General features: G+C 57.7%; 1 protein-coding gene across 6 annotated transcripts; it reads right to left on the reverse strand.

Moving 5' to 3' along the window:
* Positions 1 to 18,965: 18,965 nt before the first annotated feature.
* Positions 18,966 to 59,007, reverse strand: KCNJ12 (potassium inwardly rectifying channel subfamily J member 12). 6 transcript variants are annotated; one of them, XM_070482189.1, is made up of 4 exons: positions 58,414 to 59,006; positions 57,188 to 57,324; positions 29,491 to 29,608; positions 18,966 to 23,975 (listed from the first exon to the last, which is right to left on the reverse strand). In XM_070482189.1, exon 4 carries the CDS (start codon positions 23,918 to 23,920, stop codon positions 22,631 to 22,633), a length of 1,290 nt encoding a protein of 429 aa, XP_070338290.1. In that variant the 5' UTR covers positions 23,921 to 23,975; positions 29,491 to 29,608; positions 57,188 to 57,324; positions 58,414 to 59,006; the 3' UTR covers positions 18,966 to 22,630. The 6 variants fall into 6 exon arrangements, with proteins under 6 accessions (XP_070338290.1, XP_070338291.1, XP_014687808.1 ...); XM_070482190.1 differs by having other exon boundaries at positions 57,056 to 57,324; XM_014832322.3 differs by lacking the exon at positions 57,188 to 57,324.
* Between the last annotated feature and the right edge of the window lie 11,196 nt (positions 59,008 to 70,203).

The following is a 70,203-nucleotide window of genomic DNA, read 5'->3' on the forward strand; positions in this document are numbered from 1 at the left end:
GAATAATGCTGTAAAAGAGTCAATCTGCCAGGAATATGTAACAATTATAACACGCAAACACAAAACAACAGAGTCTTAACATAACTGAAGCAAAGACTGACAGAAATAAAAGGAGAAACAGACAGTTCAATAATACTAATGAGAGATTTCAATGCTCTGCTTCCAATGGTGCCACTCAGGCAGAAAATCAACATGGATACAGAAGACTTGAACAACAACATAAACCAACTAGACCTAACAGGCACCTGTGGGGGGCTCCACCCAAAAACAGCAGAATAGACATTCTTCTCAAGCCACATGGACCACTCTCCAGGAGCCACCATATGCTGGGCCATGAGACAAGCCTCAGGAGCTTCAAAAGGATGGAAATCAGGCAAAGAATGTTCTCTGATTACAATGTAACTAAATCAGATCAACAACAGAAAGGAACTGGGAAATTCGCAAATATGTGGAAAATAAACAAATACATTCCAAAATAACCAGTGGGTCAGAGAAGAAATCATGAGACAAACCAGAAATACGTTAAATGAAAATCAAAAATAAAAATGAAAACAAAAGCACGACATACCAAAACTTATGGGAGGCAACTAAAGGCAGTGCTGAGCTTTATAGCTCTGACGCCTGTGTTTAAAAAAATGTCAAGGGGCTGGCCCTGTGGCCGAGTGGTTAAGTTTGCGCCCTCCGCTGCAGGCGGCCCAGTGTTTCGTTGGTTGGAATCCTGGGCGCGGACATGGCACTGCTCATCAAACCATGCTGAGGCAGCGTCCCACATGCCACAACTAGAAGGACCCACAACGAAGAATATACAACTATGTACCGGGGGGCTTTGGGGAGAAAAAGCAAAAAAATAAAATCTTTAAAAAAAAAAAAGTCAAATCAATAATCTAAACTTGCATGTTAGAAAATAGATAAACAATGGCAAACTAAACCCAAAGACAGAAAAGGAAGGAAATAATAGAGATGAAAGATTAGTAAACAGAAAGATAAAGATACAAATGGAATAGAAAATAGAAATAACAATGGAGAAAATTAATGAAACCAAAATTAGGCTCTTTGAAAAGATCAATGAAATAGACAAACCTTTACCCAAACCAACCAAGAAAAACAAGAGAAAACTCAAATTCCTAAAATCTGGAATGAAAGAGAGGAAATCACTATCATCCTTACAGAAAAAATGATAATCAGGAAATGCTATGCATAACAAGAGTAACAAACTAGATAAATTAAACGAAAAAATTCCAAGAAAAATGTAAATTATGGAAGAAATATGATACCTGATAGACCAACAACAAGTAAAGAAATTAGATTAGTAGTCAAAACACTTCCCACGAGGAAAATCCAAGCCCTCCTGGCATCACTGTTGGAGGCACAGGCACCTAAAGGAGGACGAACACCCGGCCGCCCCGCCACGCAGCCCCCCCACAGCGTGGCACGGCGTGGCACCTGCTCCCTCGAGGCGATCAGGAGAAGGTCTCTGCTGCCTCAGATCTGCGACTTCCCTGCCTTTGACATCCACACCCACGTTTGGGACTCACACGGCTACTTCAGGCCACTCAGCTAACAGCCTTTCTGATTAACCTGAAGTCAACTGATGAGTAACATTAATTGCATCTGCAAAAATCACCGTTGCCATGTGTGAGTGACAGGTCATCAGATTCCCAGGTCCCACCCACACTCGAGGGAAGGAGATTCAAGAGGACAGAAGCCCCAACCTTCATCTTGGAGTTCTGCCTGCCGGAAGTGGCTGCTGTGTCCTCCTCTAAATCTATCTTAACTTACTCCTTTTTGTGCCTGTGTTTTAACAGTAAAAGAAGAATTAAAAATACATGTTTTTAATTCTTATTACATCCATACACAAAAAAAAAATGTGCCACAGAAAGGAAACATATTAGAACACCAGTTTCCCATTTGGGCCTGTCATGTTCCCAAGGTGAAAACGCCGAGGTGTCAGGGAGTCCAAAGCAGGACATGACAGAAATTAATGGTAGTGGCCTTTAAATTGTATTTTATTTTATAAGCTGGTAAATTTCCCTCCTTGCGTCTGGTTACTTGTGTACAATTTAGTGTCAGAATCACAAATTTATGATCCTTTCTAACATTTATGTGAACTGAACGCACAAAGAGAAGATTATAGAGGAAATGTGGAAGCACTGTTAGTTTTATTTTTGTGTTGGAGAAGACGACAACATGGACCCATGTATTAATTTTTCTACGTGTGTATTAGTTTCCTGTGATTGCTGTAACAAATTACCACAAACTGGGTGTCTTAAAACAACACATTTACTCTGCCCCAGCTCTGGAGGCCGCGAGTCCAAAGTCAGTGGGCTGACGGCCAGGTGTCAGCAGGCCCGCGCTCCCTCCAGGGGCTCCAGGCAGCAGCCATTCCGTGTCTCTTACAGAGCTTCTGGAGGTTTCCACACTCCTGGCTCTCGGCTGCAGCGCTCTGCTCTCTGCCTCTGTGTCACACGGCTTCCTCCTCTTGTCTGGGGTCAAATCTCCCTCTTCCACACGCCAGCGCGGCCGCATTTAGGCACCAGGATAACCCACCAAATCTCCACATTTCAAGACCCTTCAGGTAATCAACCTGCCAAGCCCCTTTTTTCACATAAGTCAACACTCACAGGGTCCAGGGCTTAAGGCCCGGATATTTTGGGAGCCATTATTCAGCCCGCCACAATGTTGCTGTCTCTGACCTTCCTCCACGAGGCTGGCAAGGGCTGTTTACTCATCACACATCTGTATTAGTGTCTGCAATGTTTGTCAACAGTGTTTCTATTGAGAAAAAGTCACACTTAAAGTTAAAATGTTTTTTCTTTCTTTGCCTTGGAGGTGAAAATCTCCCCTCCGGCGTTCTCTCAGATCAGCTGCTTTCGGGAGACAGGAAAGGTGGTGCTATCAGTGAATTCCATGAGCATTCACCCAATGCCACCCTTTCTTTGATACAAAGCGACTTCCTTGAGGCGAAGCGATTCTGAGTGGGACACTATGATGGGGAAACCGCATCCTGTAGTTCACAGATGGTACTTCCACGGGGGCACGATGGGCAGGGCAAGTGTCTCATCCAGTGAGAACACACAGCTGCCTCTCCATCCTGGAAGTGACCTAATGCAGTCAACCTGCCGCCAGGGACACCTGGCTGGGGCCCTGGGAAATGATGCCGTATCAGCCATCTCCTTGGCTTGCAGATGCCATCTTCTCTCTGTGTCTTCACAGGATCTTCCCTTGGTGCATGTCTGAGTGCTAATCACCTCTTCCTATAATGACACTAGTCATATTGGGTTAGGGCCTCATTTTACCTTAATTGCCTCTTTAAAGATGCTATCTCCAAATATAGTCAGTTCTGCAGTATTGGGGGTTAAGACTTCAACATACGAGTTTTGGAGGAGACACAGTTCAGCCCATGACATGAGGCAAACAGCTCTTAGGTGTTTGCTGGGCTAACACAGGAGGGGCCAGAGATGGAAAAACCCTTTGCTGTGTGGGGGATGATTTGGACGGAAGTGACAGAAAATGCAACTTACAAGTTTCAGGTCAGGTACAGCCCTCCCACCGGGAGCTGCTGTGCCTTCTGGGTAATGCAGTCTGGCCTCCAATGCTGTGACCTCAACCTCCCATCCTTCTAGCTTGGGCCCTCCACATGCTGATCTGTCACAGCCTCGGTCTTGCTCCTCGCACGTTCTCCTTGTCCGTCAGCACGCATCACAGTCTATCACCTAACTTCCATCATCAACACCCTCACCCATTCCCCTTCCATCAGTTCTTCCTAGGGAGATCCCCCCTCACTGTCTCGTCTAAGCCTGCTGCATAGCAAGTGGCTGAGAGCTATTGTAGCAAATCCCACAAGACTGTATATTGTGCTACCATAAACTTACGGTCTACAGCTACTGGGCAACTCCGCCAATGCATGGAAATCACCCATCCGTCCATCCATTACATACAAATTTGGTAAGTACCTTCCTTGTAAGTTAGAATGCACATGTGTACAAAAGAGGCAAAGTTCTCTACTTCTTGGAGCTGACAGAGGCTGCCAAACTTTTTCTATAAATGATACAATATTAAATATCTAAGGCTTTGCAGGCCATATGGTCTCTGTCACTACTGCTCGATTCTATTGTTGTTATTCAAAAGCAGCCATAGACAATACACAAAAAATGAGTGTGGTTCTGCCCAAAAGACATTGACATTGAATTTTCACACTTCATGAATACTATGCTTCTTTTGATTTTTCCAACTACTGAAAACTGTAATAAGCTTCCACTTACGTTGTGCGCTGAACGAAAACAGGCAATAGTTAAGATGTGGCACTTGGCCCGGGGTTTGATGACCCCCGGCTGACATCATTGTTTCCATGGTCAACTTTCTCATTCTTAATACGTTTATTTAAAGTGTTTTCCACTTCGCCAGTCTTCTGATCCCCACCACCAACCCTCTCAGCAGATGGGCTGGACCCCACTTTGCAAAGCAGCCACAAACCATCTCTTCAGAACTTTTCTTCATCAAACCTTAAAAAGCCTTTCCATCTCAACCTATCTTTCCTCCTTCTGTCCTGTTATAGAGAAACATGTAACCCTGCAGGGGTTCTTCCCTGACTTTCCCAACCTGGAAAGTGCCTTTACCCCCGACACACTTTCCCTCTGGTTTAGTACTCCATCTGAGGACATGGTTGATTAGCTATTTAAGCCACTCGCTGCTCTGTCACCAGCACCTGGAGCTGAAAAACCATTTGTGGGACATGGGTGAACCTTGAGGATGCTATGCCAAGTGAAATGGGCCAGTAACGAAAGGACAAATGCTGTGGGTTCATTGATATGAGCTACATAGAGTTATGAAAGCCATAGAGACAGCAGGTAGAAGGATGGTTGCCAGAGGCTGTGGGGAGGGGCGAAAGGGAAGTCAGTATTTAATAGTGACGGAGTTTCAGTTTGGGAAGATGGAAAGAACTCTGGAGACAGATGGTGGTGACAGTTGCACAACATTATGAAGGTACTAAATATCAATGAACTGTAAAAAAAAACAGTTAAGACGGTAAATTTTATGTTATGTGTGTTTTACCGCAATTTTAAAAATTGGAAATGAAACCCTTTGGTGGAATAAATGAGCAATGAGAGGCATATCTAGGAAGATGGGCTGCCCAGCACATGCTGGGACTGACCCACCACGATGGGCGGGGCTCTCTCGGGGAGGCCACCGCAGGCTCCACCCCAGGACCCCGAGTGTCGTTTCCGTGACTTCTGGAAGACTTGCCCTTGCAGATGAGGCCTTGGCGGAGTGGTCTTCGGAGCTTCTTGTAGATGGCTTGTTTGCTGGCTCCCCTTTCGCTGCCTCACCAGGATGTGTCTGGCTGTGGGAGACTTTGGGGGCCACTGCCCAGGACAGGCCCTGGACCCTCAGGGTCCCACCCATGGCCATGGCTTTAGTATGGACTCAGAAATCTGTTGACAGAGGCGGGCCTTGGAGCTGCCACTTGCATCCTCTGCTGGATCACTAGAGAAGCTGATAAGGGTACCACCACAGTCGCACGGGTGACCCCATATTTGTTTTCCATTGGTACTGTCCTCTCATCACAGACTGTCTCCTCAGTGAGCGCCCGCTCCCTGCCTTCCTGGTCTGCAGGCCTAAAGTCCTGGAAGGCTCACGGGCTTCTCTGCTCAGGGGTGAACAGGGCCAAAATCAAGGTTTCAGCCACCTGGGCTCTTGTCTGAAGGTTCAGAGACTAATTCACTTCCTAGCTGATTCAGGAAGTTGGTGGGATCTAGTTCCTTGCACCCGCAGGTCTGAGGTCCATCCCACGGGACTCCCTGCTCTCCAAAGCAGCAAAGATGCAGCCTTGTCACACTCGTCACACTCATGGCCCCTCTTGAGGAGTCGGGCTCCTGGTTAAATGTCTTTGTGCGACTTTTCGGCGACCACAGGCCATTACAAAGGCTTTCCCCAGTGGCCTCGAGGGGAGGGGCGGGGAGGCTCCCTCCCCCCCAGCAGGCCCAGCCGGCAGGCACTGCAGGCAAGGACTCTGCCCCTGGCCGGCCTTCTCCTCGCCCATTTACATTCCTAGCCGGGTGCCTCCATTCCTAGGTCACTTGATCTGCGACCTCAGGCAGGGCTCTTCTCCAGGCGCCTCTGTGAAACCTCTTTAGGTGGGGATGAGGGGGGACCACCAAGATACTGCCCCCCTGACTCAGGGCCCAGTGCTCCTCCACTCCCAGCTGTCCTCCTCCACACCCACCCCTCCTCCTCCCTGCGGGGGGCCCCTCAACATGTGCCCTGCTCCACCTGACCCTCCACAGGTGCGCCACTCACGGCGGAAGATGGAACCGGGGCGTAGGTGCCTGCTCTGGTCTTACCTTCTTACTTCTTTCATCACGAGACTTAATTCTTTCATTTTTGACTTGCTGCTCTAATCTGTTGCTCTGACGTCTAACAGCTCAGCTCTCTCTTCTAGCTCAGCGGAGCTCCTGACATCTCTGACGTGCCCTTGTGCTTCCAGCCAGAGAAAGCTGTCCGTTTTTAAGGCTCACGTGGTTAGTAGGCCAAGCTGGACCATCTTCCTCCAAAGACCAACTCGTTAGTAACCTTAATTACATTTGCAAAGTCCTTTTGCCATTAAGATGACATAATTGCAGGAGTAGCACCAGGGGGCAGATGTTATGGGAGGCAAACTTCTGCCTGTCGCCAACTGTCCCCTGAGGCTACTCCGTGTACAAGCAGGCAAAGCCAAGACAGCGAGACAAAGACCAATCTCAGGTCAATAACAGAACAGGCGTATATATTCTGATACATGCAAACAAGAGCAGGACATAGCAATGACAAAATGAACTACTGCTACATGAAATAATGTGGATCATTTCACAGACATAACCTTGAGTGAAAAAGCTAGACATAAAAAAGTTCCTAATGTGTGCTTGTATTGATTGCAGGTTCAGAAACTGGCAAAAACCAACTGCGGCGATAGAGAGTACAAGCGTGGCCAGCTCTGGGACATGGTGTTGATCGAGAGAGAACCAACAGGGCCTTCCTTTTGCCTTAGCGACCATATTGTCTGCACATTGTGCCCACTTTGATCCCTCCTGTTTGCCTCTTAACTCTTTCATTCATTAATACTCCAGCACAAGAGCAAATAACATTGGTGGGAACAGACATTATTGCCTCTTAGCTAATTTTAGATTCTGGGTGAAATGTGACAAAGTTGTGATGATGTTCAAATTGATGTGGATTAAGGCTGCCCCAGCCAGAGAAGCCCAAGGTGACCTGGCCTACATGCCAAACTATATGACCCAGTGGACTTTTTTTATGGTATGAATTAGGACTGCCCCAGGGAGAGAAGCCCGGGGCATCCTCACCTGCATGCCGATCTATATGGCCAGATTCGTATCTAAAGTTATATGACCGCACAATAACCAGACCCCATCTGCACTGAAATCATTTAATGACTTTTTACATCATCTTTTCTTTTTTTTCCAGTAAAAATAAGTCACGTACCCGTGCTTTATAAAATTAGCCCTAACCCTCAACTCAGGGCAGCAGCAGGAGCTCTGACCGCCCGTGGGTCCTGTCCCCACGCACCAGCTCTGCCTGCCCATGGGTCCTGTCCCCATGCTATTCCACACTATTCTCTAAATAAAAGAGCACTACTGCCAGATCTTGAGAGTCTAAGAAATCTTTCTCTTGACACCTTGGCTCACCGACCCCGCATCAAAATGACATAAAGGGCAAAACAATGTAGATCTGAAATCTCACATGGGGTCAGAACAGTTTCCGTTCTTTGAATGTGACTGTGTATATACATCAAACATTTCATATTTTTATTTGTTTTCTGTTGAAGGGGAAACTCCCATAAAAATTCTCCCTAGAATAGAATTTAAAGGGAATACTTCTGTTTTATAATTTCTCTGTTTACAGAGAAATATGTTTGATCTTATTTATATGGATCAGTCTATTCCTCCTTAATATAGAGTCTTAAAAATTTAAGCTGCATTTATAAAGATCTCAAATTACATTTGAGATGACAGCTTTATTTTTGTTTGTTAAATACTGCTGACTAGATGTCTGTCGCCCACAGTTGGATGAAGAAGCTACATTCCTGGCAGCATTATCAGTCGTAACTAGTTTAGACACACTTTGATAGCTTATCTTCCAAACGACATTCTCTTTCGACAATAAACTCTGTGAATGCAGAATTTAGTAAATAATGCAATCTAAAGGGAAAGAATAAGCTTAAAATTGGTAATCTCAATAAGATACTCATTGTGTATTGCTGTGTATATTATCCAATCTGACTCCATTGTACCTTCCATAAAATCAATTTTAGGCAGATTTTTGCTATTTTTCCACCCTCGTTTGAATAACTTAGCCATGCCCTCTGACATCTCCTTGCTGAGAAAGACCAGGAAGCCTGAGTCCTGGTGAGAACAACAGACCCGTTTGCTCATGAAGGCTGAGTGGACCTGCTCCAGGCCCGGGAGCTGGGTTAATTAGCCAGATGCTCAAAAACCAACAAGGCAGGAAAGCCTTGAGTTCATTTCCGTGCTGTCCACAGACCAAGCAACACAGTCTGGGGACTAATGTTGTCCTGCCCTCTGCTGGCTCCAGCTGGAATCCCTTGTTTAGTTCTATTCTAGGGAGAATTTTTATGGGAGTTTCCCCTTCAACAGAAAACAAATAAAAATATGAAATGTTTGATGTATATACACAGTCACATTCAAAGAACGGAAACTGTTCTGACCCCATGTGAGATTTCAGATCTACATTGTTTTGCCCTTTATGTCATTTGAACATCATCACAACTTTGTCACATTTCACCCAGAATCTAAGATTCACAATTAATAGTGCCTCGGGCATGACTCCTTCTGTGGGAGTGGCTTCCCCACGCCCTTGCTGTACAGGGAGCCTTAGGGGCAAGCTAATAGGGTGACTCTTTCCAAAGGCAGAAACTATGCCACAGGTGACACAGCCACACGGAAGTCCAGCTGACAGTCGTGGCAGCCCAAACGTTCTCCGTGATTCTGTCCGTGCAGGAGCCACAGAGCTTTGACCTGCTTCACTGGGGGCACCCCAAGAACACGCACATGGGAGCACACGCACACGCACTCAGGGGCGACACAGAGCGCTTCCCCACCAGGAAGCTCAGCCTCTCCCAGGACTCACTCGTGGCCCAGACAGAGCTGTTTGTTACCCCCGAACAGTTAAAGTGCCATCGACTCTGAGTCCCCTTTCTCTGCAGGACGTTCTCCCCCACTGAGATTCTCCCTCTTAGGAGAGTGGCTGTCGGCTGATGTACTGGCAGGCTGCCTCCCAGCCACAGCCCCACCGGACACGTGTGGTCCTCACTTTCCAGGTGCAACCAAAGCAGGTGCCTCAGGGAAGGCGGGCGTAAAGCTGGTGAGGGCTGCCAGGCCCAGCTTGGCTCCGCCTGTTGACAGGCACAGTCTCGTCTGTAAGAGGCGGGCTCCTCGCTGGGCATCTCTCCAAAGCCCGGAGCAGAGGAGTGGGGGCACTCCTTTGAAGTCAGTTTGGTCAAGGGCCAGTCAACCGCTTCCAGGAGGGGGGGGCGAGGGGGCTTCGAGGGGAGGATTACTACTGACGAGTCCACTTTCTCTAACTTGGGGTAAAGTGTAACAGTCAGAAATCAAAATTGTTCCTTAAGTCAGAAGTTATTGTCAGTTAAATGTTTTTTCAAGAATTCATTGTGCACTTTAATGAAACTATGATCAATATGAGCCCGTAATTCATAATCCGTGCACATTTATTCCTCTTACCAGGCTTAAAGTTTACTTTTCCTGTCATCCCCCAACCCGCTCCCCGTCTCTGCAGCCCCTCAGCATGAGGTTGACACATCTGGTCCCTGAAGCGTGGCCTCAGGGCTGGGGGAAGAAGCCCTGTGGCACCACCTCTCCTGACTGTGGGGTATCACAAAGGTGGTGTCACCCCAGTGCCCTGTCTGCCCTGCAGAAGCCCGCCACTCTCCACGCCTGCCTCTCTCCTACGGCATCCTCCAGGGATGTCTATGAGGCTAACATCTCATGATCATTTGGTTCTGTCCACACCCTGCCGACTCCCCCGTCTGGATCTTCAGACCTGATCTCTCCTCCGAAATCCAGACACGTTGACCTCTTTATGTATGAGTTTAGTTGCTTTTCTTTCCTTTTACATTTCTTAAATAAGATATAATTGCCCTAGATTCATCCTTTGTCATGTAGCATCCTGCGAGCCTTGACAGAATGCACGCATCTTTGTGACCGTCATTACGATCAAGGTATAGAATGTTCCATCCTCTCCGGTCCCTCCTCCTCCACCCTGCCCCTGGCAACCACTGATGTGCCCCCGCTGTGGTTTCGGCTTTTCTAGAATGCCATGCAATGGGGTCCTTTGGGGTTTGGCTCCTTCACTAAGCAGTGTGTCTTCGGGCTGGGTTGTGTCACATCACGTGTCGACATTTGTTTCTTCTCACAGCTCAGGAGGGTTCCGTCGCGTCTCCAACTTACAGGTGAGGGGCATTTGGGTAGCTTTCTGGTTTGGGCGATTACCAACAAAGCTACTATAAACAACCACTTACAGGCTTTTGTGTGAAAATGAGTTTTCATTTCTCTGGAGCAGCACCCAGGAGTGCAATGGCGGATCTTATAGTAAGTGTATGTTTAACTTCGTAAGAAACTGCCAGACTGACTTCCGCAGTGGCTGGGCCATTTATCGGCATCTTAAAATGTCCAGAGATGCCCTCCCTCTGGCTCCTCCCGTGGTCCTCCGCATCCACCTGGCGGCTCACACAGAATCAACAGGATCAGCCAGATACCTCCGTGCCCTCGTGGGCCCCCTCAGCCAGGCTGCACATGGAGCCACCTAAGCCAGCCCCCCTCCCCCCTGTTAGCCTGCCTAGCCCAAGTTCCCTCCGCTTTCCCGCCACCACCTGGCCTGGCTGTGCCACTACCTGCACAGAGTGCCCTTCTTAAGAAGTCCACCATTTCACAGGTCTTCCCTGCTCCCACCACACCTGGAGTCAGCGGGGCCCATCCTGAGCTCTGGCCGTCCCTCCTCCCATCTGGACTCTGTCCTGTCTCTGACCGGTCCAGCCACCCTGAGCTCCCTTCTGCTCCTCCAGCCCAGACTGCCACTCCTGGGGTGCCTGTCCCAGAACAGTGACGAGAGAGGAGGGCTGGTGCTCACGCAGCCCCTCTGCGCGTTGCCCCATCTCTTCCTCAGTTCGCCCTCACACTGCTTTGTGATCAGCAGCCTGTTTACAGAGGAGAGAGCTGAGGCTTCCTGGGCCAGGGGCACAGAATGAGTGACAAGGGAAGCCAGGTTCACACCCAGTAGTCAGTCTTCAGAGCCCATTTGCGCTCTCTGGGTGGTTTCAGGGCCGGCCTGAGGGCCCCTCTGACTGCTCTTACTCTCTGTCACCCACCGGGTTTGTAGCATCCATAGCATTCATCACTGCTGGGCCAGGCACGGAGGGAGCGTGGGCCCACTGAATGAATGAAAGCCACGCCCACCATCCCTGCCTCTGAGCGGGGGCCACCTGGCTGGCAGACAGCAGGACACTGCCTCTGAGGCTCAGCAGAAGGTTCAAGAAATGAGCCCAGCCTGGTCCCCTGTGGTTGGAACTCCACGGGTGGGGACCTCCTAGCCGGTTGGGCCACAGGGGCCTGTCCCTGGGAGGGCTGGGCTCACTCATACCCTGAGCAGGGCTGCTCAGCAGAGCTCACAGACACGCCTTGGCCCGTCTGGCCCCAGGGCTTCTCCCAAGGGGACCCAGCAATTTGGGGCTGGTTCTGAGTAGATGGGGTGGGGGCACCTGTCTGTGCTGAGGGATTCCTGGGAGGGCCAGAGCCCACGGCCGGCAGCCTCATCAGTGTCTCAACACAGCAAGGGTCTTAAATGCCATGTGCCCCTCGCCTGCACCAAACCCCAGCCCCTCCTGCCTCAGTGAGGGCCCACCCAACTCCAGGTGCCCCTCTTCACCCCTCTGGTCATCAGCTCACCTTCCGCCTCCCGCTCCAGCCCAGCCTACCTGGTCCGCCAGCCTCCTCGCCCTGTTCTGTCTGCCCCACAAAAGCTCTGTGCCCAGGGTGACAGCTCCTGACCATGGCCAGCTGGAAGGGCAGGACATTGTGGCCTCAGACAAGTCCCTCACCTCCGAACTTTAGCTGTGAAGCCCGCTCTCCGCTGGGCAGGACACATGGACACAGGCCCGCCCCTTGTCAGACCCTCCCTCCTGCTCCAGGCGCTGCCTGTTCTCTGAGCCCAAATCCAGCCACCTGCTCTAACAGTGTAAGTTCTGCCCCCGACACTCAGTCCCCCACCTGCTCCCCACAGACAACCACTGTCCTGACTTCTGTCAGCGTAGATTGTTCTAGAGCATCACATGGATGGACCGAAGCAACAGGCACCCTCTGTGTCTGCACTCTTTCATTCAGCGCGTGTCTGTGAGAGTCATCCGCACTGTCGCATGCATCAGGGGCTATTCTTTCTCACTGCTGTGTAATACTCCATATACTGTTATACGCGTGTGTGTTTAGTGCATGCATGGGTTTGTGTGTATGAGCTTGCCTGTGTAGTTGTGTGTATGCATGTGTGGATTTGTGTGTGTGTGTTTGTTGGTATGAGGCTGTACCACCTTTTCAAACATTTTCTACCCAGTCAATGGGTTCACAAAAAAAGTGGTTGGTGTCTACAGAAGCAGTCCTCTCTGTGCCCCTGCCATCCCACACTCATGTTCCACTCGTGCTGTAGACACCTCCTCATTGAGCCCATGGATACCTTTTCTCTGGAGCCCTGAGGCAGCGAGAAGAAGCAAGAGGCCTCAGAGGTTGCCACTATTGTGCATGGCTATGTGGGTTGTGAATGGCACCTCTGGGGTTGTGCAGTATTCGACCTGTGCAACTGTGCTGCTCCAGGGCCTGACCTGGGGGCCCTGCTCTGGCCCAAAGCTGTCTCAGAGCTGCAGCTCAGCTCAGCCTCTGTGCTGAACCTCAGCAGGGAGTAAGAACGGTCCTGGCCTCAGTGCTGACCTCAGCATTCATTGATCCAGGAAGGGGAAGGAAGAGACCGGAACACTGGACCCACACAGCCTGGCCCAGAGCTCAGGCCATCAGAGAGCACCACTCCTCGTGTGTGAGGTTGCATATGGGGAAACTGAGGCTCGGGGAAGGGTTGCAGCTGGAAGAGTAACTCAGGGAGGAGTGGTTTACTCCTTTTGTCTAGCCGAATTCTCAGCCTGCGGGAGCAGCCTCCATGCAGACCCTAACAGACCCATCGGGGTCAGGGGGCCCACGCCTCCCAGCCCCAAAGTCCGGGGGACTCTAAAGGTTTGCCCAGGCAGAGAAGGGCAAGAGGTGAGCAACCTGCAGTCATCCAGGTCAGGGATGACAGTGGCAGTGGGCTGGAGAAACACAGCCAGGCTCCAAAGCGATTTTGGAGGCTGAAGCAGCCAGGGAGCTGCCCTCGAGCAGGCGTGAAGGACGGAAAGGGGCGTCACAACTGCGGGCAGAGATCTGGCTTGAGCAGCCCGCTGGAGCGCTGGCCCATTCCTTCTGCTCCTTGAAGCTCAGTTTCCTTCTCTGAAATGCTGTTGAGATGCTTTCTAAGTTCTCACCATCCTTTGAGTTATTTATCACTGAGCTCGCCCATGTGCATGCGCCATGCACATGTTAATACACTTCTCTTGGTTTTTCTCTTGTTAATCTGTGCTTTGTCGGTCTGATTTTCAGGGCCCCAGACTGAGAACCTAAGAGGGTAGAGGGAAAAAGACTTTTTTTCCTCTTCTACATCAGAAAGGGGCTACCACAGCTTGGCACCTATTTAGGGAACGCCAGCCACCTACTCTCCCACCCGGAACAGAGATGAAAGCCAGGGCTGGGGCCTTAACTCACAAACCTCTGGGCTCCGTCCCCTGGCATTACAGGCCCTCTCCCCAGACCTAGAACAGTGGTTCTCAAAGTGGGAACCCCACAGCGCACAGCATCACTTGGGGCCTTGTTAGAGCAGCACACTTCAGGGGCTGGCCGGCTGACGCAGCAGTTAAGTGCTCACCTTCCACTTCGGTGGCCCGGGGTTGGCTGGTTCGGATCCCAGATGTGGACATGGCGCCGCTTGTCAAGCCATGCTGTGGTAGGCGTCCCACATATAAAGTAGAGGAAGACGGGCACGGATGTTAGCTCAGAGCCAGTCTTCCTCAGCAAAAAGAGGAGGATTGGCAGCAGATGCCAGCCCCGGGCCAATCTTCCTCAAAATTAAAAAAAAAAGAACAGCACACTTCAGGCCCACCCCAGGCTAGCTGAGCCAGGAAGGGAGGCCCAGCGAGGCAAGGTCAAAGAAGCCGCTGGGTGATCCTGACACAGCAGCCACAGCCCACAGCCTGTTTTTGTATGGCCCTCTAGCTAAGAATGGGTTTGAAGTTTTGTTGTTGTCTTTTGGGGGGTTTTTGCTGAAGATTTGCCCTGAGCTGTCATCTGTTGCAGATCTTTCACTTTTCACGTGTGAGCCACAGGGACAGCACGGCCACTGACTGACGAGCGGTGTGGGTCCTTGAACCCAGGCTGCTGAAGTGAAGCATAAAGGAATTAGCCACCAGGCCACCAGGGTTGGCCCAGGGTTGTGGTTTTTAATGACTGGGGGGGAAACATCAAAAAAAAGGTAATATTTCACATCAAGTGAAAATGATATGAAATTCAAATTTCAGGCTCCGTAAGTGAGGTTTCCTGGCACACACTAGCCCTGAACAGCTAGTAGGTTCCTGGCGCCCGTCCGCGCGGTGGCGCCTCCCGCTGCTTTCTCGTCTCAGCAGGAGCAGAGCCGCGGCTTCAGCAGAGACCTCACAGCCCACCAGGTCGGAGCTGGTGACTACCTGGCCTTTGCAGACAGCGCTCACCGGCCGCCCAGCAGCGCGAGCCGACTCCGAGCGCTGGCCATGCGCAGCCTGCACCGCCCCTGGGCCGGCGCACCGGACGGAAACCCTCACGACCGCACACTGCGCAGCCTCGAGGCTGTGCAAGTCCCCCAGTTGATGGCCGGAGGCCGCGCGGGCAGCACGGCCACCCCGGCTTCGCGGGGCCCTGGCAGCCAGGCCAAGCTCCTCCCCGGGGGCGGCCGGCAGCAGCGCGGCGCGCAGGACTCCCGTCGGCGGCGGGTGTGCCACAAAGTATTCGTCGGTGGTTTGACGACGGCGATTCAGGAAAACGGATTTCCTTTGCAACCTGTGTTTTGTTTCATGTGTTTCAAAATGTCCTTCTGAGAAGCAGATCGCAGCACAGGAACTGTAGGAGCCTCTGGGCAGCGGCTTGGCCGAAGCCAGGGTTTCCCTGTGCAGAGCCCCGACTCCCACCCCCCGACCCCTGCGGCAAGGCCCCAGGCCCCTCCCAGGACAGGCCAACGTCCATTCTACTGACCTCTTACTTCCCTGTTCTCTTACGTCTTGCGGCAGCAGCCAAAGATTGACTGAGCCCCTACTGGGCACCGGGCAGTGGTTGTTCTGGGTGCCCAGGCCCACCGGGAACAAGGCGGACAAAAGTCCCCACTCACGGGAGCCCGCCGTCCCAGGAGGTGATGCCTGCCGCGTGGCTGGCGCCAGGCCTGGGAGAGGCCACATACCAAGAACCGGGCGGGCCCTGCATGGGGTACTCCTGTGCTCTCTCCCACCCCAGGGCCTTTACTTGTGCTGGCCCCTCTCTCTGGGAAGCTGCTCCCCTCATCCCTGACAAACACCTACTCATCCCTCAGCTCTCAGAGGAAATGTCACTTCCTTGGAGGACTCGCCTCGGTCCCTCCAACCAGGCCTCCCCTGGCTTTGCCCCCATGGCACCCCATCTGTCCCACTATCACTCAGGGATCGCACTGTATTGTCATTGTTGGTGCACAGGCACGGGCTTGTGCCCCACCCGACCCTTTTACCAGGAGGAGCCCCAGGTCCCCAGCTGCTGTGTCCGCTGCTAATGGCTCTCAGGTGCCCCTTCTCTGGAGAACAGTCCTGGGTTGATAGGAGCCACCTTGCCCTAAAGTGGCCAAGAGGCTGCACCTCCCCACTCCCTGGGGTGGCAGCAGCCAAGGACTGACACTGAAGGTACAAAAGCACAGCCGCTAATGTGGGGCGGTCCTCGGTGCTCTTCCTGCTCCTGAGCTCCCCCAGGATCAGGCCAGGCCAGACGTCACTGGACCCACGGCTGCCCTTCTGCTTCTCTCCCGCTTCTGCACCTCCCCCTCGACTCCCCGCAGAGCCTCCCCCAGTGAACTGTGTGCACACCATCCCCTGTGCAGCCTCTGCTTCTGGGGGACTCACCCTGAGACGTGTGTGCAACATCTGTCCCCCCGGGCCCCGCGAACGAAAGCCCCATGGCAGGAGCTGGGCCTGTCCTGCTTCCACCAGGGCCCCAGTGCCCGAAACAATGCCCAGCACAGCGGTAGGTCACAGATACATGTTGCAGGAAGGACTGGAGCTCCCACTTCTCATACAGGGAAACTGAGGCCCAGAGATGGCCAGTCACGAACATTTAAGGGGCAGAGGCCAGAATCCAGGCCTTCCAGGTCCCAGTCTAGCCTTGGGTGGGGAGGGCCCCCTTCTGTGTTTCCTTAGCAGCACCGAGGAGGAAAGAGGGCAGGGGACCCAGAGCCTTCAGTGGGCTCAAATCCCCTGCAGCACGAAGGACACCCCCCACCGCCATTCCCAGTTCTACTTCAGCTGCCCCTGCCCCCAGGCTGGGAGGCTCTCTCCTCGGTGTGGCTGGGTCAGTGGGAAGGGGCTGAAGGGGCTGGAGGTTAGGGAGGCTGGCAGACCCCTCTCCGGGTGGCAGCCCACAGGACCAGCACACCACCCACTAGACAAGTGGGCAGGGAGCACACACTGTCCCCTGCTCTTGGCCCTGGACCAGCAGCGAATGAAGGAGATGACAACCCCTGCTGTCCTGGTGCTCTCGACACTGGGCCAGGGAGGGTGACGAGGCAGATCCGAGGGGTGGGGGTTCCAGGCAGAGGGAACAGCATGTGCAAAGGTCCTGGCATGGGGAGAAAAGTGTGGTGTACTCAAGGCACCAAAGGGAGACAGGGTACCTGAAGCAAAAGGGCCGGAGGAGCGGGAGGGAAAGGAGGAGCCGGCACGGCAGGGCTGGAGGGAGCAGGACCTCGGAGGCCGGGGAGGCCGCTGGCATCTTATTCTCAGTGTAGCAGGGAGCCAGGGCAGTCTCAGGGAGAGGGTCACAAGGCCTGACTCCACTCTGGTGCTTGGCAGACGGTGGGCTGCAGTAGGATGGGGTGTGCCCTTTGAGGCCCCCACTTCCCCCGGGGAACAAACGGGCAGCTCTGCTCTGCCCCTCCACACAGAAGAGAAGCCCATTTGTGACTCCCTCTCCAGTCATGGGGGCCCCCCCACAGGAGTCGGATTTTGGGAAGAATAAACTGGGGGTGAGTCCAGGGCAGGCCCCTGGCTGGGCTGTCCCTCCTGCTTGGGAGGGCGTCGGCATCTGGGTCAAATGATATGACATGAAGGCCACAGGAGGGCTTGGGGGCCTGAGGCCTGACTCAGATGCCAGCTCAGATAACTACCCTCCCAGTGACTTTGCAAGTCCCTTAATGTCCTTGAAACTATTTCCTCTGAAACAGGTAAACCCACATCTTAGACACCTCAAACCTCAATCTAGCAGGCGCTCAAACCAACCCTCCCCCGGAAGCCCCCACACCGGCTCTGCCGTCTAAAGCAGACTGAACTGGACACATCGCAGTCCTGGGGAGGCAGGCAAGTGCAGGGGAAGCGGACCACTAGGACACGCACGGACCTGGAGTCAGGCCTGGGCTGTCTCCCAGCGGTGACCTTGAGCGGCCGCGTGGTGCCCCCTCCACCTCCGCTGGCTCCACCCCCAAACCCCCCCCCCCACCCCAGGGCAGGACAGGGGACCAAGAGAGTCCTGAGCTCCCCGATGGGAAGTTTGAGCAACAAAGACTGACCCACGCTACCCGGGCCCGGCCTGCCAGCGCGGTGGGAGCCACTCTGGGGCATGGGGGAGGCCACGACCCTCTAGCCCCACTTGGCTTAGAGGCTGGTATTGGGGTCCCAGGGAGGGCTCCAGGGCCAGGGGAAGGGAGCTGCCCCAGATCAAGCCAACCACCTCCAGGGTCCTCCCTCCCTCCAGGTCCAACCCAAGGGGACATTCGCCAAGAAGCTTTCATGACCACCCAGCGCCCCCGCCCGCTGCTCCGCCGTCACCACCCAGGCCTCTGGTCCTGGGTCTGGAATCCTCGCCTGAACCCCACAGAGTGCAGGTACCCCGGGTCCTTCACTGATGCAGAGGAGCTCTCCACATAGGGACATAGTTTGGGCAAAGGAAAGAATTCACTCCCTGTGGACCTCTGCCAGGAGCCCTGAGACCCTGGAGCCCAAGCCCCGGAAACAGATGAAATTCTCCGTTCCCCAGAACGGGCTGTGCGTGGCCTCCTGCACGTGCTACACCCCTGCCAGCAGCACTGTCTGCCCTCTGCCCCCCAGCCTCAGCCGGGAGAACAGCCCTCCAGTTCCTAGTCGCCCCGCCAGGCTGGAGCAGGGGTCTTCACACCCCACCCAGGCCTGGCACAGCGGTGGGAACCAGGGCTGCATCTGGTTGGAGGCCTCCCCCGTCTGCCAGTGCCGGGAGGGGCTGCAGCCTCCCGCACTCAGCACGAGCCTGCACGGGGAGGCACAGGCCCAGGGAGGACAAGGCAGTGGCCCCGAGGTCACAGGCCTGGGGAGGTGTGACATCCAGGACTGGAGGGTGGTCCGGCACACTCGGGCACCTGTGGGAGAGGATGTGCGGTCACAGGGGACTGCGGCTACGTGTGCCAGGGTCTGTGAGGAGGCTGCATCCTGTCCTCTCACCCCAAGCTGCTGCCACGTCCCCTTCCCCTGAAGAGCCGCATCGCTGGAGGACGTGGTGGCTGAGGGAACATGAGCTCCCCGGCATGCACTGGAGCCAGGCAGGGACTTTCAAACACACACCTGCACACGGTGGCACGCAAAGAGATCAAACGCATTTAATGTCGTCTAGTCTCATGGCCTATGTCTTTAGATAACGCTCTGTATTGGACATAACATGAAAATTCTCCAGTTTTCTCATTTAAAATAGATTTGACATTCTGTGGCCTCAGGGAGGGCAGACACCCCTGTGCAGGGGCCTCCTGCCCACCAGGGCCCCCCTCGCCCCGCGGGGACGCACAGCGGGCAGGGACTGCAGCACAGCACCAGTGGGCACGGGGGCGGCCGGAAGGCACACATGGGGTGCACATGGACACCACCCCCACTGACATTTCATGCACACACCTCTGGGACCACACATGCTCACACAAGCGCACACGCACTGCCCCCAGGAGGCAGACCCCAGTCCCACTCACGGAGCCTGGCGCAGCTGCCGCCCAAATGACCACATGGACATCCTTGTTCACAGGGCGCGCTCACACGGCCTCCTACACGCAATCTGTGTGCAAGCGATCACCTTGGATGCTGTGTCCTCACATACACGTGTGGATGTCACCTCATGCCCAGGTGTGTGGGAGCCTCACGCTGGCCCACGGGCTCTGTGCACGCCCACATGGACATGGTCAGAGCAGAGGGCCAGTGGGGCTACTGCCAGGGTCCACAGCCAGAGTCCATCATTGTGTGTGTGCCCAGCCTCACGGCCCGGTAAACATTTAAACCAACGCCCGCATATATGACACACACACACCCCTCTGGATTTCGTGCCAATATACACAGAACTGGGCATGTGTGTATGTACATATCACATATACGTACTGTCGGCCCAGACTCACACATCTAGAGATCATCGTATGCACACATCTGTACAACACCCCCATGTACAATGAAGGCACACGTGCGTTCACTTACAGGCAGAGCCGTAATTGCACACATTTCACTCACACGCAAATGGCGGCTCCACACACTGGTGCGTGCACACTCACACTCACACTTCTCCCATACAAGCAGCTCAGCGTCCCGGGGGTCAGGTGCCGTCGCCACGTCCTTGGCCACTTCGACCTCCGCACCTCCTGCTTTGGGCTGTCGAGAAACTGCCAGGTGGGCGAGGGCGGGAGCAGGTTAGTACACTCACCCTGCACGGCACACAGACCACACACCACATACACACACATACACACTCACCAGCCACACAAATGCACGCACATGTGCACAAGTGCTCCACACTCACCTGTGCTCAGCACACACGCCACACACAGCATACCACACACACAGTGGGTTAACATGCTCTCCACACACGGGCACACGTGGCACACACGCACACACTCCCCAGGGACCACAGGATCCTCCTCTGCAAACGCTCGGCTCCTCCCAACCGCCCTCCCGTTTTCAAGTGCACTAAAGTGGAAGACGATTTTGGTCTTTAGCACAAGCAATAAATAAATAAATAAATAAACAAACAAACAAATCCAGGGAGGAAAGCAGAGGGCAGGAGGGTCTGAGATGGCAGCACCTGCCTTTGGCGAGAGAGGAAGGGCAGCTCGCACCGCTCCCCGACAGGGCCTGGTGCAGGCCTGGGAAGGGGACAGACCCGAGCAGATGTGCACCAGGGCCTTGGGGATCCTGGGCCCAGGGCTCTGCTCTGGATGGGGTGAGCGGAAGTCTGGCCCACCAGGCCCTGGAGGATCTCTGGCTGCTGGGCAGAGTGCAGCGCAGGTCTGCATGCCAGCCCTGAGTGACCAAGGCCCCCTCGTCCCTCCCTGGGTCAGCCTGACGCTCTAGGAGGGGATGGTGGGTGAGCGCCCACACGGACTCCACCCCAGCCCCAGCAGCCAGTCCCCAGCACATTCTGAGGAAGGGCTGCCTCGGCCTGCCTCGCGCTGAGTCTTCTTGGCCAGAAATCAGGGTGAGGGCTGCGGCTAGGGCCTGCGCCTGGAGTCAGGCCTACCTCCAGGCTCAGGCAGAGGTGTCTCTCAGAGGGGACTGAGAGCCTTGCCAGACCCTCCAGGGCCAGGTCTCCAGTTGCCATGAGGGCTGGAGGAGGAGGGGAGGGGCAGGAGGCCCCAGCCCAGGCCCCGGGCCTCCCTCGGCCTCCTGAACCCCACCTACTTGCTGCATGACCTTGCACACTGCCTCAGTTTCCCCACTTGAGGCAGAGTCCCTAGCACCCTCTGATTGTGAGCTGTCTCAGGGGTACCGGTTGGAGCAGCCTGGGAGGCAGGCCGGGGAGACACGGGTACTCTACTGACTTCCTGACGGGCCTGGTCACTTGGAGGGACAACATTCTTGGCTGTCCAGGGAAGGACCCCAGCTCCCTCCAGGGTCCAGCCCTGCCCGCTGTCTCCTCTGCCAAGAACAAGCCCATGCTGGGCAGCCTCGACCTCCTGACCAGGGTGCCTGTATGCGCGTGCCCCTCCCGGCACCTCACTGACTGCTCGGGGCCTTTCCCAAGGCTGTTCTCTGCAGCTCAGCCGCAGGGCAGTCCTTGCCGCCACCCCCGCCCCTGCTCACCTGTGCTGCCCCGGGTGCAGGGGGAGAGCCAAGTCGGCCTGGCCTCTGCAGACCGAGGGGTGGCAAGGACTCCGCGGCGGAGCTGGGCGCAGCGGGAAGGATGGGTGAGTCCAGTAAAAACCAAAACAACTGGAGCCTGGTGGCTCGGGGGCTCTAAGGCACATCTCCCACTGAGGCCCCGGGTGGATGGCGCTGATCCTTCCCCTTCGAGTCTGGGAACAGGCTTCCCTTCCCATGGAGCCACCCACCCCTGCATTTCCCAACTGCCCCTCACTGTGGAAAGGGGAGAGAACACTGGGCAGCAAAGGAGAGAGAAGAAAAACAGGAGAATGGGGGTGGGGGGGGAGGGCGGACCCTCCACGGCAGGCCGGTCCCATATCCGGCCCCATATCCGGCCCTGAGATGCACCTCTTAGATACAGTCAAACTTAGAAAGCTCAAACTGGTTTTTTCCCAACCCCACCCCACATCTATGACACTGGAAAGCTTTTATTACCATCACTAACGTGGTCTCAGTTTTGCGATCACAGACGGAATCTACACCGCCCGTGAGCATGAAGAAGCACGGTGAGCACTGTGCTTGCCCCGCAGGCCGCACCACCCAGCACCCCCAAACACACCCCGCCCGGCCGCCTTCGGGGAGGAGAGGCCCATCCAGCTTCTGGGAACCTTCTGGAGCTTCCATCCAGCTGCTTGCATCCCGGCAGACCAATGGAATTCTAATTGTCCTCTTTTTACCTCCAAAAAATTTTTTTCAATCACGTTAATTTTTTTCTTTTGTAAACAGCCTCACTCAAGCTAAAGTTGAGAAAGTCAAAACCCGGTGTTTCTCCCCAAGTTAAACCCAGAAGGCGCCCTGCAGCCTGCAGCCTCGGCCCACAGAGGCTGGATGGCTGTTGAGCTGTTTCCGGGCAGGCTGCAGCTCTATCCCCAGGCAGAAGCCCCTGGCTCCTGTGGCCTGGCCCCCAGGAGGCCACCTCCCTGCCCTGCCCCCGCTCAGGCCTCTGAGGCTGGGTGCTGCCCGCCCCAGCCACCCACTCCTGCCAACCTTCCAAGGCCATTGTGAAGAAACGTAAAACATCTAGAACACTACTGAGTCTGCAACCGGGGCACCTGGCCCATTCTGCTCCAGCCCGGAGCCCTCCGGGGACGCCAAGCCTCCCCCTGGTAGGGCGGATGCTGCACCTTGGCCAAAGGCGGCTCAGATCTCTGACTCCCGTCTGTAGGGCCGCTGCTCAAGGGTGCCACTGATGCCGGCCTGGGCTCTGTCAAAGTCGTGCCTAGCCTGAGGGCTGGGGCCATCCTGGTCTGCGTCCGCCTCATCCTCCTCGTCACGGCTCAGGAAGGCCAGCTCATTCTCATAGCAGAAGGAGTTGGCGCTGGGCAGCAAGAACTTGTTCTCCACCAGGTCCTTGGCGCTGCAGCGGGGTGTGGAGGGCACCTCATAGGTCTTATGAAAGTGTGAGTAGTCAATCTTATACTGGTTCTTCTCCTCGAAGAGGACAGGCTCGAAGCGGTGGCCCCACAGAATCTCGTTGGCCAGGTAGGAGCTTCGGGCCTGTGTGGTCATGGCCGTGGCCTCCACCATGCCCTCCAGGATGACCACAATCTCAAAGTCATCCGTTTCCAGGTCCTGCCGGCTGATGCCAAACAGTGGGCTGGCCTCATCAATCTCATGCAGGATGGTGATGGGTGACACCAGGAAGATGCGGTCAAGGCCCTTGTCAAAGCCGACATCGATGTCGATCTGGTCCAGCGGGATGTACTCACCCTCCTCTGTGACCCTCGGCTTGATGAGCTGGGCCCGCACATGGGCCTCCACGATGTGGCTCTTACGCAGGTTGCCCACACGCCACATGAGGCACAGCTTGCCGTCGCGCAGTGCCACCACGGCGTTGTGGCTGAACAGCAAAGTCTGCGCCCGCTTCTTGGGCCGGGCCATCTTGGCCATGATAGCGCCGATCATGAAGGAGTCAATGATGCAGCCCACGATGGACTGCGCCACCACCATAAAGACGGCCACCGGGCACTCCTCTGTCACGCAGCGCAGCCCATAGCCAATGGTGGTCTGCGTCTCGATGGAGAAGAGGAAGGCTGCCATGAAGCCATGGACCTGCATCACGCAGGGCGTGCGGCCGTGGCCCTCAGGAGGCTCCAGGTCACCATGGGCCACAGCAATGACCCAGAAGATGATGCCGAACAGCAGCCAGGAGGCAAGGAAGGCCAGCGAAAAGATGAGCAGCATATAGCGCCAGCGGACGTCCACGCAGGTGGTGAACATGTCAGCCAGGTAGCGCTGTGACTTCTCGTCCATGTTGGCGAACTCGATGTTGCACTGGCCGTTCTTCTTGACAAAGCGGTTTCGGCACCTGCGCCGCGTGTGCACCTTGCCATTGCCAAAGCCGTTGGCACCTGACATGGTGACCAGGTGCAACCCGTCCTCTTCTGATGACACGATGCTGTAGGGGTTGGCCCGGCCAGCTGCAGTCATCCCGGGGGCGGGGGGACCCCAGCTCACCCCCAGGCCCTCTCGGGGGGTTCAGCTCCTGCAATAGAGGGGACAGCAGAGCTGGGGGAGGGGCCACACAAGCCCATGCCTTGAACCCCACCCAGGGCCCTCGGGCATGGCTGGCAGAACTATCAATCCCAACTTACCCACAAAGGAGGTCCTGATCCTCCCTCCCACCCTAAGCCAGCCCCTCACCCTCCTTCTCAGCTTGGATAACTGCCACTCCAGCCTCCCAGGAGCTCTCCGTCCTCCCAGAGCTCCGGCCAACATCCTGGACTCATCACCTCCTCTTACTCCCACACCACGGGCTCTGCTTTCAAAATATATTTAGGACCCAACTCCTTCTCCCATCCTCACTGCCTGAGTCCTCGTCATCACCCACCTGGACCAGCATGGCAGCTGCCTCACCAACACCCCTGCCCCTGCCCCAACCCAGGCCCACAGCAGCCAGGGGAGCCGGTCTTGTCCTCTGCTCAAAGCCAGAGTTCCTGCTGGCACCCACAGGGCCTGTAAGAGCAAAGCCCGAGACCCCGTGGATCTCATCTCCCAGCCGCCCCGGGCTCACCCACTGCTCCTCAAACCTGCGCCCCCGCCCCGGACCTCTTCTCCCAGGCATCCTCCCGCCACCTCACCTCCTTCAGGCCTTGGCTGCAATGCCACACAAGCATCTCCAGAGGTCTCCTGGTGCCCTCGGAAGATGGGACACCCAGCCCAAGTCCCCACTGTCCCCCCACAGCACCGACCTCTGACCTATAACTGTAGTAATAATAACAGCAATAATGCTGCACTCCCCCCTCCACCCCCCCACGAGACCACTGGCTCCCTGGGCCAGGGAGTGTGCTGCTTTGTTCACTGCTGTTTCACTCGCCCGCAGGGCCTAGGACAGGGCCTGCCCTCACGGACACCCCGAGTGGGGCCCCACAGCCCCCCGGCAGGCAGGCCCTCCACCCCAGTGCGCCCTCTGTCAGCACCCGCACGCCAAGACCTCTGCCTGCCCATGTCCAGCAGCAGCTGGGAGGGGGCCCATGAGTCGGCGCCCTGGGGAGTCACTGACCGGTTGACCTCAGCCCAGGGGCTCCCCCAGCCCCGCCTTCCTCAGCCCTAACGAGAGCAACGGGCAGTGCTAGCCACGTCACGGTCGTCGGCCCACCACGCACACTCTCACACACACGGAACAGTCCTTGGGCACACCCACAGCAGCACACCCGCCGCCAGAAAAGCCCTGCTCCCACAGGCGGCCATGGGCACGCACAGACTGCCGGCCGCCCCACCCCTGGTGCCCTGCTGGCTCCGAGCCCACCTGCCAGTGCCAGGCTGAGGCATCTGAAGGCAGGGAACATGGCCCCGCCTGGCCCTGTGGGCACTGAGGCCATCTGGCCCTTAGCATCGGGGCTGCGGGTGCTCAGGACTTCAGCCAGTCTCACCGGGGCTGGGCTGGAAGGAGGGGGAGGCCCCAGCCAGCCAGCAAGCCTGGCCAGGGCACTGAGGCGACAGGCATGCTCCTCCCCACCAACGGGGACCCCACACACCCCCAATCCCCATCAGGTGCCACTACAAAGTCAGAGTTGGACAAGGCTGGGAGCCCTCGAGGCCCGGAGGGGAAAGTCCCGGGAGGCCGGCAGGAGCAAGGAAGCAGGCAGCCGCCTACGGAGGCTTGAAACACGGTGGCCCAGCCGGAGGCGGCAGCGCTGCACTTCAGCCTGGCCTCTGGGATCAGGTGCAGCCGGAGCCTCAGAGGGGCACGACCTCTGACACCTGCTCCAAACCTGGGAGACGGGCGAGGGGGAAGCCTACGTGACCAGCCAGGCTGTGGCGCCCCCCAGGTCCTTCTCAGTCGCTGGGTGCTGCTGCACTGCCAGAGCTGGCACAGACACGCTGCTTCGGCTCTCACCGCCTGAGTGAACCAGCTCACCGCCCACGAGGCAAGCGGGCCAGACACATCAGCAGATGCTCTGAGGTCACACTCCCAGCAGCCCGAGGAGGGGGCTGCTATTGTCACTTCTGCTCTCTGAATGGAAGTTCACAGAGGTTAAGTGACTTCCCCAAAGCCACACAGCCAATAAGCAAGAGACCTGAGATTCGAACCACTTTTGTCCAACGGGAGGTCTCCCACCATGGGACCCCAGGCTCTGCGGGGACCTCTCCTCATGCTGTCATCCTCCCCCCACCACTGCTCCAGCTGACCACCTCACCATGGACCTGAGGAGCTGAAGCCCAAGGCCGTAATGGTGGATGCTGCTTCTGCCTGGCCGGGAGGCAGGGAGCCGGCAGTGGTGGGGACCCCGGGCACTGTGCTGGGAAGATGGTTCAGCCCAAGATTCCTGGACCCTACAGGGGGAGGTGGCCAGGGCTGGGGTACTCAGATGCCGGCGGGAGGCCGCCAGATGGCAAGGGGCGGGTTTGTGTGGCCTGGAGGCCTTGAGGGACATCCAGAGGGTCCTGGCTGCTCCAGCTGGGGCTCCGAGCAGGTCGAGGCCTGCAGGGAACAGAATTGCAACAATCAAAAGCCAGAGAGCCCTTGGGGCCAGCCCAGTGGCATAGTGGCTAAGTTCATACGCTCCACTTTGGCGGCCCAGAGTTCACAGGTTGGGATCCCCGGCACAGACACGGCACCACTCATCAGGCCAGGCTGAGACCGCATCCCACATAAAATAGAGAAGGATTGGCACGTGTATCAGCTCAGGGTCAATCTTCCTCACAAAAAAACAACAAAAAGCTAGAGAGCCCAGCCTGGTGCGAGGCTGCCGGGCAGGTGGGGTAATGCAGCGACTCCGGGCGCCTCTGCCTGAGCTGGGCACCCAAGACCCACCCAGACCACATCACAGGAGCCTGGGAACACCCTCTTCTGTTAACATTCCTCTTAAAACCACACAGAGAAAATCAACAATGTTACACTCACACCCCAATCCCTGTTTCTCAGAGCTGAAAACTGGAACTCGGAGCCAAGTCACTCGTCCAAAGTCACCGAGAAAGTAGGCAACAGACATAGAGCTGGACCCCGGGTGTCGGTCCACCCTCAGCCTCTCGTGCCCCATTCTGCTGTGTGTGTGCATGCATGTGTGTGTGACACTAGGGGTGTGGGGAACCCCTCACGGGCTCTTGGTGAATACAGTATCACAAAGAAAGACCCAGAAGAGGACCCACGAGTAGAAACCCCAGCACCACAAACTTGCCAAACGTCCCAGGGACACTCGTGCACAGAAACACCAGAGTGGTGAGAGGGCCCCACAGCTGTGCAGTCTTTAAGGGCTTGATTTAAGAAATGTGAGACAGCCTCCTCAGCAGCGGTGTGCAGGCCTGTGTGGCCCGTGCTCAGTGGGTGCACATGGGGGGATCAGATGAGAAATGGGATCCGAGAATTCGTTTTGCTAGAAGAGGCTTTAGCAAGCAAGGAGGCCGGCTCCCATTCTACAGGTCGGAGGGCTGAGGCTGAGACTCGTGCCGGCTCACAAAGCAAGTTATGGGCTGGGACGAGAGGGTGAGGACCACAGTTAAGACCATCGTCAGCCAACCCGAGCCTGGCCAATTGGGGTCCCAGGCATTGCTGGGGGGAGGCGTTAGAGCACACTACCTGGGCTGGACAGGGCAACACCAACACCGGAGACGGGAGCGAAGCACGCCAGCGGGCAGAGCACAGGCAGTGGAGAGCACAGACCCAGGGTCCCTGAGAGGCGGCGGAGCTGTCACAGCCCTGCTGGCCACGGCCTGCAGACACAGCCACGGCAGCCAGGCCTGGGCTGGGGGCTTTTAGAGAGGAGCGACCATGCGATCCGAGGGTGCGGCCCCACAGTCCCTGGGAGGGGCCTCCGGATGGAGCAGGACACCCCGTGCCCAGTCCCTGAAGCTCCGGGCACCTCAGGTTTCAGTGACATCCGGGAGGAGACCAGGGCGATGCCTGGCCCACATTCTCAGATGCCAAAAAAGCACTGACTAGAAGGGCCAGTGGAGGGCCAAAGACAGGCCCGAGGGGGTTCTGGGGCCCCTTCAGCGGACGAGCATAGGAATCAGTACTACCGCGCAGTTGCTGCCAGCCGGCCTGTGCGAAGAGCGCTAATGAACTCACTTAATCCCCACAACAACATTATGACTATTATCCCCATTTTCCACATGACAGTCGGGCAGCCTGCTCCACCCTGCAGGCTTCTGCTCCAGGCTGCCGCCCAGCCCGCTTCCTCAGACCCCGGAGCTCCAGCCACTCCCAACAGGAGCCCTGTGGACAGCATGGCCACACCCCCTCCTTCCTCACTCCCCTCAGTTACTTCCTGGATCCCCTCCCACTAAGCAGCCTGCAGGGGACCTTGTCTTGGCAGCTCACAGGCCTCGGCCCCACCCCCACGCAGAGCCTCCCTCCAGATGTCCGTAGCACCGCGGGGCCTCCCCTCCCACCCCTCCCCTCCTCCTCCTCTCCCCCTCTCCCTGACTATGCTCTTCCCCGCCCCCCTTCCTTCTCCCTCCGTACCTCCTCCCTGTCTTCATGGGGGTCCCTTGAAAGCCTGGCCACTTTCCCAGTCGCCCCAGCCAGAAGCCTGGTCTCCTTCCTCTCCTTCAGCCCCCTTATCCACTCCCTCACCAGGCCCTGTGTATTTTAGCCCCTGAGAAGCTATGTACCATCCCCTCACCCACAGCCACCCCCCTGTCCAGCCCACGCCTGTCTGAACACAGCAACAGGCTCCTGACAGGTTTTGCTGTGACGACCCACCACTCCACGTGGTCCAACTGCCAAATGGCAGCTAAAGGGAATATTTAAAATCCTCCCATCCATCAGGGACCAGCTGAAGGCCACCATTTCCATGAAGCCCTTTTGGGATTTTGGAGTCTCTGGCCCTAGGCTTCTCCTGTTAGGACCAGAAGCCGCTTTCTCCCTTGTGTGAGAGTTGGTCTTGCCCAGGCCCCACACCTGGCCCTCCTCAGAGGCCAAGAAAGGCTGATGCAGCCTGGCACAGAGAAGGCATCTGGGATAGGCTCACTGACCAGACAAAAGGATGAAGGAATAAGCAGCCAAATAGAGGGATGGGTGAAGAGATGGATGGATCAATGAAAGAGGAAACAGATATATACAGAGGTGGGTGGTCAAGCATAAGGATGGATAAACAGGACTGGCAGATGGGTGGATGGGTGGTAACCAGAGAGATGGATGGATTAGGTGGGTAGAAGATGATTGGATGGGTTGGGTGGATGAATAGGCGGATGGATGGGTGGGCAGGTATACGAATACATAGATGGATGAATGGGTGGAGGGAAGGATGGATGGGTGGTTGGGTGAGTGGATGAAAGGCTGGTGGGGGTGAGTGAATGGTTGGGAGATAAGTGGATACACAGATGGAAAGATGGCTGGATGGGTTGGTATGTGGGTAGATAGATAGATGGCAGATGAATGTGGAGATGTGTGGAACCAGTGGATAGATAATGGATGAATGAGAGGTCAAACAGGTTGGTGGATGGGTGAGTGGGTAGATAAAGAGATAGACAAGTGGGTGAGTGGGTGCACAGATGAGTGTTTCGTTGAATGGATGACTAGATGGATAGGTGCACATCAGTGACCTCAATCTTACCTCTTGAATCCTATCTTCTAAGTAAGCTGAGCGGACAAGTGGCTGTCTTCGAGGCTGCATTAGCAGTGGCTGCCATTTCCCAGGCACCAGGCAGAGAGGAATCAGTCACTGGAAGCCCCTAAAGTTAACAGAGCAAAGCCAAGTTACTGTCGATGGTGTCCCTCTCTTCGGAGGGGCTCAGAAGTCAGAAATTTCCACAAGAACTCATATTTCTGCTTGGGCCCATGGGAGGCAGAGGGGATCTCCAGCCCACACCTCTGATGCCCTATACCTTTGCAGTAGGTGAGCCTGTCCTTAACCACCATTCGGGATCAGAGAAGGGCAGAACAGGACAGGTACCCAGAGAAAACAACAGCTGATAACAACCAAGTGCCTATGCACGCCAGATGCTGTGGTAGCTGTTTTACAGATGTCAACTCATGTAATCCTCACAACTCACGTAATCCACACAAGGTTGGAACTATTGCTGTTCCCATTCCAGAGAGGTAGGTAATGTGATAATTCTCCCAAGACCACAGAGGAACTCGGGCCCCCAGCCTGTGCTCCTAGCCACCACCTGCAGAGCCTTCCTGATGCCAACCACAGGACCCAGCTGTGGATGGAGAAACACATGCATGGATGGATGGATGGATGGATGGATTATGGATGAGTAGGTGGGTGTGTGGATGGATGGATGGGTGGGTGGGTGGGTGGATGGATGATGCATGTGTAGATGGACAAATGATGGATGGATGGATGGGTGGATTATGGATGGATAGTTGGCTGGACGGGTGGGTGGATGGATGGATGATGGATGAGTAGATGGATGAATGATGGATGGATGGATGAGTGGGTGTGTGGATGGGTGGGTGGGTGGGTGGATTGATGATGGATGTATAGATGGACAAATGATGGACGGATGAATGGGTGGGTGGATTATGGCTGGATAGTTAGATGGACGGGTGGGTGGATGGATGGATGAGTAGATGGATGAATGATGGATGGATGGGTGAGTGGGTGTGTGGATGGGTGGGTGGGTGGATGGATGGATGATGGATGTATAGATGGACAAATGATGGACGGATGAATGGGTGGGTGGATTATGGATGGATAGTTGGCTGGAAGGGTGGGTGGATGGATGGGTAACTGGGTGTGTGGATGGGTGAGTGGGTGGATGCATAGGTGAATGAATGGATAGATGAATGAGGTAGTTGGGTGAACAGATGAGTAGATGGGCGGATGGATGCCTATATGGATGGGTGCACACTGGTAACTTGTCAGAGACTTGCCTTGGGCACACACACATCCTATGTGGTGCCTACAATCTCCAAGCCTCAGTTTTCCCATCTGTCAAAGGGGTCCCCTGCTTTCCTCTCCAGTGTGCTGTGAGGACCAGGAGAGAATGTGGTGGGAAGGGGCTCTGTGAATTCCCAGAGGCAAGCCAACTTGAGATCCTCTTCTCACTTCCCCTACCTCCCAGCCACTGGGGCCATGAAGCCCCACCCTTTCACAGCCCAGGCTGGCTGTAATCCACTGTCACACTGGTTTTTCTGGCTGGGATCAAGGAAACTGTTAGTGAGTCACCCCCATATCATAAGCCTCCTGGGGTAGGCGACAGCAGTGGGTTTAGAGGCACACAGATGTGGGTTCAAGTCCCAGCTCTGCTTCTCACAAGCTGGGTGACCTTGGGTGAGTCACTTCCCCCCTCAGGGCCTCCGCTCACTCTGGCAGGGGATGGCCTGGTGGTACCTCTTCACCCTCCAGGCTCTCACCCCACAACTCCCAGTCCTCAATCTCCTGCTTCCTCGTCCCTCTTCACTCCCCGAGCAGCTCCCGCGAACCCTGCAACACCTCTCTCAGCCCTTCCACTCTCAAAACTGACAGGGAAATCGAGGCTCAGGGAGGCTCCCTCACAGACCCACACCACCCAGCTGGGAACCTCCACGGCCAGGACATCTCTGATCATCCGTCCTCCCCCTCGAGGGGGCCCACACTGTACCTGCCCAGCCTGCTCAGTTCCCAGTGTTGGCTGTTCCAACCTTCACAGCCCCACCTGCGGGGAGAGATGCTTCTCCCCAGTGGACAGACGGGGAAATTGAGGCTGAGAGAGGCTAAGCCACTTGCTCCAGGTCACCTGGAGCTGGAACTCTGAGCAGAGGCGGTGTCACAGGACAGTAGGGAGCAAAAGAAGGTTAGGGAGAAGGGGCAAGGCTAAGAGGGATGGGCAGCCTGCCCCTCAACTTCCTGTTGCTCACTTGGCCTGCCGGCGGCTCTCCCAACCTCACTCCTGACTCCCTGTTGCCTGGAAAGTGCTTGCTGCAGACCCACAGATCCAGTCGGATTTGTTCTCACCCCTGAGGGAGGCAAAATTAGCTCCATTCTACACAGGGGGAAACTGAGGCTCAGAGCAGTGACTTGCTCAAGGTCACAAAGCCACTGGGTGAGTGGCAGCTGGGAGACAAAAACCCAGGACTCTGGCTGCCCTGCCCGGTGCGCCCCTGCCACCCTGCAGTGGCCGCAGCAGTCCACGAGGTGAGCTCAGCCCTCTGAGTTCACTAGACACTGCCTTGGCTCACGGGCACAGTCCTGATGGGGCAGGTTAGGGCAGGCAGGGTTTGCACATGACAGAGGGGTGGCCCCAGCCCAGACGGGCTGGCCTGGCCCTCAGTCTGCCAGCAAGCAAGGGCAGGGCCTGGGCCAACAGGAGGCTCCCTGATCCTCGGGCAACCGGGGGCGGGAGAAGGGGGCACGGCAAGCACTTCCCGTCCTGAGGCCCTGCTTCCTGCTCCTGCTGGCCTCCCCACCGATGTGCCCCAGGAAATTCATGTGGTGAGGGAGGTAGCCCTGGGTGCCAGGCCTGGCTCAGCGGGACTCCGGGAGGCAGCAGCTGTCATGACCATCGTCCCTTTGCAGCCCTCCCTGGAGGGGCCAGCGAGCCCCTAGTCCCGCACTTGAGGGCTGGTCACCCCCTGGCTCACTGCAGGCCCTTCCCTGGGTCTTGGCCTCCTCATCTGCAAAATGGGTGGACCCCACCTACCTTAGGAGGCTGTGAAGAGGGTAAACCAAGGCCCTGTCCCCGTGTCTGGCACACAGCAGACCCGCGGTAGGTGCCAGGTACTCCCAGTGTCCTCAGAGGGGTTTTCCAGCTCGGACAACCAGCAAGGGCAGCTGAGAGCAGAAATGGGGATTCCCGACGGGATGGGAAGCTGGCGCATCCCGGACCCCCCCCCCCCCCAGGGCTGGTGTGGTGCTTTCCGCATGCACCCAACAAGCAGCGAGGCAGGGGAACCCTGGGCTCCGCCCCCAGGGGCCCAGCTACCCAGCTCCTCCATGTGGATGCCCCAGCCGGCAGGCGGTGTCAGTGAGTGCTGGCCACAGCAACCACAGGTGACCACGACCCTCAGGCCCCTCACACTCCTCGACCTGCAGACAGGGGTTGGGTGCACTGACCCCAAGGAGGGGTGGACATCTACCCTCTGAGCCCTGAGGTGAAGCCAGGGCAGGAGGTTCTGGCCCCCAGGGTGGATGACAGGTCACGCCAACCCGTAGGGAATGTTTCCAAGGGTATTTTTATCTTGAGAACATCCTTCTACAGGGGGTGGGGGCAGGAGGGAGACAGTGTGTCCTTGGCCCCAGGCCCCCGGGAGCAGCAGAGGACAGAGGTCCCTGGGTGCCCTGGGTCACAGTGGCCATCACAGACACAGGCCTATACCTGCACTTTGTTGCATCCCAGGAACACGTGGGACCTGGAGGGTCTTGGGGTTTTCCTGGGGCTCCCAGCTCTGCTCCAACTTGCTGTATGACTTGGGACACATATCTGTCCGTCTCTGGTCCTCCCTCATGAATCAACCTTTCCTGAGGGCCTATTCAATGCTGGGCTCAGCTCAGCACCAGGGACTTGGAGAGGGACCAGCAAGCACCTGCCCATGTGGGGTGCCCTGCTGGGCAGGGAAGACAGGAGGAAACCAGCCACTACCAGAGGCTGGATCCAGCCCTGGTCAGAGCCCTCAGAGCCTCACCCTGGCGGGGGCGGGGACCTGCATAGAGGGAGTAGCAGAGCACAGTGAGGGCAGCCTGGGCCTGACTGCAGCACAGCACAGCGAGAGGAACTGAGAGGCCGCAGATTGGGGTCTGCTCTGCACACACGGGGCCTTGGCACGGCCCTCCCCACCCCTGAGCCTCCCTGTGCCTGTCTGTAAACAAGGGGGCTGGTCCCGCCGGCCCCACAGTCCAGGATCCGAGGTATTCGGGGCTGAGGGCGTGTAGAAAGACAGGGGCGCAGCTCCTCAGCCTCAGGACAGGGGGCAAGGCGCACTGAGCACCTGCACACAGGTGCCGGGGCCAGGGCATTACAACAACAGGTGAAGAACCCGAGGCTCTGAGAGGCCCTGGATGTCACTGCCACAAGTTTGGACTTGGTCCCAAGGGTGACGGGGTGCTGAGGAAGCTCTGAAAGCATGAGTTCCAGAACAAAATGGCTCAGGTTCAAATCTTGCTTCTGTGCCTTCCTGTGTGACCCTGGGCAAGTCATGTAATCTCTCTGAGCCGGTTTTCTCACCTATAAGATGAGATTAATAATGGCATCTATCTCTTGGGGTCATGACTGGGTTTCAGCAAGTTAATCTATAGAGGTGACCCAGCTGGACATGTCCCGTCACCACAGCTCTGAGCCCCTAACTCACTCCGCAGAGGGTCAAAGGCCCAGGTGGGCCTCAGCCGGCAGCCCTCCATGCAGGAAGGAATGAGCAGATGGCCAGGGTGGGGAGGAGCCGCCGGGCCGGCCCGGGACGGGGCTGTCCGCTTCTACTACAAGCTTCAACTTACTTCCAGGCTCAGACAGTTCCTAAGCCCCAGCATGCGCACAGGAGGGCAAGGGCCTGCGAGAGAGTGACAGGAAACGGGCTGGATAAGGAGGACCAGGAGAGAAAAGGCTGGAAAGTTTGCCAACATAAAAATATTTATGATGCTGTTTATCAAAACCCGTCGTGAGCAAAACAACAGGTAAATGACAAATGTTCGTCATGAAAGGGATTAACGTACTTCACTTGTAATGAGTTCTTACAAATCAACAAGAGAAAAGGACACAGTAGGCGCGCGTGGAGGGCCAGGGCTGGGCTCCCCCTGAGGGCCGCGTGATCCTCAGCAAGCACAGCTCAGGAAGGTCCAGACTGCAGAGCCTCAGTGTGGGCTGCCTCTGCCTTCCAGAACTCGAGGCGTCCTTCAACAAAGGATGCCTCCTCCATGAAGCCTTCCAAGACTTCCCTGGGTCCCCTCCTGCTCCTTGCCAAGTCCCTGGTACCTGTTCCTTGGACCCCTGGAACCAAGCGCCCAGCTTCTGCTGGGTGCCTGGCATTGCATCAGAGAATGTTCTGGGTGGGATGGCCCAAGCATCTTTGACAGAGGAGGAAATAAGGCACAGAGAGGAGCACAGCCGTGTCCGAGGCCACCAGTGTATGAGCCACAGAGCTCAGCCTAGCACCCAGGTGTCCTGCCTCTTGTCCCTCTGTGCTCCAGCCCCCTGCTCCGAGGAGCCTCCCAGGCCCACTTTGCCCCCATCAGGGGAAAGGCCCTACCCTGGGCTTCATTGCTGTCAGGGCTGGGCCAGCCCCGGCTGCAGTCCCCATGCCTGGACACTCCGGGGAGGCCCAGGGATAGTTGTTTCTTCAGCTTCCCTTTTTCTTTTCCTTCTTGTTTTATAAATTTGTCTTTATTTGGGGAATAGAAAATTCACTGGGAGGGCCCGACAGGTTCTGAGGGCCACGGGGTCCACCTGGCATGGCGCAGGCTGAGCTCTGAGCTCAGGAGTCCAGGAAGCTGGGTGGGCTTTACAGAGAGCCCACTGCTCCAGCCGCGGACCCCTTATAGCCCAGGTCTGGGAGCCCCGAGGCCACAGGCCCTCGCTTGCTCCCGGAGTCGCGCTCAGCACTGTACTGCTCACTCACTCAGCAGCGTCTCCCAGCCTCTACTGTGTGCAGACACAGGGCTCGGGACCACAGTCCAGTGCAGCAAGACACACAAAAGCACACCGGGGAGGAGAAAACCCGGGCAGTTCTGGAGACAGGGCCGGCACTCTCCTGGAGGCCAGAGAAGACCTCTCTCAGGAGGTGGCATCTGACCTGAGATCTGCATAAGGAGAGAATGTGGGAACAGTGTTCCTGGAAGTGGAAACAGCAAGGAGAAAGGCCCTGAGGCTGGAATGCTAATCCACGTGTTCAAGAAACTGGAGGGAGCGCAGCGGGGCTGGAGATGAGTGTGCCAGGTAGAGGGGAGAGGAGAAGAGAGGAGAGGGGACATGGACAGCTTAGAAAGAGTTGGCTAAGGACACACAGTCAGGTGGGCAGATGGGAGCACCTGCCCCCCCTTCCTCATCTACCATTGGCAATAATAATCTGCATCCCAGAAATGGCGCTCACAGGAAACGCTTCTGCCTCCTCACCCGCTGCCTGCCAGGCCCTCTCCCCTCCACTCCACTCCAGGACCCCGCCTGTGCTTCCCAGTCCTGGGCCATACCATGCCGGGTGGCAACTGCCCATCCCTCCCAGACCCTCCCGTTGGGCCAGGGGCCCTGAGGCCAGGGCCTGGTCTGCCCGGAGCAGAGGGCCAGGTTCCGGAGGCTGTGGCGTGGGGGACTGGGCTTCCCCTATTAACTGCTCACACCAGTGCAGCCCTGCAGGGAGGGGGCGCAGCTGTCCTAACAGTCTCCTCCGAGCTCTGGACCAGCCCACAGGGCAGGGAATGTCAGCTTTTTGCCAGGCCAGCAGTGGGGCTCCAGGCCAACCCTCAGGGTATCAGCTGGTGGTGGGGGGGGGGGGGGGGGCCTCCTCCCACCCTTAACATCCTGCTAGGAGACAGTACAATGCCTGCCATGGGTGCCTCACCCAGAACAGCCAGGAGGATGGGCCTGGGGGTGTGAATGACCCTTCACTCCACCAGGGCTGGGAAACCGAAGCACAGGCCACAGTGGGGAGGACTGTATTGGTCCCCAGACCCCCATGGGGCTGCCCAAGGAGACTGGGAGCAGAACCAGGGAACCTGGGGGCGCACAGAGGGGCCTGGCAGGCTGTGTGGTCCCTGCCGCGATGCAGCGTGTCCCAGGAGGTCTTGTGTGGGGCCCAGGGATGGAATCCAGGGCTCTGTGAACTTGGCGGGGTTAACACCTGAACGTACCCTCTTTTCTCTCTGCAAAATGCACGGTTCCCTCTGCGCTGAAGGGAGGCAGCAAAGCCTCCAGCTGGGTGCTCAGTACACCCGGCACTGGCGCCTGGGTGAGGCCGGACAGCGAAGGTGCGATTAAGCAACCACACGCTAATTACGGCACCACACTGTGAAATGAGCCTTCCGTAAGCATTGCACTTTCCAGGTTTCCTTTGTACCTGGGTTCTCTCATGCATTCAGAAACGTTATCCTGACCAAGTGGACATCAAAGGCGTCCCCAGTCAGCCAGGTAGGGACCAGACAGCGCCAGGGGCCAGATGAGGCGCTCACACAGAGACAAGTGTACGAGGCATGAAGTTGGCAATGCCACAGCTCGTGCCTCACACACAGCAGGGTGCACACCGTGACACGTGCTACTTCAGCTCATGCTATAGTTCCTTTTGATGGAGGCAAGAGACTGAGGCTCAGAGAGGGTGAGCACCTTGCCCAGGGCCACACAGCAGGTCCACAGCAGAGCTGGGTGGGAATCCAAGGCTCCCAGAACTGTGGAACGAAGACTCAGAACTCGACCGTGCACCGTGGCCATGGTCTCTCCAGGTGGCTCAGGACCACCTCCTACTGGAAGCCTCCCCGGCTGGTGGCTCCCATCTGCCTCCCCTCACGGCTCACTGGCGCTGTGGGAGGCAGCAGCTGCCAAGAACCCAGGGCTGGTGGGGCAGCGGCCTGGTGTCTAGACTCTGTTCGGCCCCTGCTGTGCTGTGTGACCTTGAGCCACTGGCCCCCTCTGAGCCTGTGCGCAGGAGAATGAGGTAGATTTGGAGGCATTTGTTCTGGAGCAGGGGATGTGACCAGCAGGTCCCTGCCTCAACAGCAAGTGGGGTGGCCACTGAGAGCCCCAGGGCTAGCTTTCTCATGCCTGGAGCTTTTATTTAGCACCTGCGGTGTGCATCTTCAACAACCCTATGAGACAATGCATGGGTCTCTCCCTGCCCCAAGAGAAAAAAACAGGGTCAGAGAGAGAATCCAGCACCCAGAGCACCCGGCCAGTGCCCGGGGCTGCCCCTCCTCAGCTCTGCATCCTGGAGAGGTCGTGTGCACCTGGTGGCTGGGGCACGCGGCCAGAAGCTGGGAGAACAAAGCCAGCAGGGGAGGTGTTGGGGTGGGCCTGTGGATCCCCCTGGCCTGGTCCCGGCCCTGCCTCTACCTCTAAGGCAGGCCTGTTTCCAGATCCGTAGAAGGGACCTGACTCTGCTACACCTGGTGGGATCATGCAAAGGGCCCAGGTCAGGGTCCAGCAGACAACAGAGGCTCGTGTGTGCACACAGCCTTACACAGATACATGGCCTGGGGCACGGGTGCATTTTATTCCAGGAATATCAAGGTGTGTATGCACCAGACCCAATTTCTGTTTCCCCGGAAACAGTCAAGGATTTCGGAGCAGGTCATTTATTTGGGAGGTGACTCTGGGGACCAGGGAAGGATGGCAGCCAGCAATGGGTCACCACCATGGGCACGTGGGCTCCAGCCCACTGCTGCCTAGAATGCTCACCTCAGTTATCCTCCGGAGGGGCAAGGAAGCCCCTGGAGTTGCCCCTGGTGCTGTGGGAGGCAGGGGCTGTAGGAGCCTGGTGTCCAGACGCTGTCATCCACTGAGGACAGCAGGGCAGAGGCGAGACGGGTTAATCCCCACAGCTGCCCACTCAGATGCTCCGGCAGCCAGAGGAGGCGCTCTTGCAGAGGCCAGGGGGCAAGGATGAAGCTGGGAGCCCCCACCACTCACGCCTCACACACAGTGGTGCTTGTCTTCGTGGGCACTGCCTGTGCACGCCCCTGGGCCTTGGCAAGAGCAACTGGCACATGTGCAGTCTACTGCATGTGTGGTGTGCACACAGACATGGGCCTGTGTCCTCACAATGATAGATCTGTGCCTAGATTTGTGCCAGGGCCGGACACTCTGGGGTGGTCACTGCATATCTGCTCTTGCACACGTGTATGCATATGTTCAAACTTTGTGTATACACACGTGTGTACAAGGCACAGCACACACATTCACGTGTCCAGGCTATGTGCGTGTGCAGGCACCGTGGTCCCTTGCTCAACCCTGGCAGTGGCCATGGGGTGGCGGAGATGGTCTGGTCACCTTGGCAACGGGGCAGGAGCTGGCTAAGCTGGGACAGCCTTGGTTCAAAGGCAAAAAAAAACAAAAACCCCAAACCACTGAACACAAAGAGGCTGGGAAAAGCAACTGAGCCGGGCGGCGGGGAGGGGCGGGCTCAGCCCAGGCTCTGCGCACAGCTCCCCAGGGGCCAGGGACAGGTCTGAGGCCAGGATAAGGCCCAGCCAGGTGGCAGTCCCGTGTGGGACCCCTTTGAAGTGCTGGGGAGCCCACCCAGGGGGCAGCAAGCAGGGATGAGGTGGCCCCACCCAGTCCCACCGACTCCACAGGACAGAGGAGAGCTCACTTCCAGACTCACTGCGCCCCAGCAGGGGGCGCCCCAGACACCAAGCACTTTGCAAACCAGGGACGCTGGGCTGTGCCTGTGCAGAAGTGGCCCTCGCTGGACAATTAGCGCGCTAATTGCACTCGCTGCCCCGTGGCCAGTGCATTAGCCCCGACCGTTCGATGATTTATTCATGAGCTCCCTCCTCTCCCCACGCGCGTCAGCCTGCTGCCTGTGCTGGGGGAGGGGGGGGGGGCGGGCCAGCTCAGACGCTTCCTTGTCTTTCCTGGAGAAGACTGAGTGCTGTTTATATTTCATCAGAGTGCACAGGGCTCAAACCACCGGTGACTCGCTCTCCGAAGGCGACAGGGAGCTGACACCGCCCAGGCAGCATCTGGGAAGTGGGCTCTGCTCTCAGGCAAAAGGAGTCTGAGGTCTCTCCCCCTCTTCCAGGGTGGCCCTCGCTTGAGAGCCTGTGGCAGGACCACCACTCACACTTACAGGGGCTTCACCGTGACCGCCTCACTGTGTCCTGAGAAAGCCCACAGGACAGAGTCTACTAATATCCCCACCTGACAGATCAGGAAACTGAGGCTCAGAGAGAAGAAATGACTTACCCAAGGCCACACAGCCTGTCAGAGGCACAGCTGGACGCTAAGCCCGGGCAGGAAGCTCCAGAAGCTGTGCCTTCACTGTGCAGCATTTGGCCTGTGGAGGCCCAGAGCAGCCCTATGATGTGCACACTGTTATGATCCCTGTTTTACAGATGAGGAAACTAAGGCTCAGAGAGGTAAAGTGACTTGCCCAGGGTCACACAGCCAGGAATCGAAGCAGACAGGTGACCTTGACTGATAATGTGTTCCAATCCGTGCCTTGGGTGAGCCCCCGATGTGTCCAGGGAGCACCCCAGGGAGATGAAATGGCTCCATGCAGTCAGTCCCCACTGCTCCCTGAAGCCGAAGCCACGTGGGGTCCTTCACCTGTCAGGGTGGCCCTGCCTCAACGCCCAGTCCCACCTTCCAGACACTGAGGGGGGTCCAGCTTGGCTGACTCTAGGGGCTTCAAAGACCCAGCTGTCAGCACAGTGACAAGTGGGAAGGGCCCTGGGATGGCGGTGCTGGCCTCTCGTCATCACCCTCACAGAGAAGGGGCGCCTGGCCCGGCCACGTCAACACTGGACTGGGGAATTCTGGGACCCTACCCACCCGCTGGGCACCCCCCACCGCTGGCTTCTTCTGAGACCTGGGAATGGAGCTGGCTAGAGTGGCAGGCTGGCCCGCTAGGCCTTAGCACCCGGTTGCCCCTCTCTGAGTCTCGACGTCCCTGCCTGTCGGCTGGGGACATCATGGCTCCCCCAGAGCAGTGGTGGACAGAAGGAGCCCAGGGGCAGCACTGAGCTCCGGCCTCAGCACGCACTAGAGAGCCGACCAGCCTCTCGCCCACTGCCGACTCCAAGGCCTGGGCAGCGGCACCTCTGAGCGACCCCCAGGCCCCTTGTTTGCCGGACGGGGACTCAGAGATGGCTGGTGGTGCCTGGGCCACACAGGAGGGCAGGCACCAGCCAAGAGCAGCCCCGCCACTCACCCTGGCACAGCTGAAGCGGAAACACCATTCCCTGCTCCCGGGTCGGTCCATGGGGTCCTTCCAGAGCACCGCCCCGTTCAGACACGGCGAGACCTGGGGCAGGTCACTTCACCCTTCTGGGCCTCAGTTTCCCCATCTGTGACATGGGGCAGCAAGCTGTGGTTCCTGTGCGGGTTCGCCAGCTCACGTGGAGCTCGGGGCCGCGCCCGGCAGACACGCTCGCTCCCGGGAGGCACAGCAGCAGGGGTGCTTCCGCGCAGGGCTGGGCTCCCGCACCGACCACTGTGGGTGTCTGCGCCCTCTGTCCAGGCCAGCCAGCCCCAGGGGTCCTCAGGTACTGCCAGGTGCCCCTTTCCCACAGCCCCCGCGGGGCCTGGAAAAAGTTGCTCTTTCCAGGAAAATGAACCCACGTTTCTTAGGGTTCACCTCTGGGCACACTGGACCCCCGGCAGCCCCTCCACACCTGTGCCCAGGATGTTCCCCTGCAAGGCACCCAGCTCCTGGCTGACCCCTGGCTTGTCCTTGAGGGCCCCAACCCTCTGCGGCCCCTGGGTTTCTCTCTGTCACAGCCCGGACCCCACTAGGCTCCCCCAGTCCTGGCCTCGAGTGCTGAGCTGCTAGTCCTGACTCATCTCTGGAATCCCCCAGCACAGGGCCAGGCATAGGCTCGGCTCCCTGTCTGTGTGCAGAACCACCACACATCAGGCTGGGACCCACTACTCGGCCTGGGTTCTCACTTAAGCCTCACAAGAGTCCTACAAGGTAGATATAATTTTACAGAGGAGGAAACTGAGACACAGGGAGGTGGCCTTTGAACATTGGAGACTTCATGTGGGCTGCAGCCTGGACCCTGACCCCCCTGTCTGCTGGAGCCAGTGGGGTGGCAGGAGAGGCCAGCCCTAGTGACCAGTAGCACCCTGCAGTAAGGATGGTCCCCTCAACCCTCAGGGACGCCCCCTAACCCTGAGCTTGGAGAAGCCACGTTCTGCTGGCCATGGCCCACATGAGGGGTCCTCAGTGCTCACTGTGGGGCCAGAAGGCAGAGGAATGGGGCGTGGGAGCTGGCCTCAGGTTCACGGACTGAATTGTGCAGTCCAGGCCTCTGCGGTCTCATCCGTAACATGGGTCCTGGGGTCTAAGTGAGACAAGCCCGGTGCCCAGGGCAGAGCTGGCATCAGCAATCGGTTGTGGAAGGAAAGGGTGGAGGGGCCCTCATGGCTCAGGGTCCGCCAGCCTCCCTTTGCTCAGGCCTCCACCCTGTGCAGGCAGGGGTCTGAGATCGCCAGGAGGCATTAAAGGGCCGGTCAGCAGACAGGGTTGGCCCCATGAGCAAGAGAGAAAAGGCACCCAAGAGCCGGCATCAAGGCAAGAGCTGCACGGGCCGCGTGGGGCGGGGTGAGCAGCTGGCGAGTGGCCCTGACTGGGCCCCCAGCGGGCTTCTGAGGGCTGCCCCTCCCGCCGGAGCCGGACCCCTAGACGGGGGCCCAGAGGAGAAGCTGAGGCCTCAGAAAGTCCCTAAACCACTCTGAGCTTCACATCCTCACCCGCACACGGCTGACGAGCGCGCCACACCTCCCAGGCCTGTCTCGCAAAGGCACTGTGTCAACACCCAGACAACTAAGCAGCGGCACAGGCTCCCGGGAAACGCCCCTTCCCGAGACCCAGGCGCCTGCAGTCGCCCTCCAGTCAGGGAGCAGGGGGCGACAGGTGAGCAAGATGCAGGGAGCGGTGGCAGTGAAGGCACGAGGGACAACAAAAGACACAGAGACTTAGAATCCAGCCCTGCCTGGCAGCAGCCTCAGCTGCCCCTGGAGAGAGGTGGCCGGAGCGCCTGAGGCTCAACGCACAGAGCAGGGGAGTGGGACCCAAAGCCACATCCTCACTCCCCCCCAATGCCCTCCCCCACCAACACCTGCGGGTCACAGTCGTTTCACGGGCCACAGCGCACACGCCCCTCACACCTGCTTACAAACTCAGACACAAACCCTCCACACAGTCAGGGCCCCTGCATGGCCACAGCACACACAGACCCACAGTGACTGTGTCTCAATCGCCCACACCCGCCTCCAGACCTCCTCATCTCCACAGTCCACAGCAGTGTACACTGCCCCAAAACTTACCCATCACCATGAGCCACACCCGTCTACACCGCCTGCCATTCAGACAGCCTGGCCCCATCTACATGGCTGGTCTCAGGCCCCACCCTCTGAACCCGCTTGCCTGGGCTCTGCTGCCTGAGGATGCCGGGTTGTGAGGAGAGGCAAATAGAGAGGAGGGTGGAGTCCATGAAACCCCACACTCCCACCGCACCAGCACCCGCAGGCCTGGGGAGCCAGGTGGCTTGGACCCTCTCCAAATCCAGTCGCCAGGAGCAGGCCTGATGGGGGGCTCCTGCCGGCTCCTCAGCGCTGACAGGCTGATTAGGGGTGGCCATCAGCCGGGCCTGCGCCTCCTGCCTCGAGCAGCTGCAGCCGGGGCGGGGGTCACAGAGGGAGGGGGCCACTGTTGGGAGGAAGTGTCTGTCCCCTGCCTGCCCTTCCATCCCCAGTGCAGCGGGCAGACCCACGCTTTTCTGGGGAGCACCTCCCCACAGGACCGGGCGCTGCTGGACACATACATGTGTGTCCACGACCCCAAGTGACCCCATGCTGAGCACCTGCTATGTGCTGGGTCTGCGGGACCCTGGACGCACGGTTCCACTGGGACCCCCACAGGCAGCTTATTACGCCCATTGTACACCAGGGACCCTGAGGCTCAGAAGAGACGAGAGGGGAGCCACTTCCAGAAGCCCCCGCGCTGGCCGCGCACCTGGCGCTCTGCACAAACCACCTTGGCTCATGGCGACTGATTTCCAGGAGGCACAAGAAGGAGATCTTACCCCATGTGCAGCCTGAGAGACCAGCCAGCTCTTCGCAGCACTCGGAGGACCACAGCACCCACCAGGGGGTGGGGAAGCAGTGTTTGCTGTCCTAAGGAAGAAATAGCAATACCAGATGCCGCGCGGACCCGGGCCCTACACACGGCCCCTCCCTGCTCACGCTGTTCTATTCTCCTTGCTGTTCCTTGAATCCAGCGAGCACTGTCCACCTCTGGCCTCTCCCCGGCCCTCTCCCCTCAGACGGCCTCCTGGCTGCTCCCTGACGCCACGCAGGCCTCTGCTCAGACGTCCCCCTTTCCTCTCACACACCCCATGGTCACTTGTCCATGAGACTGAGGAATCTACCCTCAGTCTTCACTGACATGTGAGGGCAGGAATTCCTTTTTCATTTTTGTTTTTTTCCAAGACTATTTTTTAGAGCGGTTTGAGGCTTACAATAAAACTGAGAGGAAGGCACAGAGATTCCCCGTACACCCCCCACCCCACGATCACAGCCTCCTCCACCGTCAACATCCCCCACCAGACTGGGACGCTTGTTACAGTCAACGAGCCTACATCGACACGTCACGACCACCCAAAGTCCACAGTTGACATTAGGGCTCACTCTCGGTGTTGTACGTTCTGTGGGTTCAGATGAACATATAATGACATGTGTCCACTACTGCAGCATCATACAGAGTAGTCTCACTGCCCTAAAAGTTCTCTGTGCTCTGCCCGTTCACCCTTCCCCCCTACCCCAACCCCTGCAACCCCTGACCTTTTCACTGTCTCCACAGCCCTGCCTTTTCCAGAATGTCATATGGTTGGAGTCATACAGTGCTGTACCTTAGTCAGACTGGCTCCTTTCACTTAGTAATGTTCATTTAAGATTCCTCCATGTCTTCTCATAGCTTGATAGCTCATTTCTTTTTGGTGCTGAATAACATTCCATCGACAGGACGCACCACAGTTATCTATCCATTGAGCTACTAAGGAAGATCATGGTTGCTTCCAAGTTTTGGCAATCATGAATAAAACTGCTGTAAACATCTCTGTGCAGGGTTTTGTGTGAATATGTTTTGATCATTTGTGTAAATACCACAGGGTGTGATTGCTGGATCGTACGGTAAGAGTATGTTTAGTTTTGTAGGAAATCGCCAAGCTGTCTTCCCAAGTGGCTGCACCATCCTGCATCCCCAGCAGCAACGAATGAGAGTTCCTGTCACTCCACATCCTCATCGGCATTTGCTGTTGTCAGTGTCCTAGATTTTGGCCATTCTGTTAGCTGCGTAGCAGTATGTCATTGTTCTAATTTTCAATTCCCTAATCACGTAAGATGTCGAGTATCCTTTCATAGGCTTATTTGCCATCTGTATGTCTTCTTTGCTGAGGTGTCTGTTCAAGTCTTTGGCCCATTTTTTAATCAAGCTGTCCATTTTCTTATTGTTGAGTTTTAAGAATTCTTTGTGTATCTTGGATAATACTTCTTTATCAGTTATGTCTTTTGCAAATATTTTCTCTCCGTCAGTGGATTGTCTTCTCATTCTCTTAGCATTGTCCTTCACAGGGCAGAAGTTTTTAATTTTAATGAACTCCAGCTGATCAATGATTCCTTTCATGGATAGTGCCTGTGGTGTTGCACCTAAAAAGTCACTGCCATACCCAAGGTCATCTAGGTTTTCTCCCACGTTATCTTCTAGGAGTTTTATAGTTCTGCATTTTACATTTAGGTCTGGGATCCATTTTGAGTTAATTTTTGTGAAGGTTGTAAAGTCTGTATCCAGATTCATGCTTCACATATCAACGCCCAGTTGTGCCAGCACCATTTGTTGAAGAGACTGTCTCTGCTCCTTTGTCAAAGACCAGTTGACGATACTTACGTGGCTCTATTTCTGGGCTATTCTATTCCACCGATCTATTTGTCTGTTCTTCCCCCAATATCCCGCTGTGGCGATTACTGGAGCTTTACAGTATGTCTTGAAGTCAGGTGGCGTTGGCCCTCCGACTTCGTTCTTCTCCTTCAGTGCCGTGGGGGCTGATCTGGGTCTTCTGCCTCTCCATAGAAACTTCAGAGTCAGTTTGTCAATACCCACCAAATAACTTGCCGGGATTTTAACTGAGATTGCATTGACTCTCTCGATTAAGTTGGGAAGGACTGACACCTTGATAATATGGAGTCTTCCTGTCCATAAACATGGAGTCGCTCTCCATTTCTTTAGTTCTTTGATTGCATTCATCAGAGTTTTGTAGTTTTCTTCATACAGATTTTATATATACTTTGTTGGATTTATACCTAAGTATTTCATTTTTGGAGGTGCTAATGTAAATGGTATTGTGTTTTTAATTTCAAATTCCACTTGTTCATTGCTGGTATATGGAAAAATGACTGACTTTTGTACATTAACCTTGTGTCCTGCAACCTTGCTATAATAACTCATTAGTTCCAGGAGATTTCTGGTTGATTCTTTCAGATTTTCTACATAGACAATCACGTCATCTGCAAACAAAGACAATTTACGTCTTCCTTTCCAATCTGTACACCTTTTATTTCCTTTTCTTGCCTTATTGCATTAGCTAGGACTTCCAGTATGATGTTGAAAAGGAGTGGTACAAGGAGACATCCTTGCCTAGTTACTGATTTGGGGGAAAGCAGAGGCTCTCACCACTAAGTACGATGTCAGGTCTAGGATTTTTGTAGATATCTTTTTCAAGTTGAGAACATTTCCCTCTATTCCTACTTTACTGAGAATTTTTATTATAAGTGGGTGCTGGCAGGCCTTTGTTTTGACCCCTAGAATATCCTGGTGCTCGGAGAAAGTGCCAGCCCATGGTGGGCCCTCAGGGATCACCTTCAGAAGAAACAGGTGCAAGGCATAGAGAACTGTCTAGCAGAAATAGGGAGGCTTGCCACAGTGATGGCTTTGGGTAGGCGAGAGGGGAGGAGGCCCAGCGGACAAGGGAGATAACAATCCATCCATAGGAGGGTGGAAGGCATGGTAAGGCGTACAGGTGCTGTGGGGTGGGTAGCTGTGGTGGAAGCGAATGAAAATTCTCTTTTTTGCTTTTTCTCACTGTCAGGACCTTGGAGGGGAGGGCAGGGCCCCAGGACGAAGGGGGCAGGTCCTGGAACAGAGCAGGAAGAGGTGGGTCTGGAACCAGCCTCCCAAGCTTGGAAGCGGGGCCTAGAGTGACAGGGGTCCATGAGGCCACTCAGCCACCCTGAGAGGCAGAGGGCTGCAACTGGACTCAGGGGGTCGTGTCCTTTGAGTCTCGTCCTCGCATGTCCAGGAGGGCCAGGGTGGGCTCAAGAGGCAGGCCAGCAGGGGACCTCTGCCTTGATGCCTGCCCAGGGCAACAGGGACAGCTCTGAAGGGCTCCCTTAGGTCCCCGCTGGCTGGACACTCATCTGGGAGGCACTGGTGCCATAGCAGCCTCCCGTGGGATCAGGGGTCAGAACCCCCTCCCCTGGGCTACCTTCTCTGCTCTGCCACCCCCAGCACCCGTGCACCCCGCAGAGACTTCTACTCAGGCCACATGAATTCATTTAACTTTGGTCCAAAGTTAAGTGGATAAGTGAATGAACGAATAAGTGATTGACAGCTCTGTTGTCTCTACAAAGCTGCCACCATCACATCCTGGGGCATCAGACAACATTCACGGGCAGGTTCACGGACAGCCCAACATGCCCACCCTCCACATCCACAGAAGTGCAGAACTCAGCCATGAGCGGGGTGGAGCTCCCAGGACATGGGGCCGGCGGAGAGACTCAAGCCCCACTGCTACCTAAGAAATGGAAAAAGCGGGCATGGTCCCCACCCTAAGAGCTTTAGCAGGGCCTTGGCCTAAATCTTTCCCCTGCATGAGCCTCCCAGCACACAGTAGGTGCACAAACAATGATCTGTCTTTCCATCCTTGTCTTGAGGGGGTAAGAATGAGGAAGAACGGACCAGCCCCATGTTCTGTGGCCAAGGTCACAGGATGAAGGGCCGCAGATCCTTCAGTGTGGGTGTCAGCTCCGCCAACCCCTTCCCCTCTTGGGGCCTCAGTCTCTCCACCTGTAAAATGGACAGGACTCTGAGAACCCTCCGTCACCTGGAATCCTGAAGTAGTTCTAACTCCGGGCACACACAGTCACAGCTTAAACAGGGGAGACTTAGCCCCATTTCTCAGAGTAGGGAAGTGAAGCTCAGAGAGGTGAGGCTGCTCACCTCGAGCCACATACGAGAGGCAGGGGGCGGCCCCCTTAACTCCAGGCCAACCTGGCTCGTGCCCAACACTGCATCTCCCAGACCCTCGGCCCAGGGGGCCGCCACCTCCCTCCAGGGAGAACCTGGCAGGGCCTTGGTACACTTACAGAACTTCGTGCCTTTGGGGAGAAATTCCCCATTCATGGGGCTTCTCAGTCTGAGTTCAAATGCGGCTTGGCCCCCTGCCCCGCTCCGTGCCTCACCTCGGAAGCCCTGCTCCTTGCCGGGCCAGGACGTCTCGAGAATTAAATGGGATAATGTTCGGGAAAGCGCTCAGCACAGCGCCTGGCACCAGAGGACACCGCGTAAACAGTCATTTCATTATTATTTTTGGGCGCCAAGTCTCGGCAAAACGTCACGCCACTTCCTGAGAAATAAAGGCACCCGGTGACCCCGCAGGCTGCTGAATCCACCGCCAGGGCTGCACTGTGCTGAGGCCCCTAAAACACTGAGAGCCGCCAGGAGCCGAGGGGGCAGGACACGCAGGCTTCGGCCCCGCGGCCTCGGCCCGGGCACCACGCTCATGGGTGTGCTGGCCGCCTCCAGAGGGACACGGCCTGGGGCCAGGGCATGAACCCAGCGCCCCCTCCGGCGGCAGGAGCTCTCAGGGAAGCGGGGGCTGGGGAGCCCCGGGGACCGGCGGAGACTGCGGGCTCCAGGAGGGGACAGGCGGTCCGGTGGCCTCTCTGAGCCTCAGTTCTGGAGGCTGGAAATGAGGCCGCTGCTCCCGGAACCTGGGCTTCACCATGAAGACCCACTAGCATGAGAAAGGGCCCTGCGTGCGGCAGGGGCAACCCGCCCGCCTCCCGAGACGCCCCGGGGGAAGGAGGCTCAGGGGAGTGGCCTCTGCACGGGAGCCACAGCAAGGTGTCTAACGCAAAGAGAGGCTCCCCATCCGGCTCCAGGATGAGAGAAACACGGGGAAGCTGCTGAAGGGCAGGCACCACCCTCCTAGGCCAGGACAGCGGGCCTGGGTGATAGGCCACACGGGTGGGACTCGGGCAGGTGTAACCCCGCCAAGGGAAGGGGCAGGGAACAACCCTGCCCCAGGAGGGCGCAGCAGTGACAGCTCTCAAAGTCACAAAGCCACAGGCCCTCCAACCCAGCGAGGCCGTTTCCAGAACTTTTTGCTTGGACGGGCCAAGGACGAGGCCATGTCTCTGGTGTTCACAGCAGCATTATGGGCAATAACCGCCAGCAGTTGGAGACCTAAAAGTGCGCCAGATGAGGCAAGCTAACCAAAGAGAAATTCAGCCTCAGGCAGGAAATACCAGTTAGATTTTAAAACCATTTTGCAGATTGAGGTACTAATAAAAGGTGTCGTCCACCACACCCTCCCCGACCCAGGCTGAGTGTCGCCTCTCATTGCTCCCAACAGCTTGGATCGAGGGGAAGGACCGTGAATAGCTCCATTTTGCAGATGAGCAAACTGAGACACAGAACAATCAGGTAATCTGCCAAAAGACACACCGTTGGTCAGTAGCAGAGACCAAGCATGTAACCCCAACACTACGTGTCTCCTAGGTACATTGCTAAAAAAGAGTATTCTTCTTAAAAAAGAAAAAGTGAAGACACAAGGCAGCATACCCGGATTGGTCATGACCACGGTCCAGGCTGACCAGGCATGGTGGTTGAATGATGGCCCCTCTAAAGAAATGTGTCCACCTAGAACCTGTGAATGTGACCTTATTTAGAGAAAGGATCTTTGCAGATTTAATTAAGGATCTGGAGATGGATCATCCTAGATTGGGATGCGCCCTGAATCCAATGGCAAGCATCCTTATAAAAGAAGAAGAAAGAAGACCTAGGGAGAAGGCCATGTGAAGACAGAGGCAGAGATTGGAGGATGCGTCTAGAACCCTGCTCCGAGCCCTGGGGCAGCCACAGAAGCCAGAGGCAACCACTTTCTCCAGAGCCTCAGCAGGAGGCAACTCTGCCAACATCTTGACTTCAGACTTTCGGCCTCAGAACTGGGAGAAAATAAACCTATGTTGTTTCAGGCCTCCAGTTTGTGGCACTTTGTTACGGCAGTCACACGAAACTAATACAGGGTTGCCTTGCTCCCCACTTTCCCGCCCCTGTTTTCTTTTCTGGACCCGGCTGGCTGATTGTCCTGCCAGACGTCTGTGCCCGTGCTCCTTGGACACCCCAGACACAGAGTCAGGATTGGTTCAACCCATTTTCCCAGTGTTCTCATTTTGCAAGGTATGGGGCCCAGCTCCCCATCCACTCCCGGTCCACCTGTGCTTGACCTGCAGGGGAGTGGAGGAACCCAACAACCCCCCCAGCCACAGCTGGTCCTGAGACCCCCAGGAGGGCAGCTGGGTCAGGATAGGGCCCAGAGCCTGGTCGCCTGGCCCCGGGGCTTCAGGGCCAGGCATCTGCTGTGGGCTTGGGGCCAGCCCCGTGCAGCCCCTGAGGCTGTGGCTAGGAGGGCCGGGAGGAGAAAGGAAGAGGCTAGCCAGGGTCTCCTCTGTTACAAAGCCCCCAGGGAGGGGCTGGGCCACTCTGTGGCTGCCCTCAGGGACTTCTGGGCACCCCCCTGCAGTGGTCCTGAGGCTCTGGAGACCCCGGAGGGGCCTGGCTGCCCTGGCCGGGCAGGTGCTAGCGACAGCTTGAGGCACAGCAGGCGGGGGCGCTGGGCAGATTGAGCCTCCGGTCCACCTGCAGAGGGGGGGGAGGGAGGCGGGGAGAGGAAGCTGCCCGGCCCTGCCCTGCCCTGCCCACAGAGCCGAAGAGGAAAAGGGATGAGAAAGCGGGTGCTCAGACGGGGTGTGTTGTTCATGCTCATTTCACAAATGGGTAAACCGAGGCTCAAGGAAGAGCATGGGGGGATTAACTCCTCTCCCAAACTCAGTCTGTTAGACCCTTTCCCACAGGGGCCCTCAGTGGAGCAAGGTGGGAACTGTCCTTCTGATTCCTCTCTAACCAGATTACAGGGTGACAGGGCCGGCCGAGCAGGTGGTGGGCGCCAAGATGGAGAAGCTCAGAGATGAATCGGGGCTGACCAGTTCCCCAACAGAGGCCCGCCTCGATCCGAGCGCCAAGGAGGAGCCAGTGGCCGTGGCGAGCACCCTCCCAGCGGCGTGTGCTCAGAGCAGAGGCCTCTTCCCGGTCCAGGCTGCCCCGGGCAGGAGCTGGACTGGCCCAGTGGTCTCGGGCCCAGAGGGGACAGGACGCGCCCAGAGTCAGGCAGCCTGGCTGCAGCAGGGGCCTCCCTGCAGCGCGCTGGCTGGGGCCACACTGCTGGGGAGACAGAAAAGTGCAGATTCCCAGGCTCCGCCCTGGACCCTCAGGAGCAGAATTCCCGGGAATGGAGTCAGGAGATCAGCATTCTCCAAATGCTCCCAGAAGGTCTGAGGAGGGAGGTACCCGGCGAGGCTTCAGCGCCTCTCCCGGTGCTGCGCCAACTCGACAAGTCTAGGCTACCCTCCATCTCAAAGAGGACACAACTTCACAACTCAAAGAACCCACGACCGTGAACTCCAGCAGCTCCGTGTGCTCATGCCTCTGACTCAGCCTTCAACCCGATGCCCATCAAAGGAGCGAAGATGGAGCCCCGGGGTCCAGGGCACTGGGGCACCGGAGGGGACAACAGTTATGGAATGACCCCACACACACACAAAAACCAGAACGAGAGAGGGGACCACAGATGTTGGTATTTTTATATAACCACATTCACGCGCTTGCATAAGCACTCAGACAACCCAGAAGGTTCTCTAGCAATGGTCACCTCAAGAACAGAAAGCTTCGGAGCCGAGCTGAGGGGGAGACGGAGTTGGAGAAGAAGAAATGAACTTTCTATCCTTACTATTGTTGGATTCTTTACCATGAGCATGTAACACTCTTGTCCTTAAAAGTTGTAACAATTAACAAAACAATATGACAAAGTCTATGCTTCCTTACCTGTTAATTCATTTGTTTCTTTTATCCTCCACACTCACCCAGACAGCAACGCAGTCCCACGCTCAAGAGCTGATCGTTGAAAGCATGAATGATGCACAACTCTGACAGCCTCAGAGCCTGCGTCACTGATACTCGACAAGCCGAGACCTCCAGGATTCTGACAAGGGAAGGGAGGGGCCAGCCAGAAAAGAGATATCCAGGGGCTGGTCCCTAGGGTGGCGTGTTCGGGGGTTCCCAGGATCTTGTCCATAGCCTGTTTTCACAAGGCCCCCAGGCAGGCCTGTAGGAAGCCCCACTTTTGAGGCCCTCCAGCTGCCGTGGATCCCAGCACCCCCAGGAGCCCGGGACGTCCGTCTGCCTCTGCCCTCTGTGTGACCCAGCCAGACCTGCCCTCTGGGCCTTGCCAAGCTCCAGTCCTGAGAAGAGGCTAGATGGGGCCAGCTCCCCCGGGCCCTCCCCAGTCCTCCTTGGGCCCCCACAGGCCTGAGTGGAAGCCTGGCCTGGCCTTGGCCTGGAACCAAGAGCCCAGAGGAGCAGAGACAGGGGCAGGGGTGGCGCAGCTCTTACTACCCAGAATGCCAGCTGCTGGCAGCGATTTATTTTTGCTTTAAGTGCCGGAGAATTGCAGGGCTGGAGCTGCCAGCTCAGGGGGCTCAGGCTGCAGCTGGAAGGAGCGGGAGGTGGGCAGGGAATGGAGGCCACGCATCCCCACCCTGACCTCTCCTGCCCTCAGCCGTTCAGCCTCTCCATCACACACACATGCACACACATGCGCACACGGCTCGGCACCTCAATGTCTCCACCCCCGCCCTCTCGGGCCTCATTTCTCCTAAGTAAGTTTCCACAGCTGCAAGGAAGCTTTGAGGGCAGAGGGTCTCGACACTGCCCCCTCTTCTGGAGCGTTGTGCCGCCTCTGGCTGGGGTTGTCCCTCTCTGGGCCTCAGGCCGCCACTCCCATGGCGGGGCTGTCACGTCGTCCTCTTCCCCAGGACACTCCGCTCTGGTCCTGGTTAGGACCTGGTCCCTGTGCACGCACGCGGGAGCCTGTCTGTCCCCACAGAAGGGTGTAAGGAAGACCCCAAGACAACAGAAGAGCCTGTGCTTTACCAACTAGATGGTATGTCTGTTCTTTTTACAACAGGGAAGCTGCTGAAGTTGATGATGGCAAATTAAAAAAAAAAAATTTAAACCTGGGCATCACGTTCAAAAAAGAGATTGGGTGCGGGAGGTGGAACATGGGCACGATACACAAGCAGCTGAGGGTCCTCTGAAAATGCTTCACCGGGCAAAGAAGGGAGACAGTGCCCACCCCCAGCACCCCAGGCCCTGCAGCCGGCCTGCACACATCCTACTGGAGGCCAGCACCAAGAGCCCCCCAGGGAGAGCGGGGCTGAGAGCCGAGCAGCCGACTCCCTGTGCCTCAGTTTGCTCAGCTCTGCAAAGGGAACAGCTTCTGCCCCTCTCAGGGCTGAGGTGGGGACACCCTGAGCTGGAAGCAGGCCAAGTGCCAGGGACACAGCAAGGTCGGGGCCTGAAGCAGGTGAGGTCACAGGTAGAAAGAGCTCACTGCAGAGTAGGGACATGAAATACATGCCAGTCCCTCGCCCTCACGTGGACAGGGGGCAGGCCAAGGGCTCGGAGGAGAGGTCTGAACGCCCGCTCTGCCTCCGACCAGCTCCGCAACTCTGGGAGAGTGACGTCACTTCTCTGAGGCTCAGTTTTCTTATCTGCTGAATGGGACAACAATTCTGGCTCCCGCTGCTCCTGAGCACGCCCTGTGTGTCAGGCCCCAAGCATGGATGAACAGACCACTCCCTTCCTGCATGTTTACTGAGCTCCTCCTATAGACTGGGGGCTGCCACAGGCGTGGGGACAGAGCTGTGAGCAAACCGCATCCCAAACTCTGCCCTCAGGAGCTCACACTCCAGGGGAACAGACAGTAACCAGGATCAACAAATCAGGCATCATGTGGCAGATAGCATTCAGTTCTCCAGAGGAAGAAAGCAAGAGAAGGATGAGGGGAAAGGGAGGCTGCGGTGTATCCAGGGGAGCCAGGAGAGGCCTCACAAAGGAGGTGGCAAGACCTGAAGGTGATGGAGGGCCGTGTAATCTGGGGAAGAGTGTTCCAGGCAGCAGGAGCAGCCAGTGCAAAGGCCCTGGGGCAGGAGCAAGCCTGGTGTGTGGGAGGCACAGGGAAGGGAAAGAGTGGTGGGAAGCGAGAGCAGTGATGAGGACCAGACAGCATAGAGCCTTGAGAACCAGGGTGAAGACTGTGGCTTTTATTCTGATTGAGGCAGGAAGCACGGGAGAGTCCTGAGCCCAAGGCTGTCCCAAGACTAAAGTACACACAGCAAGTTAAGTACACAGTAGGTGCTCAAACAACAGTGGCCAGGGGTGGGCCTGGCAAAAGCCTCCACCGGGAAGGCTTTAGTTTTTGTTCTCTGGCCCCTCTGCAAACCTGAGTGCTCCAAAGGGGCCCAGACACAGTGAGGAGAGGAGGGGAGGCTTCAAGGCCCAGGGGGCCGGAGAGCTCAGCCGGGCTGAGGGCGGGTCGCCCAGCAGGCTCCAGGAGGCCGTTCCCTGACTCTGGGGCAGCACTAATGCACAGCCAGACAGCCCTGCTCCCCGGGGCCCTGAGGAAAGGGTCCCATTCTTCCCTGGCCGTGCACCAGGGCTGCGGGGCTGAAGGCGAGTTAGCGGGCAGGACCAAGCGTGCTCCACACCACAGCCTCACGCTGCCTCTGCAGCTGCCACTTAAGCAGCTGGGCAGGAAGACCTGAGGGTGAAACATCGTGGGGGGGCGGTGCAGGGAGGGCGAGGAAGAGGGTACAGGGACACACCAGGAGCGGGAGCCTTCTGCTGCTGGAGCAGATCGCCCGCCCTCTCTGGGCCTGCTCCCGACGTGCCCGAGGGAAAGCTGGACTAGAAGGACAGATTCCCAAGGCTCTGCCACCACCAGTGTTCACCCTCCTCCTTCACAGAGCCCCTCTCCACACCCCATTTCTGTTGAGACGCCCCGGAGGCTCCCATTTCTGCCCTCCCACATTGGGTGCCCTCAGGAGCCCCCTCAGCGGGGGCCTCCAGCCCGCTTTACAGATGACGAACTGAGACCCAAGCGGAGACCGGCCTCGGCCACGGCCACCCTGCTGGCCTCACCCGACCTAGCTGTCCAGCCGGAAGTTCCCTCCCAAGCAGCACGCCCTCGCGGGCGGGGCCGGGTCCCCGAGCACTAAGCACCAGGTGACCACGCACAGGTGCAGGTGCCAGACACTGTGCTGGGGCCACAGCCGAGCAGCGAGGGGCCAGGGCCTCCTCCCCCAGGGCTCACAGGCCACCGCAGCTCACGCCCACAGAGCGAGGGGAGCTCCCGCTGAGGCCTCTGCGGGCAGAGAAAGCGGCCCAGACACGGACCCACCAAACATTTGCTGAGCACCCACGGCATAGTAGGCCCGCGCCAGGCCACAGGGGACAGCAACCTGGGAGCTGGGAGGGCAGGCAGGCGCCAGGGCCTCACAGGACAGGCCCCGGGTGGAGGCAGGAGGGGATGCCATTCTGGCCGGCCCTGCAGCCAGCCGGGGTGACAAATGCACCTGAAGGACTGTCTGTGGAACGAGGGAGGTGCGGTTCTGCCCCTGGGAGAGCACCAAGTCTCTGGGTCCAAGGGGCACGGTTTCCATCCCCCCCAGCACTTCCCGGGGCCTCAAATCTCCTGTCTGTGCGATGGAGCAGTGCCACCCTCTGCACTGGCTGGCCATTAGGAAATTAAATCAGGTGGCAGAGCGCTGGGCCCTCAGCCAGTGCCCAGCGAGGGCTGCAGTCCTGCCCTCGGCCCCAGCTCCTCTGGAAGCCCGCCTGCCTTGGCCCAGCCCCCACCCGCTCCCCAAGGCTCCTCTGAAGCCTCCGGCCTCCCTGCCCTGCCCGTGGCCCAGTTTCAGGCCGGCTTTCTTTCATCCTCGGCCTCTCCCTGGCCATCTCCCCATCACGCTGCCAATTCTTCTGTGCATCCAGTGGGACCGAGCCCACACCCACCACACCTTCCAAGAGGCCAGTCCAGGCCCCACCTCTCCTGCTGCCCACGAGCTCCGTCTCTCCCAGCCTTTCCTCCATGCCAGCCAGTGGCAGGGCTCCAGCTGCAGGCCCCAGGGGAGGGGCAGGTGTGCCCACGTGTCACTCGCAGCAAAGCCCTGGCAGGGGCCCAGCAACAGGCACCAGCTGCACCTCTCAGAGGGACGGCCCAGCCCTGAGAGCAGCGGGGCTGAGGCGGGGCATCAGGTGGGCTCCAAGGGGGCACCAGCAGCCTCCAGCCTGGGGCTGCAAGGGCCACGGAGGTTGCCGACAGTGACAACACAGTTGCCTCGGCCCCAGACATGTGCCAAGACCTCTGGATACCATGCTTGGTGCTGCCAACTGTGGCCCAAGGCACCAGGGGCCTGGCTGGGTCAGTGGAAGCTGCCCATGGGCAGAAGCAGTCCCAGTGCTGCCAAACTACCCAGGCTGCTGTCACCGTTACTGCGATTACTATTATCATTGCTGCCATTACTATTTCACCACCGCAGGGCCACCAATGTTATCCTGTCTTGCTTCCCAGACATGAGAGGAGGAATACCGTGGCCCTGAAGCAGGGAGCCTGGCGGGGGCAGCCCTCTGGCCTGGGGAGAGCTAGAGGAAGCTTCTGCTCAAACCCCTGACTTGCTGTGTGGCTTTGGGCAAGACCCTGCCCGTCTCTGGGCACTCTACCTCCCGGCGCAGCAGAGCTCACTGAACATCCCTCCACCAGGCACATACCTGAGCAACACAGAAGCCCTCTGGGGGTCTGAGGTGACAGCTGGGTGGGAAGGGTCCAGGGACAGACTGACAAACTCAGGCTCTGGCCCTTTCCCCAAGAGAAGACCATCCCTTTCTCCCCAGGGCTGCGGAGGAGGCTCTGCTGTGCCCTCACCTGGAGAGTTCACATCTGCCAAGGATAGGCCAACACCCGGCACTTAGAGAATGCCCAGTGCACGCGCTGGGTGGTACCCAGTGGAGAAGGCCCTTGCCTGTTGTCCAGCACACTGGAGCCCCGCTTCTTGTCCCCAAGGGTTCTCAAGCCCCTCCCCCTTTGCGCCCTGCTCTGGGGCCACTGGTCTGGGCCGCACCTGATGGGAGCCCTTCCAAGTCCCGTCTTAGAGCTGCGACCCCAGGTTCCCTGGCCAGACGGGAGGGGTCACCAGACAGCTGAAGGGCAGGCTTCGCTAAGGAGTCTCTTTGGGTGTCCCGGCACAAGGAGGGGTTCTCTTCTCAGAACAGAAGAGAGACCCACACAGAAAGACCCTAGGCCTCCAAGGACGCCCACTGCTGGGATCTCCCCTCCCTGACCCTCTCTGGCCACTTGGCGGCGGGCCAGGGCAGAGACGTACCATGAGGGCCACAAAGGAGCAACCTAGCCCGAGGTGAGGCTGGGGTCGGGTGGGTGGCAGCCAGGGCCAGCCTCCCTTTGGAACCTTAGGGAGGACGAGGGGCAGCCGGAGGCACTGCCTCGTGGGTCCCACCTTCCAGGAGGCGGCTGCTGCTTTCAGCGGCGTGTGGGCGCCTCTGCACTCCCGGGAGACAGAGCCTGCGAACCCAGGTTCCAGGACGCGGCCGTGGGGGGCAGGAGGTCCCCAGCACTCTAGTCCAGGGCTCCAGCCTGGGCACAGGGAGCAAAGAAGAAAGTAGAGACGGTCACAGGCAGTGCAGCGTTCCTGATGGGTACGCCCCCTAGGAAACAGGGGGCAGGGTGGCCCCAGCTCCCAGGAAGTCCAGTCTGTGGGGAGGCAGGAGAACCTCCCAGAACCAAGACCACCTCCAAAGAAACACTTTCCTGTGATCTCCCATTCCGAACACGGTTTTAAAATATTCGCATGACACATGCACACGCCATCAGAACAGGCAGCATGGACACCCGCTCGGGCCTCAACTGCCCCATCTGAAGGCCCCCAAGGAGCTCCCCAGCCCAGCTGCCACTTCCAATGAGCCCTGGTTCCCCACCCCGCTTCCTCCCAGGACATCCAGGGCAGATGTGAGCATATCTGCTCCCACGTGAGATGAGATGTGAGATGAGAGTAGGGGGACCCGGCCCTGAAGCCACCGGAGCTTCTCAGCTGAGGAGCCATCCGGTCCACGATCAAGGCCGACTTTTAAAAGCAAAAAGGTGCGGCTGGAGTGTCGACTGGCTCACCCAATAGCGGAGAGCATCATTTCCAGAATATTTTTACTCCATTAAAGCACAGCAGGCGAAAAAGAGAAATGACTCCAAGGACCCGCAGGTTTCCGGCTTGGGGGCATTTTCTGGGCTGCTTGTAGCCTGCGTCCCCCTCGGCACCCCCACCCTGATTCCGGGGTGTTTGGGAAGGTCACTCGCAGGATTGATGTCGGGCGCCACAGTGCCTCCCCACGCTCCCTCCCGAACCCCTTCGTGCAAGTCGGTCAAAGGGGGACCGAGGGTGCCTCAAACTTTCCCGAGCGCCCCCCAGGACGAAGGTTAGCAAGGAGGAAAGTTCCCCGGTGGCTGTAGCCGGAGACATGGCAGGGGAAGAAAAGCTCGCAGTCAGCATTTCCTCCGATGGCTCACCAAGGGAGGAAAAAAACAAACACGAAAACGAGAGGAAGAAAAAACCCTCCCGCCCCACCTTCCCTGTTGCAGCACCACCTCGCGCTCGCTCCGGGTCGGGGAAGGGGCCTGCGGGGAGCCGGAGTCGGGCCCCGGGGGCTGTGCGCCGGACGGCCGCGCACTTACCTCGGTCAGTGCCCCGGGCGCGGCGCGCTCCTCGTCCTCCGAGCTCCGGGCAGCCGTTCCTGGCCCCGGCAGCCGCTGCGCTGGCTGCATCGCCGCCGCCGCCTCAGGGCAGCCCCCGGGGGCGCTCCATGCCAAACGGCGCGTCGGTCCGGGGCGCCGATCGCAGGGTCCAGCCGAGGGTCGGGGGCGCGCGCCTGGACGGCGCCCCCGGCCTCAGAGCGCTCCCTCTGGCCGGTGTGGCTGGCGTCCGTCCCTCGGTCCGGCTGGGAGCGCGGCCGGCCGACCCCCTCCCCCGCCCGCTGTTATCTGATCCCGGGCAGGGCCGGGCGCGCTCCCCTATGCCCGGCGCTCCGCGCCTCCCCGCCTGCTCCTGCCGCGCCAGCCCCTCGCCCCCTGCTACCCTTCCCAGAGAGGCGGCGGCAGCGGCGAGGCCCAGGGAAGGCGGGGAGAGAGGAATGGAGGGCGAGGAGGCGGCTGGAGGCTGAGGCTCGGCGCGCACCCAGCTCCGCGCCCCGCTGCCACCAGAACCCAGCTCGGCAAGGCAACTCCTCTAACTCTCCACCGAGAGCACGCCCGCCCGCCCCGCGCCGCCGCCGCTGCCCCCGCCCACCAGCGCCCTGGCCTGGCCCGGAGCCCCCAGCCCAGGGCCGCCCCCCGCCCGACACACACCGTCAGCCACTTGCGCACTGGGGCGCGCGCGCGCGCACACACACACACACCCAGAGGCACGTCCTCCAGGGACACGCGCACACACAGGTGCATGGTGAGCACACACAGTCAAAGGAATCTTACATACACGCGTGCACACGGCAGGGTACACAAGCTCAGGCGTCCACATCTACACACGCAAAATGCACTCCCTGACATGCATGACGACTGCAGGTGCACAGTGCATACACACTCATGCGTGCACACGCGGGGTGGTATCTGCACGTGTGCACACCTGCACACAGATCCTGGTCTGTACATTCTCACGGACTCTTCCCCTCGCGCAGCAGGCAGGCACGCTCAGACACTCAGCGTTGCTCCCTTTAAGAGCCTTTCTCTCCTCCCCATCCTGTGCTGTTTGCCTTCTCCCCTCTCCTGCCTTCTCCTCCCTGCTCCTCCCCCTGCTCTCTCTGCCGACCTGACCCCTCTGTGACCCTCTTCTCTTGCCACCCCTGCCTCTGGAGGCTCAGGCTCTCCTCCCAGCCTGTCCCCAAGCGCCCTGCTCTTCCAGCTTCCTGGGGCCTATTGTCTGGGCCCCAGATCTCGCAGCCTCCCACAGAGCCCAGGCCTTTCATCCTGGCAGACAGACCTGTCCAGCTGGGCCTTGGCCCAGAGAGACCCCACTTTTTCACCCATCTGATCCCTTGCTCAGCCTTGGGGCCACAGAATTGGGCCAAGGAGGCAGACCTGTGGCCAGAGCACAAGTCTCAAAGGGCTCCCGGCCCCAGGGCCTCCAGCTTCCCCTTTAATGTGAAATATAATTATGTGTCTGCACAGCAGGGAGACTGGCTGCAGGATTCTAACCAAGAAGGACGGCTCTCTGGCCTCCGCCCAGATTACTGGCGGCTCAGCGGAGCGGTCTATAGGCTCCACCAGCTCGAGGCTCCTGGCCCCCGGCAGCTGGTAGGTGCGGCACAGGGCCTAGGTCCCCCAGAAAACTCACGCACCCCAGACTGTCCAGGGTTTGAATCCTACCAGCTCTACTGACCAGCTGTGGAAGCTGGTCACTTCACCTGTCTGTGCCTCATGTTCCCCATCATCCAATGGGGAGAGCGAGAATTCCCACCTCCTGGAGCCCTAGTGGAGGCTGGATGAGTACAGAGTACACCTAAAGCGCTTAGCACAGCCCCTGCTGCGGGAAAAGCCAGCCCTGGCTGGGCACTCCATGCTCAGAAGGCTCTGTGCTGAGGACCCTGCTGGAGTCACTGTCACTATGACCCTCTGGGGTTGATATGCTTGCTGGCTCTATTTTACAGGTAAAGGAGCTGAGGCACAGAGAAGGGTGGTCGCCTGCCTGTCACAGAGCTGTTGAAGGTGGAGCTAGGACTCAGAGCCAGGTCTTTCCCTAGAAAGAGAGCCCCCAACCCTGGCCTTGATGGCTGCAGTGGAGAGAGGGGGGCATCCCAGGAGATGCCAGCCTCACACCTCCACCCCGCTCCTTACTGGTACACGGTGTCCTGGTTTCCTCCTTGTCCTCGGAGACCAGCCTCCCAGGGGACCAAAAGCTCTCAGGAAACTTTTCCTGCTCCTCCCTCAAAGTGACCGGGGAGGGAAGTAACTCAACTGCCCCCCTCCCGTGCTCGATTTCACAGAAGTCAGAGACCACAGTCCCAGCCCAGGAGGAACAGGCCCAACACATGCCTCCTGGCAGGCCCCACTGCGGGGCCCCAAAGGAGCCAGCATCAATGCTCTCAGCCAGGAGATGGTTCCAGCAAAGGCTCTTGGCTGAGGAATGGACAGGAGCACCTCAGACACCTCCATGTCTGGGATTCCGACAGTTCCTGAGACAAGGGGGTGTGCCCAGGGCATTCTCAGCCACAGAACACCCTCACAGACAGAGTCCCCGCCAGTCGCTCACCGAGAGGGCCAGTGTAAGGCCAGCCAGGGCTTCTCCCTAAGCCACTGTCAGACCTGTTTCACAGAGACAGCAAGTGTCCCGCCCAAGGTCACCCAGCAGAGAATGCCCCTGCAGAAGGGCTAGCCTGACTCCCAGGCCACTGCCTCCTCCCCTCCTGACCCACCTGCTAGGTTGGAACTCAATTCTTAATCATAATCACATCCCACACACAGCTGGTGTGGCAGCAGCCCCCACACAGAGCACGCCCCATTCCAGATGCGGGGACTGAGACTCAGAGGGGCAGGGACGTGTGCAGGTCTCTCACCAGCCCCCACACCGGCCCCAGCGCCCCCTATGTGGACAGAGGGCCTCCCTGCCCTCCCAGGCCAATGCCCACGGCCACAGTGGGGCCTCACCCCGCTCCAGTGTCGAGGGGGCCAAGCCGGGCAGGCAGAAGGACCTTGGACACAGCACGTGCTGAGGGCCCGCTCCTCTGTAGAATGGGTGTGACAATAACAGGTGCAGTGATGAGAAGAATAACCCCCCCAGGCCAAGGGAGAAGCCACCGAGACAGGTGACGGGGTGTCCTGCAGGCAGCAGGAGTCCTGCAACGTGCACGCCTTCCCCACCCCGAGGTCACCCGCACCTGCTCCCCCATTGGAAGCCCTCTCTTTCTTCCCCTCCGGGGTGGGGCCGTGCCTCCCAGCCCTGGGCCGGGTCCACCGTAAGTGTTCAGACACATCTGCTGACCTGAGCATCCTCAGAGCCCCTCGGCCCATTGAAGCCACTCCTTTGTTTGGGGAGAGCGAAGCCCAGAGACGGAGGTCACTTGCAAGGCCACAGAGCCATTGGGGGAGGGGAGGGGTGCGCCACGGGCTGGGGTTTGCTGGTCCGAGTGGGCAGCAGGCTCAGAGCTGGCGGTTCTTGTAATATTCGTGTCCTAATATGACAATGCCAGTACGTTTGCTTTAGGCATAAATCCTCCATTGAGATGTGAAAACCAGATGGCCCCTGGCCAGTGTCGCTCTCCCTGGCCCCACAGGCAGCTGCAGCAGTGCTCTCTGGACTCCTCCCAGGGTCAGAGCCCCTTGAGGGCTGCCTCCTCCCAGGAACCCACCCAGATTTCTCCTGCCCGCTCTAGACCTTGGCCCAGCCCCAGCCACTGAATCAGGAGACCTTAAAACATAAAATAGGCTCACGGCACGCCCATTAAAAACCCTCCCAGGGCAGGCGTGAGAAGCAGAGTCCCCAGGACCTGCCTGCCCTCATCTTGCCACTCCCCTTGGCCTCCTTGTTCCAGACACACTGGCCTGCCATCCAGGCCTCGGATGCCCCCAACGTGGTCCTATCACCAGGCTCTCTCTCCTGACTGCTCTTCCTTCAGGGGCAGCTTAGGGACCACATCTTGGAGAGGCCCGTCCAGAGTCTCCAGTCCCGGCCCCGGCCATCACCCCCTTTGCTTTCTTCCCGACCTGGCCGCTCACCGTGCCTGCCCTCTGAGGCCCATCAGCTCCATGAGCTCAGAGAGTGCCCCGCCCAGCGTGTTCACAGCCCAGGCCCAGCGCGCAGTCGGTGCGCAGCGAACGTCTGCACCAGGTGGAGAGACCAGGCGGTCACAGGCAGCTCTCGGCAGAAGCCTGACCACCTCCACCAAGCAGGCAGCCAGGGTCGGGGCTTACCCTGCCTCTCACTCCCACCCCCTAGAAGGAGAGAGACCTGTGCCTGGCTGATCCAGGATACCACTTCTGGCGGGAGGCACAAAGCCCTGGCCAGAAATCAAGAGGCGTAGGATTGCATTCTGCTGGGACCACGGAGGAAGGAGAGGTGCGGGGCCACTCAGGCAGTGAGCAGCAGAGAGGAGGAAACCCCAGGCCCAGGAGTCCTGCCCTCAGCCCAGTCCCTTCCCTCAATGCCATTTTCCCCAAGACATAATAATAATAAAACTAACAGCAATGACAGTAACTATGGCTGCCGGTAATTGTGCGTTTGGCCTGTGCCAATCTCTGGGTTCAATGCCCATCCGCACGAACTTGTGTTAAAGGACGGTGTTGTTATTACCCCAGTGGATAGGCGGATAGACACCGCCCCTGTTGGTAGATGAAAAAATGACGCCCAGACAGGTAGAGGAAGGGATTGGAAGGGGTTGCCCAGGCAAGCCGTAAGCTGTCCATCCCAGAAGCGTGCAGGCCAAGGCCCAGACTCTTTGTCAGGGGTGCTATGGAGAGGCGATGTTGCTGGAGACGTTGAGGAAGTGACTGCCCTGTGCCCTCGAGGCCATGCGCCCCTCCCAGTCCCCAGGCGCCTGCAGGCCCGAGGCTGACCCTGCAGCATTGATTTGAGAAGAGCAGAAATTCAGGAACGGATGGCAGCCTTGGAAACAGGACACTGAGTCCCTCCCACCCCGTCTGTCAGGAAGCGGCATTGATCCACTCAGCCTGGAGCTGGCCAGCTGACTGACTTCCGTCCTGCACAGGCTCTGACACCCGCCGGCCTCCCTCCCCTCCTCCTCGGCTCCCCTCCCACCGTCAGGAGGATGCGCTAAAGGAGGCCAGAGGGGCAGCTCCAGGGCTGAAGGCGAGGCAGGCAGCCACATGACATCCATCTCCTGGGCATCGGCTGTTTCTGTCTGGGTGACTTTAGGGCATTGGTCATCACGGTCCTTCCACTGTCTAGGCCCCTCTTCTGGGAACCTGTGCCCCACACTCTCTATGCCGTGCTTCCCCAGGGCCTGGGGTGGGCAAGTGACCCAAGCCTGGCTGTGGGCATTACTGTGATTGGCTGAGGGATGGACATGTGATCAGAGCCCACCAGTGAGAACCGGCCCTAGGACTTTGCTGGACTGACTGGGAAAGAAGGAGCCCTATTTCCCAGGGGCCCCTGGGCACCCCTTTCCCCTACATGGGGTGAGCCCCCCTGAAAGGAGCCCCACCAGGGGAGAGCAGAGCTGACGTGTGGGAGAAGCAAGGCTCCCAACATGCTCCTCTGGGGTCCTCAGAGCCACGCCTGCACTTTTGAGTTTTGTGATGGAAACAATGCCTTTTCGAACTTTCAAGATTTTTGAGGCAGATTCTAAGACTCCTCCCCAGGCCCTCGAGGGCTGCTGGTGGAGGCGGTGGGTGTAAAATGACAGCAAGGCCTCCAAAACGTCCCTCAAACTCTCTGAACCCTCTTTCCTCCTCTCTGACATGGGGTGCATGGGAGCCGCCTGGCGGAGCTGTGGGGGCTGCGGGCTGCGGTGGGGCTGGTGTCCTCTCCCTCCTCCATGGGGACAGAGCTTCTAGGAAGCCAGCGGCCTGCAGGACTCAATAGCTTCCCCAAAGGAGGCCTCCGGCCCGGAAAGTGCGGCCGACTGCCCAGCCCTCCACGATGGGGGGCACCGCCTGCCCCTTCCCCATACCCCCATTGGGGTCCCCACATGGGGCCATCGCCATGACACCTGTGACCACCATCCTCTCCTTCCTCGGAGGGAGCAGGGTCAGAGCACCCGCCTCGCTCTTCTCTGCTGGCCTGACTCTGAAATGGAAAGAGGTGGGTCTCTAAGGCCTGGCAGTGGGGGGTTAACTGGTCAAGACTCACCGTTTCCCCTTCCCCGTCCCGCCCTCCCCCCTCCCCAAAAAGAATCGAGAGGCAGAACAGAGCCTAGTGCATGATCCTGTTTCTGTTAAGAAAAACTACACACGTGTTTGCATTAGCAAAGCAAAAAATCTGGAAATTTGGAAACGAAACTGCATGTGGTGTGCGTCCTCCTGGAAGAGACCTGTTTCCTCGTTCACTTTTGTGTGAAGGAAGATGTCCACACCCGCCTCCTGGCGGCTCTGCTCTCAGACCCCTGGTGTGGCCCCTCGGCGCCCGCTGAGGGAGACCCGAAGGGCTCAGCGCTCCTGAGGAAGGAGAGGGGTTCGCGGCACACGCAGCTCAGCAGACGGCCTCAGGGCTGTTTTGTTTGCATTTTGTACAGAAAGCATTTATTGCTTCAGAAACTGTTTTTGAGTCCAGTTACCTTGTCAGTGTAACACAGCCTGCCGGACCACCCAGCGGGAGGGGATGAGGCCTCCTGGGGTGGGCAGGAAGCTCCTCCCTGTAGGTGCCGCAGCCTGGGCAGCCCTCAGGGCTGGGGCAGGGAGGAAGGAGAGAGGTTTTCTGGGGCCTCAGCTCTTGCCTTCTGTCTCCAAGCCTCAGTTTCCCCAGCTGTAGAATGGGCATGATGCTCCCCTAGTATGGTACCCAGCACCTAGTAGGTCCTTGAGTTATTCACCGGACCAGTGAGTGGGTGATGCGGGTGTCCCGGGGAGAGCGTGTGGGAGAGCCCAGCACAGCCACAGACACGCAGTGTGAGCTCAGGGAACGGGCCTCCGCCGGGCGGCCTCCCTGGATGCTCCACCCTCCCAGGTCAGGCGCCATGCCTCCTCCGGGCACTGACACCCTCCTGGGCTTCCCCATCACAGCTCTTCAGCATCACTATCCCTCTCAGTCCTGCTGCTCCCTCAGACGGGAGGCTGAGGAGGCTCCTCTGCTCTCCCCTGACAAGTAGGCCCCACCTCCATCCCCCATATCCCCCTCTCCACCGGCATCAGCACCACCTCCAGCCTGGGTCACCTCCCTGCCCGAAACCTAAACCCTGACTTTCAACCACAATCTGATGATAGCTAGCCAAGTTAAGGAGACACACGCTTTTATCCTGGGAACTCCGCATCCGGGAATTTACCCCACAGATGTGCTTGCACACAGGTATCGAGAGGCATCGTCCAAAGTGACTCTCTTTGTAACAGCAGCCTGCCAGGCCTCCCTGGGAAGGGGACACAGCCCGGCAAACGGTGCAGCGGGGCAGTACACAGCTGTGGGGGAGCTGGGACCCAGACTCTGAGGACAGGGGTCTGGCCTGCTGGCCACAGGAGAGCACTCACAGGTGCTCAATAAATGCTTGTTGAACGAGTCTAGTGGGGAAAGTTCTTGAAGACACAGTGAAGAAGCACAGTGCAGAAGAGAGAAGATTGGACTCTGTCACTGGGATTGTGTGTGTGTGTGTGTGTGTGTGTGTGAAGCAGACTGTCACTGAGCTAATATCTGTGCCCATCTTCCTCTATTTTATGTGGGATGCCACCACAGCATGGCTTGATGAGTGGCAGGTAGGTCCGTGCCCCGGATCTGAACCTGCAAACCCTGGGCCACATAAGCTGGGCGCACGCACTTAACCACTAAGCCACTGGGCCAGCCCCACTGGGATTTTTTTCTAAAAGCGGGATGTGTATATGCACACATGCATAGGTGTCTGGTAGAATGTTCTGGAAACAAACAGCAGAAACTGGCTGCTGGGAGGGGAATGGGGAGGTTGGAGGAGCAGGAGGGAGGTGAGCACTCTCCGTAAGCAGTTGTGTCTTCACACCGTGTTCAGGGATCCATGTGCCCCAACGTTCATTCATTGTTAAAACAGCCTGAAACTGAGGGGAGAAGCAGACCCCGCTTCTGGGGCTTGCCGTTGCCCGGAAGACTGGCCCAGAAAGCCGTGTCCCCCGATGCCCATCCTGAGCCCCTCCCTCGACCCTGTCCAGGCTGGGCTCCCCCCCGCTCCCCACTCCCCCCCCCGCCCCCCCAGGCCCTGAGGCCCCTCCTGTCCGTAGTGATTAATAAGCGCTCCTGGATGACCCGAATCTCCCAGAAACTCCAGGGAGCACATCGCCCCCCTTGGGGACAGCCCTGCCCCGTGCCCATGGACCAGGAGGACTGCCTGGGATGAGGGACTGCTCCCCCAGCAGGTGTGGAGGGTCCCCGCACCGTGCCTGTGCCTGTGCCGTGGCCAGCACGGCCTCCCTATGCGCGTCTTGGCCTATTTCAATCTCCCCCACTGGTTCGTGGCGGGTCCACATTAGGGAATTTTGTACCAGAGCTGAAGGAAACGCTCCCCTCAAGCTAGCCCGTGCACAGCCCAGGGGCAATTAGTATCAACTCCATTTAAAATCCATTAACCTGCCTAGGGATGGGCATGATAAATATAGAATCAATTGTAAATCCACGGAGCCCAGCCAGCCCCAGGGAATAAGCCTCCATGAACACAGAGCACTCAGCACGACCCCTTAAATGGACCACATGTCTATTAACCCCACTTACATACACAGGCATTCCACTGTGAGTGGGAGGGAGGTAGCACAGGCTTTGGAGTCAGACAGACTTGGGTTCAAATCCAGGCACCAACACTCCTGAGCTGTGTGACCTTGGGCAGGTTACTTAACCTCTCTGTACCTCAGCTTATTCCTCTGTACAATTGGGACTGCACTAATATCTGCCTTGAAGGGCTGTGGAGAGGCTCAGATGGGGGAAGAGGCCTCAGCCCAGTGTCTGGCACAGTTTAAGTTCCACAAAGACCAGAGATCATCATTTGTCAGCGTTATTCACTGAATGTGGCGTTGTTGGTGTCGCTGCCATTGCTCTTCCTGGCAGGGAGTGCGGCAGCTGGGGAAATATCAGTGATGGAGCTCAGGGTCCACATATTTGAATGGGGGAGAATATCACCATCTTTACCAAACTCCAGCTGAAATTTCGCATTTCCTTCCCCGAGAGTTGTGCAAACCCCGCTATCAGCAGCAGCGCCGGGACCAGGTCACCAGGAAAGGCCACAAATGGACTCACCCTCCACGCCCCAGGCTGCTGACCTCTGCAAATGTCATTTACATTCAACTCTGGCCCAAAATTATGGTTGGGGTTAAAGCCGTCAGTCAGTCTTATCGGCAATGCATTCGGAAAAAAGCACATATTTTCCACATCACAAATGTGATTTCTAACTATTACGATAACAGGCACATTTGGAATCCTGTGTGTTTTTTGATGCACGTAAGCCTGGGATTCTGAGGAGGGGTCCGCAGCACAGGAAGGGGCCAGAGGACCCCCGAGGGATGGCACCACAATGGCCTACAGTCCCCTCCAGCCGAGACCCCACGACCCCACGCCTGTTGCCATGTGCCACGGGCCCAAGCCGGCCCTCCTCCAGCTGCACAAGCCCCAGCATCTGAAGAGTCAGACGAAGGAGGGGATGTCTGAGTCCCGGGCTGGGGGCTGGGCAGGGGGTGTGTTTGGTCTGCCTCTGCCCGCCTCAGGCCCTGGAGCCTCAACTTGCAGGTCTGCCTTAGAGCCCTGGCTCCCGCTGCAGGTCTCAGGCCCTCCAAGCATCCTGGCTGAGGCTTCTGACGGGGAGTGAAAGAAGGGGGGTGTGAGTGCCCCCAGGAGGCTGAGAGGTGCAGGAGCTATCCACAGTAAGGCGCCCTCAAGTGGGGAGTGGGTCGCATGGAGAAAGCAGTCCCTCCTTTCATCCCCAAAGCTTGCAGCTCGGCTGAAGTGGGACCCCCTGCCTCTTGGGGAGTCCCAGAGACCTCAGGGCGTGTCAGCTCATCTCTGAGACTAATGCACTGAATTCTCCAGGCAGCCTCTCCATTCACATCTCCATTCCCTTAGTTAAAGCATTTTTGCCATTTTACAGGTGAGGGGAACTGAGGCACAGAGACCTTAAGTCCAAGGCCACATAGCCATGAAGTGGCCTACTCCAGAGCAGAAGGTCACAGTCGCTGCACTGTACTTCCTTCCCCAAGGAAAGGAGTTTCAAGATTCAAGTTCCAGGACCAGCCTGGGACCGAGTGGTTAAGTTCTCGCGCTCCACTTCACTGCCCCAGGGTTTCACCGGTTTGGATCCTGGGCGCGGACATGGCACCGCTCATCAGGCCATGCTGAGGCGGCATCCCACATGCCACAACTAGGAGGACCCACAACTAAAAATATACAACTATGGGGGCCGGCTCCGTGGCAGAGTGGTTAAGTTCGCGCGCTCCGCTGCGGCAGCCCAGGATTCAGATCCTGGGCGCGGACATGGCACTGCTCGTCAGGCCACATTGAGGCAGCGTCCCACATCCCACAACTAGAAGGACCTGCAACTAAGATATACAACTATGTATAGGGGGGTTTGGGGAGATAAAGCAGGAAAAAAAAAAAAAAAACATTGGCAACAGTTGTTAGCCCAGGTGCCAATCTTTAAAAATATACAACTATGTACCGGGGGGCTTTGGGGAGAAGAAGAAGAAAAAAGAAGAAGATTGGCAGATGTTAGCTCAGGTGCCCATCTTTAAAAAAAAAATTCAAGTTCCCCTGGTGCCTCAAGGCCCAGCATCACCATAAGAATGGGAGCAGGGAGGGCATTTGGGGCCAGAGAGCAGCAAGGACAACAGGCTGGGGATGGGAGCCCGGGGTGTGTGTGGCTAGTGGACCCCAGGCCTCATGAAGGCCAAAGTTCAGCCTCTTTCGGCACTGAGGTAGAAGAAAGGACAGCTCTTCCTACCATCCTAGCAGCTCAAAGCCACACGTGGCTGCTCTGGGAGGTAGTGAGGGCCGCGTCACAAGAGGTGTGCAAGTGCCAGGATCCTTCAGGCCCTAACTGCCAGGCCTGGGATGTCTGGGTGGAGGGTCCAGTCAGCTTGTCCTGTGTGTGTGTGTGTGTCTGTCTGTGTGCCTGTGTGTGTGTGTGTTTGGAGGGGACTTGCAGAGACCAGGCCCGTCCGGGCATGGCCACGCGGTCAGTGCCCAGAGCCACGGCGCCATTGTCCCTGGATCCCTCCTGGGCCTTCAACCAAGCCAGGGCTTAGACACAAAATGGGTGCAGTGAGGGAAGCGAGACAGGGAATTCGGGTCTTTGTGTCAGCACATAGCTCACGCTGGGCCGGGCGAGCGCCGCCCCTCCCACCCAGCCCCCATCTCAGGCTGGCCCCTGTCAGACTTGCCAGCCCAGGGCCTGAGGGTCGGCTCAGCACCGCAGCATCACCTGAGGAGGGCAGTGGGAGGCTGAGGAAGGATTTTTATCATTTTGCTGTTGAAAACATTTCAGTTTACGCCTGGCTGTGCCGTGCGCATTCTAGAGGTTTCTGCCACGGGAAAGAGTCGGACCACAAACTGCTTCCCAACGGAAAAGATGCAGTTTCTAAAGGTGACGTTGGCAGTGATGTGGGCTTGGCGCTGAGCTGCGTAGCCACTTCCTGGCACACGCCTTTGTGCCTATCCTCAGTGTCCTTCTTGCATGTGGAGCCAGGAGCCCAGCTCTGGCCTCAGGTCTGGGGTCTGGGGTCTCAGTCTCGGTCCCGGGCGGGGCTGACAGAGGAGCACTCTCTTGGGCTCCCAAGGCCAGCCCTTGCCTGGGGCCTGGTTGAGGGCAGCCACTAGCTCCCTGCAGCCTCCACAGGGAAACCAGGAGTGGGAGGGAAGGGGGGTGGGGA

The sequence above is a fragment of the Equus asinus genome, chromosome 13, assembly GCF_041296235.1.
Source record: "Equus asinus isolate D_3611 breed Donkey chromosome 13, EquAss-T2T_v2, whole genome shotgun sequence".
Taxonomy (NCBI): Eukaryota; Metazoa; Chordata; class Mammalia; order Perissodactyla; family Equidae; genus Equus; species Equus asinus.

Excerpts from the sequence above, each read along its gene's own strand:
- KCNJ12 (XM_070482192.1), bottom strand. The coding sequence starts at position 23,920 with ATGACTGCAGCTGGCCGGGCCAACCCCTACAGCATCGTGTCATCAGAA.